The sequence below is a fragment of the Solanum dulcamara genome, chromosome 5 (genome assembly GCF_947179165.1).
Source record: "Solanum dulcamara chromosome 5, daSolDulc1.2, whole genome shotgun sequence".
NCBI lineage: Eukaryota > Viridiplantae > Streptophyta > Magnoliopsida > Solanales > Solanaceae > Solanum > Solanum dulcamara.
The window spans coordinates 9,269,074-9,341,162 of NC_077241.1; the positions used below are offsets into that span (position 1 = coordinate 9,269,074).

At 32.8% G+C, this 72,089-nt stretch overlaps 3 protein-coding genes across 3 annotated transcripts; 1 reads left to right on the forward strand and 2 right to left on the reverse strand.

Annotated features, from left to right (window-relative positions):
• Positions 1 to 4,337: 4,337 nt before the first annotated feature.
• Positions 4,338 to 11,776, reverse strand: LOC129890408 (vanillin aminotransferase). Its single transcript, XM_055965960.1, has 17 exons — positions 11,664 to 11,776; positions 11,425 to 11,506; positions 10,901 to 10,973; positions 9,803 to 9,900; positions 9,391 to 9,483; positions 9,171 to 9,244; positions 9,016 to 9,054; positions 8,231 to 8,319; positions 8,060 to 8,136; positions 7,029 to 7,103; positions 6,380 to 6,511; positions 5,999 to 6,086; positions 5,804 to 5,882; positions 5,582 to 5,672; positions 5,280 to 5,358; positions 5,057 to 5,172; positions 4,338 to 4,551 (listed from the first exon to the last, which is right to left on the reverse strand). Exons 1-17 carry the CDS (start codon positions 11,681 to 11,683, stop codon positions 4,477 to 4,479), a joined length of 1,380 nt encoding a protein of 459 aa, XP_055821935.1. The 5' UTR covers positions 11,684 to 11,776; the 3' UTR covers positions 4,338 to 4,476.
• Positions 11,777 to 48,983: 37,207 nt separating this feature from the next.
• On the forward strand, positions 48,984 to 55,749 carry LOC129888996 (vacuolar protein sorting-associated protein 20 homolog 2-like). Its single transcript, XM_055964093.1, has 6 exons — positions 48,984 to 49,268; positions 50,659 to 50,811; positions 50,915 to 51,067; positions 52,699 to 52,782; positions 55,231 to 55,381; positions 55,467 to 55,749. The coding sequence occupies exons 1-6, from the start codon at positions 49,167 to 49,169 to the stop codon at positions 55,490 to 55,492; spliced, it is 669 nt and encodes a 222-aa protein (XP_055820068.1). The 5' UTR covers positions 48,984 to 49,166; the 3' UTR covers positions 55,493 to 55,749.
• Positions 55,750 to 57,103: 1,354 nt separating this feature from the next.
• LOC129888997 (uncharacterized) lies at positions 57,104 to 65,916 on the reverse strand. Its single transcript, XM_055964094.1, has 6 exons — positions 65,533 to 65,916; positions 64,451 to 64,645; positions 62,916 to 63,032; positions 62,680 to 62,829; positions 58,445 to 58,503; positions 57,104 to 57,590 (listed from the first exon to the last, which is right to left on the reverse strand). The coding sequence occupies exons 1-6, from the start codon at positions 65,704 to 65,706 to the stop codon at positions 57,455 to 57,457; spliced, it is 831 nt and encodes a 276-aa protein (XP_055820069.1). The 5' UTR covers positions 65,707 to 65,916; the 3' UTR covers positions 57,104 to 57,454.
• Between the last annotated feature and the right edge of the window lie 6,173 nt (positions 65,917 to 72,089).

Below are 72,089 nucleotides of genomic sequence, written 5' to 3' on the forward strand. Positions count from 1 at the left end.
TCTACATGATCTTACAACATAATTTTAGAATTTCTACAAGATTCTAACATCAAATTATTCTCCTATCTCTAGTGAAATCAAGAACTCAATTTTAGGGTTTGAGAATTGATTTTTGAGCAAGTCCATCAATATTCTTCCTTCCAAATCAAGGTAAGCATACTCTCATAATTTTCTAATGATTCTAATCAAGTTTACGGATCATAAATCTATTTATGAACCATAGATGAGGCTCGTAGACCAAGTCTTGAAACTTGACTTTCAGCCTAACTTTTAATAACTAAGTCTACAGTTTGTAGAAGGGTCTCATAACTGAACTACAGTGACTAAATAATTTTTCTACTTTCTACGAAGGACATCTACTACCCTAGATGGAACCACGGTATCAATTTTTTAAGTTAGGGTTCTTTTTGTCTTTTCCATTTCTTCCTAAGCCTAGGACACAATGTTTTAGCAATTACGCGGGGAGTAAATTACTTTAAGCACTCAGTTCCTCTTTTTTCTACACTCTCAACTCCCTAAACTCAGAAACAAATAATAAGGAAGGCAAAAGCTAGAGTTTCAAGGCATTCAAGCAAGTTATTCTTTCTAGCTTTCTTTCTCTCGGTTATGTAAGAATTCAGTGAGAGTATCCTTCACTCTCATACTGTAACACCCCCTAAAACGTTGTATATCTGTATTTCAATTCTCGATAAAAATAATAATGTCTCTGTATTTTGAGCATAACTTTTCATAGAATCATCCAAATTAGGTTATTCAAATTTCAGAGTAACCACAACATCATTACCTACAATTTTCATGAAGAACATATCTTAAGATTCAGATAAGTAGATCAAATAAATTAATCTTTGCAAGACATAGTTCCGTGACGGAATGGAGTATTTGTAGAATAAAATTCATATCTCGATGTAGCATGCTCCAAATTGGATGATTCTTGAACTAACTGAAACTAGACTTCTATATCTACAATTCTTATGAACACACCAAATCCTAATAAGGAATTTATCTTGTTCAAACGCAGCTTCGAAAATGGATATTCCATTAAAAGATATCTCATCTCACCTACCATAGAAAAATCTAAATCCATTTGACATCATCCATGATATCAAAATCCTCCATTGAATTTTCAAGATCCTCCTTTGTAATTAATTTTATTTATTGTTAGGTCCCTCCTCCAAACCTATAAATACCCACCTTATTTTCTCATTTTATTCATCAAGTTTTCTTAAGCAACTCTTCTCTCTATACACTTCTTTACTCATTCTCAAATATAGTTTTAGTTTTAGTAGTATAAAAATATTATTCCGATAATTATTATACTCCGGGTAGTACACAAAATGCTCTGGCAAGAAGAAAAGGCTAGGGGTCCAAGAGTGTTCCAATTCGGAGTAAAGCTTCCGATTTAAGGTATGTAAGGCTTTCATAGCATCGGATTGACTTCGTCCATGCACCCAATATTTAAATTCATTATAATTTAGTTAAAGTTGAGTTTTATCCAAATTTTGAATTCTAAATAAATTAATTCTTCTTCTATTGAGTAGATATATTTATGCATTAATATTATTATTATTGTTATCTCTCATATTATTGGAATTATTGTTCATGGCTACTTTCCCATGAATCCTAATTGATTTGATGTTCATGAATATTTTTACACATATTTTGAGTAAAGATATTGGCTTTTTAATATTTTCATTGATAAAAAGAGTGATATGAATTAATATTATATATGTATTTTATTGAGTTTTGAAAGAGCAAAAGAGTTGAGTTTAAATGAATTTGAGTAAATGATGTTTTGAGCAAGATGTTTTGATGAGATGTAAATGATATTTTTGAAGTATAATGATCGATGAAGAGGTAATGAGATGAGTTTGATGATTTAAATTAAAGTCCAATGAGACTAGATGATGAGATTAATATGAGCATATATTTTGGGAGTAGTATTGAGCACCGAGTTGGGTAAGAGTTTAATTGACTCAAACCCCAGAACTACGTAGCCAGCGTAGGATGGAGGCTATGCCTCTTAAGTCCCAAAAAGAGGACTTTGATGAGTGGATCCAAGATAGTGATGTCCTTTACCCTAGCAAGGTATTGGATGGATGTGGCAACGACATCGCTTTATTGTATCATCGCTAGCTCATAAGTGATGGTTGTCGGTTACAGAAACTCCCAACTGAGTAAGCATTTCTTATTATTATTTTAAATTTGCATTACCTATTAATGTTGAGATGATGTTGAGTTCTGAGCTGAGTTTTCATGAGAGGAATTTCTTGATATATGTCCTTACCTTCCTGCCATTTTACATACTCGTACATTCTACGTACTGACGTCATTCGACTTGCATTGTTTTATGATGCAGATACAGGTGTTAGAGATCCTCAACAGGCACATCATTGAAGATCATTATTTTTCAGCTATTTGGTGAGTCCTTCTTGTATTCGGAGGAACTCTCTATCCTTTTATTATTTTTGAGTATTATGTTTCTTTTAAGGTAGCCATGGACATGTCATTGGCATCATCTAAGAGTATTAGAGGCTTCATAGACAGAGTTTGATGATGTAATCGGAGTAGTTCTCCTTAGAAACTACTTCTTCTAAGAATTATCTATTTTTCCTTTGATGTTGATGATGACAAGTCCACATTAGTATTCTTAAGTCTTCCGCTGATGAACAAATGAGTAATGAGGCCAAGTGGTTCTTTTGAAAGCCATAGATGGTTTCTGAGTGTCGGTCACCCCTAGGGTACCCTCTCGGGGCGTGACACATGCCTAAATTATGTTTACTTTCAAAGGCTTTATAAAGTTGATAGAATCCAAGTTAGGGTTTTTCACGAAACTTATGATTTTTCCTCATAAGCTTATGTTCTTTATGGATTTACTTCAATTGTCAAACTTTATTAAACTCGATAGCATGATTTCTATGGGTTTGTTTTAACTTTGATGGTTTCTAAGCATGAAATAAGCATGATATGGATTTCAACTTCAATACAGGATGTTTGAGATATGATTTTTGAGCTGAGCCTCATACTTGATTTAAACAGATAGATAGTTTACCTATTTATGAGTATCAATAAATGAATATTATTTTGGGAGGACTATTCAATACCGAGAGGACGCAGACTTAGAAAATTTAAGTCTCATAACTATGTGCCACTGTGGATTTTGAGTATACCGCCTTTTCGGTCAACTCATTTAGCCCTTTAAGGCCAAGATATTGAATCCACACAAATAGATTGATTTTATACCTGGTAAGGTATAAGGCAGCCCTTCAAATTGAGATTATAAGTTGAACATCATGAGCTCACATAATGTATGTCGGTTGTAAGTATTTCTTTTTGTGTTACATTTTTAACTTACCATTCTTGATCTTTCAGATATGGCTATATACACTTGTTTGATGCAGAGTTATCAAATAGACTCATATATATGTATTTTTAAGAGGATTCTCAAATGATATTTATGCACTGATAAAAGAATGTTTGTTCAGTTATTCCGCTATGATTTTGATTCTTGAAACTTTTTTTTATTCTCATTATACGTTGTCACCTAGTACTATTATACTTAGTGTCATCTTACATACTCAATACATTCCACTTACTAATCGCTACTTTTTTGCGTTGCATCCATTCATGATGTAGATTCAGACACCCGTCCTCAGACTCGTGGCGAGTCAAGTTGCAACATCCACTCAGCAGTTGGTGAGTCCTCTTCATTTGGGGACTTCATTGATTAGTTGATAGTTAGTAGCATTGTTTTAGTTCAGTAATTCATTATTGATAGTTGGGGCCATGTCCCAGCAAACTTCTTTCTCTCATTCTAAATAGTAGAGGCTTATTTCTTACATTACTATTCAGTTCATGGATTGTCTTTTATTTCTCCATCTAGACCAATGTTAAACCATCTATTCATTTGTTTATGTTTCAGCTTCCGCTTTAGTTTTCATATGATATGCTTAAATATGCTAGTACCAAGGGTTAGCTTGGAATCACTTGTGATTCCAAGTACTGAACTAAAGCAATGCTACTAACTATCACTTAATCCATGAAGTCTTCGAATGAGAAAGACTCACCAACTGCTGACTGGAATGCTGCAACCTGACTAGCCACGAGTATGAGGACGGGCACTTGAAAAATAAATCTGAAATTTTGTAGTCTCAGATTTTCACAAATTGGTTCACGAGTCGTGAATTAGGTCCATCCGTGGACACAATCATTGAAACCATATGTTTATTAATGGTGTCTAATTTTTTAGCGTTTCGATGTCACGTAATAGGAATTTAAGATTTTAAGCATTTTTTCATGAAAAACGATACAATATATCTAAACGTTATACTCATCAAAATAATACGATATAATTCAATTTATTACGAGTGACAATGATCCAAACAAACTGCAACAAGGCAGAGTTTTATTTAAACTAGAAATGATCCATTTTTTTCTCTCTTTTCTTTCTTGGGATCATCAAGCTTTTGCCATGAGCTTTTACTTCTTCTTAGACTTGAGTTCTTCCACTCTCTTCTCAGTGTCCTTCAATGCTCTCTTATATATGCTTATCATCTGCAAAAAAAAAATAAAAAAAAAATAATGATAATGATTTTAATTGTCTTTCAATTTACATGAAACGAATGTATATTCTAATTAATCAAGTATGACTTGGTGTACATATCAGGTTCGAATAAAAAAAATCCTTTAGTTATTGAGCAAGAGTCCACGGATATAAAAATTCATCAAATCACTACATGAAATGACATAAGTTGAAAATTCATCAAATTATTAACAACATGTGCTTTTGAGGAGAAGTCATTCTTAATTTATCTACTTCCGCTGCTTCATAGGCAAACAAAAGAGGAATTTCTAGATATTGTATACTCAAAACAACAACAATAACAATAACATACCTAATATAATTCCACAAATAAAATTTAAAAATGTGTACAAACTTTATTACTACCTTATACAGGTAGAAAGGTTATTTTCTGATAAGACCTTCGACTCCAGGCATATTGCATACTCAAAAAATATCTTAAAATATTTCAAACAAATGAAAAGTGATATTTATTACCTCATCAAGTTCTTCAAGAGTCAAGGTGAATGGAGGAGCCATATTTATGTGATCACCAGAAAAACTTACCAACATCCCATACTTCTCACATTGTGCTCCAAAATATGGACCAACAGCTTAATTAAACAAAAAATAAACAATTTAATAATTTATAAAATATAATTGAGCTTTGAGTTTAACTTAAATTGAAAAAGCAACAAGAAAAAAGGGGAAAAAAACGTACCCCATTCATATGGAAATGGATCATTAGGAGATTTGTTATTTACAAACTCTGTAGAAAGTACCAAACCAGTTCCCCTTATCTTAAAAAAAAAACGAGTGAATAAAAATATGAGTTTAAGTTTTATACGTTGATAGGATAAAAGATATTTATATAATTAAATCAATTTAGGGTGAAGCATATTTTTACTCAAGGGGAAATATTCTGTTATAACAAATTAAATACCAATAATAATATGCAAAATTCATGATAAATTGAAGTATATAACTTAAATACATAAAATAAAATAAAAGAGGGTATTGTACCTCCCCAATTATGGGACTGTCAGCAAATGCTTTCAAACCTTCTTGGAACTTTGGTGCTATTTTGTTCACTACCTCAACAATATTTCTTTCCCTGAAAAATAATTTAAATGTTTTAAGTGTACCGATGATATTATTATCTAATATTTAAGGGTAATATGATTCTAAATAGAGTTTAAATCAAACATATTTTTAACATAAAGATATCAAAAAAAAATTATATACTTATAAATCTTCAGTGCTTCTAATGCAACCGCGCACGCGACAGGATGTCCGGAATAAGTAAATCCATGGCAAAAAGCACCTTGTTGCAGGAAAAAAAAATCATTTTATAAATAGATGAACACAAAAATATATAATAAAAAAAATTGATCAATTTGATTAACAAAATATCCAATCACACTGATATTATATGCTCACCAATTTTATTGCTTTCAGAAAGTATGACTTTGGAAACTTCAGGACTTACAAGCACAGCACCAATTGGCATATATCCACCAGAAAGAGCCTAAAAGCATAATTAAGAGAAATGAAAAATTCAAAAAGGTGAAAGTGATCTGATTGCGTAAATATTACTTAGTACACGTAATTTAAACTCTTCTAATTAGAGTTTAAATTTATGCACTAACAATATTAGCAAATGCTATATAATCATACTAAGTCGCTTATTAGATAATTACATATAAATCACTTAATAATAAGTATTAATTGGCAATTTAGTAAAAAGGATAACTAATATGTTATCACAACTTAAATTCACTAATAATGTTTAAAAAAAATTAATATTATTATTTGACTTACCTTTGCTAAAGAGACAAGATCAGGTTTAATGTTGTACTTATCACAGCCAAACATTGTCCCAAGTCTTCCAAATCCACATATCACCTCATCCGCGATAAAGAGAATGTCATACTTCTTTAAAACAGCTTGGATCTAAAAATGAATAGGAAGGGGTTATTGTTTTCAATTCTAATCAATATTATTTTTAGTTAAAATGAAATATTAAATGACTAAAAATGCTCTTATAGTTATTTATGAAAATAAAGTATCATACAAGAAAAATATAAAGAGAAAAATGTGACAAAGAGGAGTTAGAATTTTAATTTTGGGCATGAAAATTCAAAAGAAGTACCATAAATATTAGGGACAAAATAATATCTAAAGTGTCAAATCAAAAGCATTTTTAATGTGAAAAATCATAAATTGGAGGCTATCAACTATTTGATCTCCATCTCAATAATACTTTATTCTTATTAGTTGTTTACAATAAAAAAAAGATAACACTTTATATATTCAGTAATAACAACTTCAAAATATCAATCTTATTCTTAATGAGATGAGTAATAATCATACAAATATTTATAACATATTTTTATCATATTTTTTTTAAAAAAAAATTTAAATTCTGTATCAAATCAAATATTATGACGAAAACAACAATAAATCAGACCTTATAAAAATAGGTTGCCGGAGGAACTATGACACCTGCTCCTCCCATGACTGGTTCGGCAATGAAAGCAGCTACCTGATTGATAAGTAATAAAGCAATAAGATAAAATATTATATAAAAAACAATATATATTGTGTGAATTTATAATTTGAATATTGTAATTGAGTTCAAAATTTTACTGTAATTCATTTGATTTACTGAATTTGAAATTTATTACTCATACTAATTCAATAATCTATTATTAGCATTTATATAAAATTTGAATCAAAACTACTCAATTGCGTAAACTTCTGTCTTTATGATTTATGAACTACATTTGCAACTAATCATAACAGTTTGGCCACTAGCAAACAAAGTGGGAGAGGCTGTAGGCAAAATTCTTGCACAATGTTTTTCCTCTAGTTCCCTAGGCATTTATTTTTATGAGCAAATTTAGAGAGTCGGATATGAATTCACGTAAATTCAATAAATTTTTACTTAAATTTTATATACATACTAAAAAGTTCACTAATTTTGGATACTTAAATGGACGTAAAGACATATTAAAAGAGAGAAGAAAAAAATTAGAAATGAAGATATAGGGGGCAAGGTGAGTAGGCATTATAAGTGGACAAAATATGAAAAACAAGACTGAGTTAGTTTGAAATGTGAAGCAAGAATGAGCACAGATGCCTAGTGATGAGGAGGTGCGAGAGATTGACGGTGATACATCTAAAGAAAGAAAAAAATAGGTAAGACAATTAGTAAGTAATAGAGCATTGTGCCTCTTAACAGTCGTAGGGCAATATTTCTAATTTGGAGCATCTATCTGTTCTCCTATCAAAATTATTACTATTACGCTAACATTTTTTTATTCATCGATTTTATTATTACTGTGTTTAATTTCTTCTATTTTAATTATCTTTAATATTTTGAATTATTTTCTAAAAATAATAATATGTTATTGTTATTGAATCTGCATCTATATATTTACATTATATACAACAAAAAACAAACATGATAAAAAAATGATAAAAGTAGATAGAAATTACTGTTTCAGGCCCTTCTTTGAGTATAAGATTTTCCAATTCATTTGCCAACCTAGTTGAGAACTCCTCTTCTGTCTCACCTGACATACACATTTTATTTTAGACCATATAATATAAGATCAATATTATATTATATTATATACAATAAAAAAGGGAGAATAAATAAAAATCTACCTGGCAAGTGATAGCTCCAATAATGAGGGCACTGAGTGTGCAGAATCAGTGGAGGTGGCAAATCAAATTTTTGATGTAGTATAGGAAGCCTGCAAAATAAAATGGATGGGATTGAGTTAATTATGAACGGGTTAAAATAAATTGAATTTAATATGTTTAAAGATTATTTGAGTCGAGAGCAATGGTGGAGAATTTTCATTCACCATGTTTGAAATAATGTAGTCGCTAAAAATTGAACATTGAATGTTGGGGTGTATTTTAATATTCTAGTCTAGTGAGCTAACTTTTTGCATATCATTTAAGAAATTCAAAATTTATATATATACATAAACACAAAAAGGTGACCCTATATATAATATATTTTTGTGTCGAATAGGTTTAGGTGAACACCCTTCCGCCCCCTAAATCTTCCCATGGCTATAAGATAGATTTGCTCAAAATACTAAATAATTTATCTAAATTTAAACGGATCAGACAAATTATATATATATTTATATGTTAATATTATCATTTCTATTAGAAACAAATATTACCATTTTACACTATGCTTTCTTTTTCCAATCTATTTATAAAGAAGGAACCCTAAAAAGAATGATAAGTTTTGTTTATTTGAAAATTCTTTAATTTTAATATGTTTATTTTATCTTTAAATAATATTAAAATAATCATGACATGTTTAAAACTATAATTTCAAAAAAAATTAAATATGTATAAAAATATATTTTTTATTAAATTTCATGCTTAATCAAATATCATCGTACAAAATAAAATGAACAATATATTACCCAGAGAGACCGGCAGACATGTAAGTGGAACCATGGTATCTGTTTAAAGGTGATATATACCAAGAAAATATTGTGTAAGCCAAAGTTTAAAAAAAAATTAAAATTTTAAAAAAACATAATACAAATAAAAAGATTTTAAAAAAAAATAAGATTACGAGTTTCCTTGAGCAATAATTTTCTTTTTGTTTGGCCTCCCAAGGGCATTGTTGTAATACCACACCAACTTCACCTACAAATAATTGACATGTAAAGTCCAAGGTTAATTATTTAATATCCTTGAAAATTTTCCCATAATTTTTTCATACAATATATATATATATAACAGATTAAATAACATTAATATGATAAGGAAAAAAGAAAAGGCATTGACAAAACCTGAGTGTCATTAGCTTCTGATCCACTATTTGTGAAAAAAGCTTTTGCCATTTTATTTGCAGTAAACATATCTAGGAGCTCCTTTGCAAGATCCTGTATATGTATTCAAAAAAATAATAATTAATTAATCAGTCAGTAATCTACTCCCACTATCCCAAAATAATTACTACATTTTACTTCTTGAGAATCAATTCAATTAATTTTTGTAATTGAATTAGATTATAGTAATTAAATATATTTTTTAGAGATAATAAAAAAGTTACATTTTTTCATATTAATAAGCTAAAAATATATATCTTAAAATGTTGGTAAAATTGATATAATTTGATTCTCGAGAAACAAAATAAATATTCTTGGGATGAAAGGAGTAATACTAATAAATTAATAGCCAAATTTATACTATGTATTATACCAAAGAAGGTTTTGTGGTACGATTCCAAAAGGAATGGTAAAATGGCAATGTGTTGAGTTGTTTATTTGCAGCTTCAATAAGACGAGTCTCACTCCCCCCTGCAATAATCCAGATAAGTTTCGCGTAAGATTCATTAAAATGAAAAGCTTGTTATAAGATATTTTTATATTTTTAGAATTCGAACTCGAAATATCTAATTAAGAATGAAGAATTTTTATTCGTCTATCACGTCATATTCTTTTGTGGTGAAAATCATCTTCTAAGTATAACGTATAAAAATATATTTTGATAATATAAAAAAATATTTACACTATCCGTATATAACTTCATCGAATCAAGAATTTCACAAGCTTTGGATCATCAAAAGTTAGCTTTCAACATATGAAAATCAAAGTGAAAATATTTGGCATGAGGAAAAATATTTTTTTAAAAAAAATAAGCCAATTTCTAGCAATCAAATTAAAGATTAAGAGCCTATTTGGATAAACTTATTTTAAGCAGTTTATAAGTTGGAAACTGTTTAAAACTTTAAAAAAAATAAGTTGGTGCAGCCCAACTTATTATTTTTTTTGATTTATAAGTTGTTTTCAACTTATAAGTTACTTAAAATAAGTCCATCCAAACAAATCTAATTATTTATTGGGGCTTATTTTAAGCACATAAAGACTTTAAGTTGGTCAGTCAAACACTCAAAAAAACTAAAAAATAGTTTATAAACAGTTTATAAGTCAATCCAAACGGGCTCTAATTAAAAAGAGAAAAAATGTCTTCATTTGCTTATATATTTCTCTTACTCTAATTAAAATAATTTCAAAATTTTATAAAATATTGGATATTGAGGTAAAGTTTTTTTTTTCCGTCAAACACATCATAAATGTAATTGTTGAAAATATCTATTTATTATAATTAATGCGATATACACGTACAAAACACATACATCATTAGTTTAAAAAAAAAAGTCTCTATCTATCGAGAATATCTAGGTTTTATCAACCGTGGCAATAGGGAAAAAAATTCATAAGAACGACATTTATGTATTAAATATTTAGAGTACTAAAAAATAAAGGGGTACACAAAAATAATGAAATAATTAAGTACCTAATGCTGTGCACCATAAACCAGATAAAGTATCAAGATACTTCTTTCCATTTATGTCATAGACATAAGAACCCTATAACAAATTACACAAATGTTAATTACACATTATGAAGGCGATAAATCAGATTTAAAAAAACTATATTAAAATACATATTATTTAATATGATTTAGTTAAGCGACCTACATATGATAAAAAACTAATATAAAATCTATCGGGAGAATAATCTCCTCCAAACAAGAATCTAAACTATTACACAGTGAATGTATTGCGGTTCTAAAAAAATAAATCAAATACGAAAGAGATTTATATTTTTCTTTCATAAAAAGTAAAAATAATTATGATAATGCTTTGATTTTTCTTTTCAAAAAAGTAAATTTAAATATGATAAAATAATTAAGACAAAATCATAACACAATGTGCATAACAATTTTTAAAATTTACAAATAAAATACGTAACAATTTTTTTATACTTGTTAATGCATATAACTTAAAGCTCGTCACGAAAATAAGACACAAATCTAACCTCCGCCTTTTCTATAACTAAAGGTCCCATATCCATCTGCCATGACGCAGTAAAGGGTGCCAACATATCATGTCCCATAAATCTGCAAATTAAAATTATAACAATAAAATTATAAAATTATTTTTTTGGGCACTAAAGTAACTGAACATTATTCAGTACAATAATAATATTATGAAATTTTATCATGATAAATTAGAAAGCTATTTTTTTTCCTCATTAGAATGATTGATGTACTTTACCTATTACTAATGTCACCCATTCCTTCAAGCTTTCTTGAAAATTATGACTATATAATTAGCCAAATTTTGGAGAAAATTGCTAAGAAGAAAGAACAAGCAACAAGCAAGAAGCAAGAAGCAAGAAGCAAGAAAAGAGATATAGAGAGAGGTGGAAGGTAAAAGTATATATAAAGAAAAAGTTGTGAGGGGCCATTGATTAGTTTAACTTAAAAAAATCATTGATAGTATATTATATTCCATCCGTTCATTTTACTTGTCATATTTGGATTTGACACACTCATTAAGAAAATAATAATTAACATGACGATTTTATATATTATCCCTATTAACTGAGGCTTAGTATTAAACCTTGAAAAAATAATTAAAAAATAAGCAATTAATGTTGAGGGTAAATCATGAAATTTTTTTGTCTTTTCTTGATATATTAAAGCTATATTGCTCAGAGTTTCCAAAAATGCATTCGCACCTGTCACGACTCCGATCCATCGTGACTGGCACACCATAAAGAGTTATAGGGCCCATGACCTATCAAATCGAAGCTCTACAAGTCTAGTTTCCAACGTATCAAACCATTCGTCAATACGACTTCAGAATAGATAGATATTTATATTTTTGCAAGACGACGCAAGCAGGTACGTCAAGCGGGCCCAAGTCGGCGGAACCTTTATTTAGGATCATCTTCACCATTTTTTCTCCAAAAAAACATTCTGGAATATAAACCCAACATACTCTGACCCCAATTAACCCTTATTTACCAATTTTCTCGATCTAAGCCCTTGATGGAAGTTTTTCTACACGTTGAGCTTGTTATCGTGGGTATAATTAGTTCCGTCGATTTTGTAACGTGTTTCCATTTTGGTTGAAGCAGCTGGGGTTTGACTATATTTTAAGGTTTCAACCTATATTACGAGCTTAAGATCAAGGTAAGACCATCCTTTCATTGATTTTAGTCTCGATAAGCCATAAATAGTAATTTGCGATAAAAATCTATATCTTTTGTCGGATTGTAGTGGTACCTTATATTCGTGGGCTAGTTGTAAACATGTCATATTGTAGTATTAGGTAGGGATTTGGAAGGAAGTCAATAGGCCACGTGAAGTCATCAAAAAAGGTATGTTAAGGCTATTTTCTTTTTCCGGCATATTTTTATAACGCTTAGGAGCTACAAGAAGGTTGTAGTTATAGTTGTTATATTTTTGCCAAGATTGTTGGTTGTTAGATTTCCGAACTGTTGTAAAACTCCCTAGTCGGGATTCAATTCTGTTAGTAGTGGTCTTATGTTGGGCATGACTTGGAAGTTATTCGTATAGGTTTCTTATAGCTAAATTGCTTGCCTTTAGCCTATTAAATTGTTATTGTTGCTCTTGGGGCTATTGTGGTTAGCTGCAGGAATGTGATCATCCTTAAGAAGGCTATGTGTTGTCTATGGGGGTACATTGGTACCTAAGAAGGCTATGGCTGCCTATAGAGCCATGGTGTTGCCTAAGAGGACTATGAGTTAACTACGGGCTATATTGATGCCTGAGAAGGCTATGTATTGCCTATGGGGTTGTGTCGTTGCCAAGAGGTTGTGAATTGACTATGAGGTTATATTGATTCTTAAGAGGGCTATGTGCTGCCTACGAGACTATCCTATTGTCTAAGAGGGCTATGTGATTGCCTACGGGGCTAGGGGACTACAATAGGGGTATATAAATTTAATTGACACCTTCTAGGCTTATGGGGGCCTAAGTAGGTGGTCTTGTTTGCTGTTTGTACCTGCCGAGCTTATGGAGGCTTGGTTAGGTTGTTGTTTTATTATTTTTGATGTGTTTATATTTAGGAGCAGGTCAGTACGCTTATCTTAATCTTGATTCACTTATCTAATTACTTTTAGTATATTATGATACTTGCTCATAGTCTATTGTCTTTCATACTCGGTACATTATTTCGTACTGACGCCTCATTGTCTGGGGGCACTGCATTCATGCCTACAGATCCCGACAGACGATCGGATAGACCTCTTCAGCAGTAGGATTGACTTCTATCAGGTTAGCTAGCCCCTTTCTTCTGGAGCTGCCAAAGTTTGGAGGTTTGTTAACTTTTGTTGTATATATTCTTTTAGAGTAGGCCGTGGCCCTGTCCCGCCGGGCTTTACTACTCTTAGAGGCTTGCAGACTAGTGTGTGGGTTGTATAGCTATGTTGTGGCCATGTTGGTCTAATTTGTTGGGTTGTTGAGACATGTTAGCTGTTTGATGTAGTATCTTGATATATACCTGTTTTCAGTTTCTGTATAGACATCATGGTGGCCTCGACGATCCAATTAGGACTTGTGTATTAGGTTGCTATTACTTTATATAAATTGTTGGGAGTAGTTGTTTCTTTTATAAATATGTTGACAGAGGTCTGGCCGATCGAGGATTTAATTTTAAGCCAAGATATACTTGTTTGTTTTCTTGACTGTGTGTAGCCACCATTCGCTAGTAGCAAATAGTTCAATAAAATCGACTTGAGTCTAAGTTTTGACATTAAATGACAGTTGCACCCTTGAATTTGAGGCATAACATTAGTACCTACCAACTTAGTATCTTGGACACACACTAATTATAAAGGAATATCATACGATAAATAATAAATTGCATACAGTCTAATTGCCAATTAGGATAGTTAAGTGTAGTAGTATGGGTTCAATAAAATTTATTAATATAAATTTAAATTTTATACTCTTAACTTTGCAAAATTTATAATTTTTATTTTATTTTTCCTCTATCTATTCTACATAACTAGAATCGAGTGGTAATTTTATATATGGATGTAACTCTTTTAACGTTTCTGTATTTTTTTTAAAATTCGATGTTCGGAGTTTGTGAAGTCTCGATTAAATTAAGATCGTCCACTATTATTTCTATTCGAGAATAGAGCTCCCAATAATTTTTTTTTATATATTTATAACTTAAATTCGAAATCTCTAATTAAAAATGAATCAATCTTACCACTACACTTGTGTTGGTGTCTGCCGATCTTATATGCAAACATATGTCAAGTAACTAGGTAGATAAATGCCAAAACATATGTCCAATAAAACAATTTTAATTAAATGTAAAACAAAAATATTATACTCTTTATCTATTTTTACTTATTCATTATTGACTTAGCACAATTCTTATATTATTAACTTTGCATAATTTTTATGAAACTATAAATAGAAGGATAATTTTATCATATTGCTTTTTAAATATAATAAATATAATGTCTTAAAAAGTATAATAAAACAAATAACTACTAATTAATGATAAAAATAATTAAAAACGGAATGTAAATTATCTCTTAATTTTATAAATTGAATAAATATTATTAAATATTTATTTTTAATATAGTGGATAAATAAAAATAGATTAAATAAATATTAATTTTAAAGAAACCAAAATGAATTATGGGAATCCGTGCACTGAACTTGACAAAACACACAATGACAAAAATAAGGTCATCAGTTTTAAGAAACAGTAGCACATGCATTATTCTAATTTATATAATGGTGTTTAAATTTGAAAATTTAAAAAAGAAAAAAATTATTACAATTTTTTATATATTTATTATTTATTTTAAGTTATTAATTATTATAATATATAATAATAGTTTTACATAATTTTTGAATGTATAAAAACAATTAAAGTAAAAATTTTGTGAATTTTGGTTGTTGATTAGAAAAAAATTATTCTACATTGTTGAGTTCCAAAAATGAGTTAAAATAAGCCCCACATAAAATCGAGCATAAATTATATTTTCTTATCGTTCATTTTTAATTGTCCAGACTTTGTACAATCTTAAGAAATTATAAATAGAAAGATAATTTTATCATATTATTTTTTAAATATAATAAATATAATGTCTTGAAAAATATAATAGAGAAATGACTACTAATTACTAATAACGGTAAATTAGAAACTAAATATAAATCATTTCTTGATTTCATAAATTAGACAAGTATTATTAAATATCTATTTTTAATATAATAGATAAATAAAGATGGACGTTTTTACTTTGGGAAAAGACAAAAATTATCCTCTAAAGTTTTATCGAAAATTCAGTTACACACTTAAACTATCATGGCGACCTATTGCACACCTAAACTATCTAAATGTGAATTTATTACCCCTAAAACTGACGTGGCAAAAAAATAAAAAAATAGCGCAACAGACTAAAATTAAAGTAACAAAATTACCCCATCCCACGTCTTTTCTTCTTCACACCACCTACCCTCTTCTTCTTCACACCAATCCATTATCCTCTTCTTCTTCATTTTTTTATTTTTCAATACAATTCTTTATTTTTCATCGCATCTACCCACCCGCTTCTTCTTCATATCCATCCATTATCCTCTTCTTCACATTCCACCTTTGCCTTCCTCCATTTACTTTCTATTTTGAATTTTGATTTATTTTTTTTCAAAACTCATTAAAAAGAAGAAGAATCCTAGCTAAAACCTATAAGTCAAAATTATATTTAATAATAAAAAAATGATTATTAATTACTAATAAGAATAAATTAAAAATAAGTACAAATCATCTCTTAATTTCATAAATTAAATAAATATTATTAAATATCTATTTTTAATATAATGAATAAATAAAAATGGACGTTTTTACTTTCTACATAAATTTCAGCAGCATGCATATGATCGAGGACGGTAAGTTCCAAAAATCTCTTATCATATTCTTTATGTCTAGATTCATTTATTTTAGACAGGAGGACGCTGTCCCTTTGATGAAACAGAGGCACATCATTAATTTTTTTTTTTGGCATTTAATCATTTCCTGAATCTTGGCAATCATATTTTTATATTTAATAGGATTTGATCACAGAGCTTTAATTTGAAATTTATACTCCCTTTATTTTATTTTAATTATCATAATAAGATTTTATATAATTTTTAAGAAAATATTAATTAAAAGTGTTATTTAATTAATATATCTATTATTATTTCTTTAATTTTTATCTATTTACTTGCCTCTTAATTCTAGAATAATTAATGCTAAGGATAAAATTGAAAAAATATAATTAATTATCTTTTGATTATTTAAATTGACAACTATTTTAGAACACGTATTTTTAATAAACATGATAATTAATATGAGACGGAGAGTAATATTCTTTTTATTTTTAGTCGACTACTTCTTTATTTATTTGTCTGGTAAGAAATTATAAAGGCAGAATCCATCGGTGGCCCCCTAAAATTGGCGCCAACTTTCACTTAAACACCTTAACTAGACTTTGTTCATTTTAGACACCCCATGTCACGCCCGACTGTGTCATTTTGATATTTTTTTCACAATCTTCTGTTGATCCTATGCACGTACTGACCAAACGTGTTCACGTGGATTAAAGGTCCAATTAGATCATGCCATTTCATTTTAAAGAGAAAAAATTAAGTGTCAAATAAATTAAATAATTTTGACCAATTAAAAAAAAATTCCCCTCCCACCCCTCATCTCCCTCCCCTCATCTCCCTCCCCTGTCATCTTCTCCATCAAATTAAACTTCTTACTACAATTCAGTCATCTTCTTTTTCAAATTTCTCCTTTTTCATTCACATAGTTATCTTCTCCGGCATATTCCTCGATTTTCATGGTCTTTTTTGCAAAACCCACTTGATTTCATCGTCTTCTTCATCACACCGTTCTCCCATTTCTTCATTTAATTTGGTGTTTAGACATGTAAATATGAAATTTGGAAAGTTATTATGTAGATTATTTTTTTCTTTTTTTATACTTAATTTTATTCTCCATTTCTTTTTTAAAAAAGGAGCTAAGATTGTTGTTCCTACCTTTTTCTTACAATTTCTCTCTCGGTGAGGTCAAATATGTATTGTGCTCAATAATTTTAACATTATGTTTTTCCACGCAGATAATAGAAAAAGTCTGAAAATTCGAATGAAGCCTAAAAATTTTTGAGAGAGAAAATGTAAGAAGAGTACTGGTTGAAAAATAAGGAAGAAGAAAAAAAAAATTTAAAAAAAGCTAAATAAGCCTCACACGCGCTATTAATGAGTGTATCACATTCGCTTTTCCATATCAATTAAAAGTATTAAAATGACACAGTAAAGCGTGACATAAAATTGGTGCCAATAGAGAATTACATATAGGTTCAACCTATATAAGCATGTTACTTTTGATAAATTCGATGGGAGGCATTCCAGGAAGTGTTTTGAATGTGTGTATCAAGATAAGATTTTCTTTTTAAAAATTTATAGCGCTATTCTAGAATCTAGATAACACTCCCTCTATTACGTATTAGTTGAATTTTTAAGATAATGCATACATATTAAAAATAAAATATTCAAAGATAAAATTTAAACTATACTTTTTACTATTATCCTTTATAAAATCATAATATATAACTTTTTAAGTAGAAATTCAAATATATGGAATAGAGGGAGTATTTTATAGCCGAAATCCGTATTGGAGAGAGTCTACTACACTTGTTTATATTATTCTTAATATTAAATAATTATATAAAATAGTAATAGTATCTAATTAAATTTAGAATTTCAATACATTATTAATAATATTAATTTAATTAAATATACATCTAATTAAAATTTTCTTAAGGAATATGTCAGGTCAAATATGATTAAAATAATATGAAACGGACAGAACATTTATTAATCTACAAAATGAAGAGAAAATTAATTAATTTTTTTCTATAATACTCTTACAATTAGTCTTTCTAAAAATATAAATAAGCTGTAAAGTCTAAAAAGAAAATTAATAAAATTATTCTTCTTATTTATAATTTTTTACTAAATATATATATTTTTAAAAAATACAACTAATATAAGAAAAATGGATCAACTCCTTAATAGTACACTTTGCTATAGAAGAAACATATTTATTTATTATTATAATATATAACAGTGTACACTCTGCCCTATAATTATTTATTATTATAATATATAATAGTTTACACTCTGCCCTATAATTATTTATATTTGAACTAGCTATACATTTCAAATTGACTTTCGACAAGGCAAATAGAGCCATTATAGAATAGAGTGCTCATCATTTTTTTTATTCTTTTCATTTTCAAATCTATATAACATGATGTATAATAAGGTATATATATATATATTTTCAAATTGAAAAACAGCCATGCATCTATTTAAGGCGATAGTTCCTAAAGCAATTACTCTCTTATTTGAAATTTGAGAATCAATTAAATTTTTTTAATTGTAATTTTTAATATATTTAAAAATATTAAATATTATAATTTATAATAATATTATATAATTTTTAATATGAATTTTTTTTTTTTTTGAAATTTAAATATTAACATATAAATTGGGATGCTTATTTACTATCTAATAAAAGGGAGTTATATATTTTAAAGCAAATAGCAGATCAGCGTGACTAATTTGACATTTCAACGAAATTTTGGTCATTTCGATTTATTTTGTGCATCTTCTTTGTTAATCTCTAGGCTTCAATACTTTATAATTTTTCTTGTTGATTATTATAGGTAAATTTTACCTAAATCCATAGTTATTTCTTTAAATTACATTTTATTTTTACTTTTTTAAAAATTATTTAAAATTCCTTTTTTGGTTACTTTTAGATATATCGTGTAGTGATGTATCCGATGTCCTGATACATTACATAAGTGATTTATCCAATTGATACATTTGTAAAGTGATGTATTTGACATCTTGAAAGTGATGTATCCGATCGATACATCGCGTATAGTGATGTATCAGAGAATAGGAGAGAATAGGAATTTTTGTAATTTTTTCAAATGATAGAGAATTTTAGAGAATATGATAAAATAAGTTATGTATTTAGATAATTTTTCTCTTATGCGCACTTAAAAAATCGGTGAAAATCATTCCCCCCACCCCAACTTTCAACAATAATCAGCTTCCCTCCTTTATTTCATGCAATGTCTATTTTACCCTTGAGCATATATTATCTTTCTTTTTTTTATCTTCCATCACCTATTTAAATAATAGGTAATATAATAGCTTTTAAATATATTTCAAAAATAATACAAAAGTATTAATAAAAATATTAAAGCAAACTTGGGGAAAAAAAAGATTTTCGCCCCTTAAAAAATCGTAGCATTAAAAAATGAAACGTGATAATTTTGTCATTACTATATCACGTGTCAGCCCATTTGCTCATTTGAATTTCCCATTCAGACCCTTTCTTTCTTCCATGTGTTCTTGTTAATTCACGTTACCCCATTTATCAAAATCAATGAATTTTAAATAAGTAAATAAATAAATTATCAAAACAATTAGAGTATTTGGTAGTTAGTTAACATTATGTTAGTATTAGCAAGGATTAGTTATTCATATATTAAATATTTCATCTTATATATTTTATATAAAATAATAGAGATAATTGTCAAAATTACATTTAATTTTTTTTTTGTATTTCATACTAAAATTATTGGGAGTTTCATACATAAACTATTGAGAGTTTCATACATAAACTATCACTTATTACTTTGAGAAACACACATTTCTTTTTTATTCCACTCTCATCATGATTTGTATACTACACTCTCTCTAAAAAAATTGTGACATCACACTCACATGGACAACAACAAAAATTAAATAAATTATTATAATTAATTAAAATTAAAGATTAAAGTATTACTATTCACTCCCCCTCCGCCCCAAAAAAATTATAAAATATTTTTCTTCTCCCACTCCACCACTTTCTTTCACCATACACCCTCCTCCAAATTTTTTAGTTTTATTTTTAAAATTTCTTTCATAATTGTTTTTTTAAAAAAATCTCACTTCATCTCTCCCCCAAACTCTTCATATAATAATTTAGATATTATTTATTTATTTTTTAAAATTTTTTTACCCAGCCCCACCTAACCCTTCGCTTTCAATTTTTCTCATTTTGTGTTAGATATATACATATGATTTTCGAAAAGTATTTTTTTACTTGACGCAAGACTTTTATTGCTTTTATACTCGATATGCAAGTAGAAAAAAATATTTTCCTAAAAATGTATGTGCATATCTAACACAAAATGAGAAAAATGTATAAAAAAATAAAAATAAAAATTAAAAGCAGAAGGTTAGATGGGGTGAGTAATTTATTTTCTTAAAAAAATAAAAAATAAAAACATTATTTTAGGAAGGAGTGGGGGAGGAGATGAAGTATGATTTTTCTAAAAAATATTTTATAAAAGAAATGTAAAAATAAAAGGATGGGGGATTGTCGGGGGGGGGGGGGGGAGATGGTGAAGTGGGGTGAGAAAAATATTTTAAATTTTATTTTTAAAAAAAATAATTTCTTTTTTTGGGGATAGAAATACTTTAGTCTTTGACGTTACTAATATTAATAGTTTATTTAATTTTTGTCAAGATGGAATATTATATCCATGTGGAATGCCATGTGACAAATATTTTTAAAAAAATTAGAGAGAGTAGTGAGAGTGTATTACACACACCACTGAGGTGTGTTTCTCAAACTAATAAGTGATATTTTAGGTATGAAACTCACACTTCCAATAGTTCAGATATAAAATTCAAAAAAATGAGATAGTTTAGGTGTTTTTGACAATTATCTCAAAATAATACATAGATTTTTTTCATAACTTATACAGATATTGATTATAGAGATTGCAAACCACACAATGTATTAATTTTATACGTGAATAGCTTATCTCCTAACCAACTATCAAATATGGTATTACTTTTACAAGATTTAATACCTGCATAACCGATCTCCAAACTAGCTACCAAATGACCCCTTATTAATCACACATAGAATCTTGTTTAACTCTTTTTAGCGTTAAGTAATTAACTTTAATTCATTTTACTGCTCTTAGCCTAGATTTGTGACATCCCAACTTAGGATAAAAAGTACCACAACGACAAAACACAAGAGAGATGTTGGGTATATAAGTAAGTAGGTCTTACAACACTAGTGATGTATTTTAAAGTATTGCTGGGAGATGCCAAAAGCGGACAATATCACTAAAAGATTGGGTTGTTATATCATTGTGGTATTTATCTGTTATATTGCTCGGACTCTTAAAATCATCATTTCTCTACTGATTGGGCACGTGACCTGCTGGCTTTTCGTTTACTCTGGTGTTCCTCTTTATCTTTCTATTTATCCTCCTTAACCTATTGAGCATAGAGATATTCATATCAGTGATCAACAATGTAGCCTTACACTCTTTCTTCACATACTTGCCTAATCCAGACACAAACTTCCCCATTCTAGCTCTCAAGTCTGGAACCATCTCTACAACATAAAGGGATAGTTTGGTAAACTTTTTGCTTCATATTCACAAACTCTTTCACCTTAGCCTTTGGCAGCTCCTAGGAAAGAAACAGTTCAGAAACATTTCCTCAAAGTTATCACATACTACTGGAGAAACGTCCTAACCACGACCTTCCTCCCATTGATCATACCATAAATTTGCAACATCTTAGAAATGATAGCAGCAAGTTCAACTCTTTTAGTTTCAGTATCATGCATCACCTTGAGGAATTTTCATATCTCATCAAAGAAGTTCTGAGGGTCTTCTTCTACCTTGGACCCTATAAACACTGATGGGTTCATCCTGAGGAATTCCCCGATCCTTGAAGTACTTAATGACTCTTGTAAACTGGAGTTGGTAGGTTTGTGCCCTGACGGTCTGAGTGAGAAGCAACCAACTGGATGGGCATTTAAATAGCTCCCCTAAACTCTACCTTAGAAGTAGTAGTATAGGGATGTTGAGGAGAAGAGATTGTGGAACCTTCACTGTGTTAGTAGGCACAACTTGAGCCCCAACACTTTTGTGTTGATCTGTCGAGCAAGTTTCATTCCTAGTCTGCATCTTAGGTGGTGGAGGCATATTTCTTGCGTTGGTCCCAGTGGGAACCTCAATACTCATAGCATTTCTCTAACTGGTGGTACGTTTTGGTTGCATGATCTGAAATACGTGAATGAATGAGTTATAAGAAACTTTATAGAGTTAAACTCTATTGTACGAACTAGAGTATGTAAGAAGGCTAGTATTTTCTAATGTCCTGTAGCCTTCTTATTATAGATGTGGCGCGCTTCACATCCATAAGAAGGGTCTATTAGACACGACTTCACAGACATCTTAGGACACTTAAACTCTATGATCTGATATCAAGTTTGTCATGGCCCGAGCCTACACCCTGGACGTGGCCGACACTTAGAACCATTGGTGGTCCCAAGCGAATCCTTGATTTTCCTTACTATTATACAGAATATTGAATAACTTATGTGGAAGCTTTATAAAAGATGAGCATTATAATTGTTTAAACAATAACAAATCCATCTCAACAACTTCTTCTAAAGTTTGAAAAAAAGTCTAAATAATAATAACAATAACAATAACAATAACAATAACAATAACAATAACAATAACAATAACAATAACAATAACAATAACAATAACAATAACAATAACAATAACAATAACAATAACAATAACAATAACAATAACAATAACAATAACAATAAAAATAATAATAATAATAATAATAATAATAATAATAATAATAATAATAATAATAATAATAATAGTGTTTTGAAACATCTAAAAATAAATACTTGATTGACTCATCTAATTCATCTTTGAAGCCTCTACTAAACTGGATATAGGTGTTGGGAAAAGACCTACAAGTACCTAAATAGTCTACTATAAATGTCTATTAAATACTGAATATGATAAATAAACTGTACCCTCTAAAATTAAGGAGGTCTTACCAAATACTAATGGGAAAAGATTCTAGTAAAGCGTCTGTTGTCGATCCTGAACACCTGAATCTGCATTATTTAAAGATATATCGCCAAATGGATTCAGTATATGGAATATACGTGTAACGATCCCTCTGATCGTTATGGGTAATCCAATGATGAAAGAATTGAGCCAGAAAACTTTTTGGGTAGTAACTTAAAAATTTAAGATTAGGCCAATCTCATATGAAATCTAAGTGAGGTGAGGCATAAAAAAAATTAGGAATGGATTGGAATTAATGTCTAAGCGTGGATTGTATTTTCTAATAGTTGAGGTATTAATGAGTCAATAAGGCTTTTCAGAAAAGAATTTGGGTAAGTAGAACTTCCGATATTGAACTTGGCGTGAAAGAGTTGTTTTGAAATGTCAAGGTTCAAGGGTGTGTTATAAAATAGATCCTTGGGGAAGAAATTTTGAGTTTCTTTTTCCATGCAAACCGCCATAGTGGGTGGAATCGCCCTATGGCAGGGTCACAATAGCGGTGCCCTATACTGACCCTTATTTGTATTTTTTTCATTTTCCTTTTTTGAAGTACATCGAGTGTACCAGTGACTTCGACTCGCCCTCAACTCTAGTTAGTGTCCAACACATCATGTTTTAGGGTGATCTATTCCTTCTAGCTCGTGTTGGATTTTCTCAGTCACGGAATGATGTCCTTAGTATTCGGACACAAACTATGTTATTTATCTATTTTGGTGTTTGATACTCTCAAAGTTAGTATTTTGGGATTAGATGTCTTTGATGTGATGACTTTTAAATTTTGCGAAATGATAGTTAATATAGTGGATTGTTATTTCTTACTTTAATAAGGTTTGAGTTTCCGCATTATGGTCATATTTCATGAATTGAATAGCTAATATAAGTTGGGGTTTGCATTTATTGATTCATCCTCCAATCCGCTATAGTGGGCTAGTCGCAGATTTAATACAGAAAAATCTCTGAATAATTTTTATTTCTGCAACTTCGTTCTTGGGAGAGAAAGAAGTGACTTAGGCTATTTTCTTCAGTTGTCCATAATTCTTGTGATAAAGGTAAGTCATTACTCCTCTAAATTGTATTTTGATTCTCAGACCTTAGAATCAATGATGAAAACCTTAGGGGATGGTTTTTGACTTGGACTAATGGTGGAAAAAGCCCTAGTTTGGATGGATGATCATGAAATTAGCCCGGGTTTGGGATTAAATTATAATACGAATATATTAGGCCATTATCATTGATTAATGCACTTGCATTATTATTTTAGATTGAGAACAAGCTAAAATTTCTCAAAGGAGTCAAAGTTTGTGATCAGACCTCATTAGCAGCTGCTTGGCGCCTAGATAGGATAGGTTTTCTTAACTGAGTAGTTATAGACCTATCTCCATTGCATAATATATTGTGAATTGATGGGAAACATCATACCTAGTCCTTCGGACACTGAGTCTAGATGGCTAAATGTGTTGTTATTGTTGTTTAGGGCAGAAATGTACTATGTGAATTATGATTATTCTATGACTAGCGATGATTATCTAGTTCTTATTGTTAGCCTTGATAATTCTTATTAAAATGGTTGATGGTTCTTATAAGGTTTATATGTAAGAAAATTACTGGGTTATAATAAGATCCTAAGACTTGTGCTAATCGAGGGGGAACAAAATGAACAGAAAGAGTATTTAAGTCATGGGGGTTAGAAAGTAATTCCTGCAAAATAATTGATACTCGTAAAGGGGTCCAATTTTGGGCTATTGATTTATAAATGTAAATAAATGTGTGTATGTTCATATTGACTGTTCTATGTGAAATACTTGTGTAATACATATTCAGGAAAAAGGGGTAGGCATGAAATGACTTCATGTTGATAATTTCATGCAATGAACCTGTTGATTTACCTATGGCTTCAAGTATGGTTGTTGTATTATGGTTGTAATTGTTTTATGTGTTGATTGTTGGATCAGATACCATATCGGTACATTTGGACCGGATACCACACTAGTACATTGAATTAATACCACGCCGGTATATTTGGATTGGGTAACAGTTTGTATGTGGGTTCCATAAGAGAACTGAGTTGATTGTTGTTTTTTTATTTATGCTATATATGTTTGTCAACTGCCTTGTTAGTATTGCATGTATGATATATGATTAGGAAAAAGCAAAAATAGCATGATTTAAAATGAAATATGTTGTCACTCGCATGCAATCAATGTGTTTACTTGAGTGTACAAGTGTTATTCTTATTCATGGTGTTTATGATTATGATACATGAGATTGTTAGTGTCTCGGGTACCACGCCTTGTACAGATTATCATTTAGTTGGCTCGTATACCACAACTGGTACAAATTTGATTGTGTATGGGTTTCTTGAGTGGATCGGGTAGTTTGTGATTATGTGGGACATGTTTCATATTTTTATTAAATCAAGACTTGAGACTGGGAGTCTATTTCTGTAGTTCACTTGTTGTGATATGTATTAGTCATGTTGGTCCATTAGTGACCGGGTTGTGGTGTTTAAATGTTGGAATGGTTCTTGTGTAGACCAAGGTTGCATGTTAACTACCGTAGGCTATATCTTAAGGATCCTTTAGTGGTTTAGATTACTTGAAAGGTGAGTGGGACTCAATTATTAGGTTTGGTTGATAACCGAGAATCCTTAGTGTGTATGAAGTGTAAGGCTTGGGAAGCTTTACTCAATATAAAGTGTTAGGATTGGAAAACATTAGTGTGTATAAATTGTTAAGATTGAGAAGCCTTAGTGTGTATAAAGTGTTAGGCTTGGAAAGTCTTAGTGTGTATAAAGTGTTATGCTTGAAAAGCCTTAGTGTGTATAAATTGTTAGGCTTAGAAAGCATTAGTGTGTACAAAGTATTAGTCTTGGGAAGCCTTAGTGTGTATCAAGGGTTAGGCTTGGGAAGCCTTAGTATGCATAACATATCAGACTTGGGAAGCCTTAGTGTACTACAAGGGGTAGGCTTAGTAAAGCCCTAGAATGATGAAAGAGTGGAATGATAAATGGTAGAGTTGACAACAGAACAAGGTAGAAAGTTGGGATCAAAGTTTAGTAGTTATGGATAGTGTATCCAGGCTAATAGGGGCATGGTGACCAGGTTTGGAAAGGATCATTTTTCATATTGCAAGTTTTCCTCTAAATAATTACTTTATATTATTTAGTGGGTTTGGGTCCGATTATGTGTACTAGTATGTGTTGTTTGTACGGATACTACTCTTATTATACCATTTGGTATAGTCTCTAAAGAGGATAATGATCTCCGATAGCTTCGACTTATCTTTTTCTTATGTGAGAGTCGTGTCTTATTTATTTTAAATCTCTTATTCTTTTAGAAGCTCTTGTACATTTTTAGACTAGTTTCTTGGGGAGCGTTGTATTAATATTTTAAAAAGAGTTTTCATGGTATCAGTAAGAGAATTATTATTTATTTTCCAAAGTATAAAGTTATTGTTGAGGTTTAACTGATGAAGTATTGTGTTTTATCTATTTTGCATTGAGTTGTTTTTAAATGCGTGAAAGGGTTCTTTTATTTAGGTATTAGAATAGGTTTTTGCATGGCCCGATGGGCTGGGTCATGACAATTTAGATTAGAGCGTAGGTTACTGGTCTCCTAGTACAAGAAGAATATCAAGTAGAGTTCTGCAAATTGGTGTGTTGATGTGCACACCTAATCTTTGAAAAGCTACAAAGCATTCTAGGAAGTCTTCCCACTTCTTTCACTCTTTTTGTGCGGTCTGTTGCTTGTGGTATGGGTTGAGTTCAATTGGTATCTCTTGATTTTAATTGGTATCTCAATGAAGTAAACTAGATACCATTGTCGTGGCTGAAGCAACCAAAGGAAATGTTAGAATTGGGTAAGTTTCGATTGGTATCTGGCCTTAGAGGCTGTGTAAAGGCATGAATGATCAACTAATGGTCATCCATGAGACGAAATAAAGTTAGTGATTATAATTTATCGTAGACAAGACCTACTATCTGTGATTATGTGCATGGTGTTGATTGATTTAAATGTAAATATGTGAACTGTTCTTGCTTGCATGCTTGGGAAATAGTTTGCTCTATGGATTAAATTGAAAATTATGTGAAGTGTAATTACTTGTATGAATATGATATTGTAGTCAGGAAAAAGGTCATAACTTGATTATGTGAAATTGTTTAGTAATAACTTGCTATGCGATTAACTGAATATTTTTGTGTTATAAATTATGCATGAATTTACCATTGGTAAAGATGGTAAGGGAAAAGAATGAATTGTGACGATAGAAAATCAAGTTTTGGGATAGTCGGAATTAGTTGGGAACTATGTGGAAAAGGGCTATTCTAGTATCATAGCGGGAATGTGATATGATGAACAAGTTGTGATGTAATTGGGACTAGTTTTATGATAATGCGGTGCTAATTTCTTAACTAAGTGTTGCTGGTATGCTCTTGGAATTATGTTTGAGACCATGATTGATTACTTTTGATAAAAAGATTGGAGTGTTGGCTAATATTAAGGTTAAGTCCACATTAAGGGAGGAAATCAAGGTTAAACATTTTTAGTATGAGCAATTAAACAAGCTTCGAAAGAAGGCGATGTTTGGTGAGGATACGGGTGCCACACTAGAACCGTGTGGGGTGCTAAATTTTAAAGGGTGGATTTGTGTCCTTCATATTGGTGACTTAGTACATTAAGTGTTGGGAGAATCCCATAGGTTACGGTAGTCGATTCATTCGGGGGTCTAGTTCGTAGTTTATGGTTGGGACCGTTTATGATTATTAAAGTGATTTAGAAGTATTTGACTGCGTGGTTTGGGTCTAGGGGTTAATTACGAGTCTTATTGGTATTTCACTAGATTTTCTTAAGCCCAAGGTTGTTGGCAAAGGATCTTACGTAAATAGTGGAAGATCCGCTAATAGGGTTAGTAGGTATATTTATTTTCGGATTTGGGGACAGTAGAGGCACATTGATGTTGTTAGAATGAGTGGTTTGGGGAAATATATATGTGATAGAGTGTAAGGCCATTATTTGATATGAGGGGTGGATTACAAATCCCAGTAGTTGGCAAGTATTTATGTCAAGGAAATAGTGAGGTTGCACGGGGTATCCCTTTCTTTCAGTTGAGACAGATAGTCAGTCGGAGAGGATGTTCAGGTGTTGGAGGACATGCTGGGAGCATATGAGATTAACTTTGGGGGTCATTGGGATCAGTTCTTACCATGGTGAAATTTATCATACAACAACACTTATCACTCTAGCATAGATATTACACCATTCAAGGCACATTATGGGAAGGGATGTCGATCACCCATAAGGTGGTTTGAGGCAGGTGATGTGAATCCTTTAGGTATTGATGTGGTAAGAAAACTCAGGATATGAGGTTTGGTAAGAAGGGTGTGCTTAACCCTATATGTATCAGTCTGTTTGAGGTTCTTGACAGTGTGGGACTAGTGTCTAATAAATTAGCCTTGCCGCCTAGTTTGTCCGAGCACATCTAGTGTTTTATGTATCCATGCTGAAGAGGTACCATAAGGATGGGGATTATATTATCAAGGGGACTTGATATTGTTGGACAAGGAAAGTACGAAAAAGAGCTAGTTGAAATTTTGATCATACTGTCCGAAAGTTGAGGACTAAGGAAATAAGACCAGTAAGGGTGTAAGACCCTGAAAGTTAGAAAGTCAAAACAAGAGAAAAGTTACAAAAAAATTTGTCAGTGCTAGTTCCCACGAGCCGACCTACGGGTCGTTGAAAGTTCTACGGAACATAGGAAGGGCATTAGGGGTTGAAAATTTGACAAGTGTTGGACTTGAGGTACGAATGGCTTCTACGGACTGTACAAGGTCCTACGATCCATAGAAGGGGGTCGTACGAATGCCCTGATGAAAAAGAAATTTGGCTGGGTGTTAGGTCATTCTACGAGAGGGTACTACGAATCATAGAAGGTTCTACGATCCATATAAAAGATTTAGAGCATGCTTTTGGGATTTTGGAAGGTTGGCGATGAGAAAGGTCTATGACCCATAGAACATTTGATGACCCGTAGACCCAAGTCGTAGGATCAATGTGCAATTTCTTGTATCTATTGTTTTAGACATATAAATCTTGCGAGGGGTTACAATAATCTATAAGAATACCTACAACCCATAGGTCATGGGTCATACGAGTTGGGTCAACTTTTGTACGTAGATTCTACAATGGGTTTTGATGAGCCATAGAAGGACCTACTGACCGTAGTTCGCTTCGGCAGTTTTAACTTAAGGGTATTTTGGACTTTTTCACTTGTTTAATTCCTAAACTACATCGTTTTGGTCCTTAAACTTCCCCCATAACCGTTTTACCCTTAAAGTATACCTTATTCCCTCTCATTCTCTCAAAAACACTCAAATCCTCCCAACTCATATTCTCCAATTCTCTCTCAAGTTCAAGGAAGGAAAGCTATGGTTTCCCAAGTTCAAGTCCTTCAATATTCTTTGCACTTTAGGGCTTTGATATTCAGGTATGTGGGAATTTACTAGTGGATTTCATTCATCCATTGGGTCCCAAAAGATCTCAATTCTACAAGTTCAATTTCACCCAATTCGATGAGGGTTTCATGTCAATTCTTCATGGATATTTCTTAATTGATTTCAATTGATGTTATTCTATTTTATTATGCATGAATTCACCTTAATAGATGATTCAATTATTTTCACATGGACTCATGCATTATGTCTATGATTTTTATTATGAACTATGAAATTATGATCATGAATTTTATGAGGCATTTACGAATATTTTATGAAAGCTATGAATTATGTTTTAAGAATGTTTTCAAGCATGTATCAATGAATTGTGAAAGGTTTTCTCATAATATGAATGAAATAATGATTTCAATGCTTAGAAAGGTAAGTGTCTTATGAACAATGTTATGAAATTATGATTTAAAGAGCTAATCTTATGATATTTTATGAATGTGGATTGGTGTATGATGATTGCCTTTCCTTATGATATGTTTTACCTATTTCATTAGGATTTGACTTAGAACTGAGAGGGATTGAGGTGGAGACTTGGTAAGGGAGCTTCTAGTAGCAACCTCTAGTCTCAAACTCCATTGACCCTATAGGTTGTCTTAAATGACTTAGCTAGTGAATCTACATATAGCTTATTATGTTAATGATATGGAGTCTACCTTGACAAGTAGCCTCTCATTTATCGGTGTAGGAGTTATACCAAACTCTATGTTATAGTTCACATGATTTTATTGTTGGTTATGATCCAAATCCTACAAAAAATGATTATGTTCTCTTTCAAGCTCTTAAATGATGTTTTACGATGTGTTGACCTTATTACATAATTTTATGTTTTACTTTACGCTTTTCAAAATAATTGATCATGCATCATATGTTCATGCCTATTATGTTCGTTTATTCATGTTATACATATTTCTCACATACTTAGTACATTTTATGTACTAACACATACTTTTACCTATATTGTATCATAATATAGGTTATGACGCTCACGCTCCTCCATGTGGCTAGTTTGAACATCTACTCATACTTAGCTATTTTTGTGAGTCCTCATGATTCGAGGCGAACCCGTCATGTCACTTCTTTTATGTTCAAGACTTATGCATTTCATAATGTTTGGTGAGCTATGGCTAGTTGTCACGATCCAAGCAAGGCCCTGGGTGTGACAAGACGATTAAGATTCTTGAAGAAACCCCAACCAAGCCTCTTAGCATATCATAAGCATACATATGGTAACAATAAAATGGAAACTCATAAGAAATCCAAGAACATAGCATAGTGAGAATGAAGTAAGAAAACATAGACTCCATACACATATCCAACATGCCTTTACATGAACTAACATAGGCGGGGACTAAGACATATTCCTAGTTTACCCTCAAAGAAAAGTAATGACATAACATGGAATAGTATCAATGTATCATCATTGAAGCATGAGGACTCACCACACAATCTTCGATAAATCACCAACTAGCCATAAGAATAGGATGGAGCGTCCATCCCTATATTGTGATATAATGTAGGTAATAAAGTATGTGTTAGTACATTTGAATGTACTAATTATGTAGGCAATGTAATGCATAATAAAATCATGTTATGCAAATGACCTTTCAAATAGCATGATAAAAGAGGTAGTAAAATCATAAGTAGACATGAGGAGGGTCAATGCATAATAAATCATAAGAGTATCATATAAAGTAAAGGCTATGATTAGTCAAGTAAATCATTATAGGGGAGCATACATATGTGGATATTACTGTAACCGATAATAAGTCCATGTGATCTATAACATGGAATCTTGGTGTCTCCCCATATAAAAGAAAATGGGAATCTACTTGCCAAGGGAGACTCTACCCCGTTAATGGGTAATCATGACCATGTGCTATATATGGATCCATTAGCTAGGCCATAATGGTAATAATCCTATGGTGGCAAAGTAGTTAAGGGAATAGAGATTGCTACTAAGGACCCCTTGGGTCGAGTTCTCATCTCAAAATTCTCTCGGTTCTAAGTCAATATCCCACAGAATACATATCATCATCATAAACCATATTTATCATAAATCATAAGCTTGACATAAATCATAGTTCATACTTGTCTTGAAGTCATAAACTTATCATGTGGAAAGGCAATCAAAAGCTATCCAATTCATAAAAAAATATTCATAGGAATAACTCATTATCATAGGATTCATGTAATATAGGTGTAGGCCTTCCATCATTACAAATTTTATTTCATAAGGATAATCGTTAGGGTCTTAAGTCACCATTAAGGATCTTAAGTCACCCTTTTTCATAAATTTGTTTGAACACTTGAAATTTCATAATCATAACTTATACTTGAAATTAAGATGAAAGCATGGGTTCACAATCAATTGACTTATAAATCATGAAATTGAATTGGAAATATGCGAAATCATATAATTTGAATAAACTCATGCTTAATTGAGAAGAAACATATCAATAGAAGTCAAAATTTAAAAAAACCCACTTTGGCCTTCATGATTCCAAGATGAAATTGGAGGAAATTTGCATGTAAAGCTTCAATATAACCCACTTTATATCAAATCATACATAATTCACGAAAAATAATATCTATTTGAAGTATAGTTGAAAATATCCATCATCCATGTTATGAACCCTAAAGAGTAATATAGGAAATTCATAGAAAATTCTTCAATTTCATGCAATAATCAGTAATTCATATTTAAATAGGTTCATAGCCATAATTTAAATCATAATTCATGTAATTAAAATTGGGATCACAAACTCCATAAAATAAATACTTTGAATTAATTGAAAAATATTGAGAATTGGTTGGGCTCCATGGGTAAAAGGGACCCATGGATGAATACCCACATACCTTGAATAAGAAGTAAGAAGAAACTTGAAGAAATTTTGAATTTTGATCAAGAACTTGAGAGGATTGCTTGCTTGTCTTCAATGGAGGTTTGAGAGCCTTTGTAGAGAGAGAACTTTTGTAATTGATGAATTGTGAAAGAATGAGGGAGAATAGAGGAGTTTTGGGTAGTTAATATGGTAGGATTTAGTCTCAAAAATGTCCAAGTTCATTAACTAATTGGTAGGAAAAAGTACAAAGTTCCCCAACTTAAAAACTGAAATCAAAGAAAAAACTTACCCAATTCCACGACGCGAAGAGGGTTTATGACAGGTCAATTTTCAGCGAATGAGAATTTTTGCTAGATTTTTATCAAGGAGGAATTTGAATGGTGCTGGACCATCTCTGTGATGTCGAGTGGTCACGTACTCATCTGGAAAGGGAATTTTTTGAATAATTTATTTTTGTAAAATATTTGACCTAAAAATCCACCGAGGTCATTTTTATAATGTTTTACCTTATTATATTATATTTTAAGCTTCAAAAGCCAGGGATATTACACTTTTCCTATGCCTCATCTAAGTTTAGTAGAGGCATTGTCAAACTATAGAAGTATGTTTCATCCAGTATGACTATTTTGTTTGAATTCTCTTTATTTCAAGATTTCTATATTGAGACTATCTTCTGTATTTATGCCTATTGTGATTTCATATTATTTGTGTTATGCTATGTATGTTAAGAGGATTGGTTGGAGTCCCTCAGGATTCTAATCGAAGTGTCACGTCTAGGGTCTAGCTTTGGTCATGGAAAACTTAGTATCAGAGCACAAGGTTCAAGTGTCCTAAGTTGTCTAGCATGCCGCGTTGAGTAAAGTCTTGTTTGCAGGTGTAAATCGCTCCACATCTATGAATAGGAGGCTATGAGATGTTTAAGAATCTTTACTTCTTTCAACATTCTTACATCGTGGAATAGAGTTAAGCTATCTAAATTTTCCTTCGAATGATTATTCTTTGTGATTATATAATCATGACCCACAAAGAGCTCCGTTGAGAAAAAATATCAATGAGGAGAAACAAGTTCCCAATGATTCTTTAGCCGAGCAATTCTCCCATGTTTAATTCCAAGCGACTTTCTAAGTGCTTGCTCAAGCTATGGTAGCACAAGCCAACCATGAGGTTGTTGCACCCATGAACCCAAATATTGGTACGATGGCTACTCAAGTTGATGATTTCACAAGGTTAAACCCTCCGGGTTCCATGGTTTAAAGGTGGATGAGGATCCACAAAATTTCATTGAAGAGATTCATAAGATTGTCAACATTATGGGAGTTAGTCTGGTAGAGAAGGAGGACTTAGCCGCTTACCAATTGAAAGGTGTGGCTCAGATTTAGTTTAAATAATAGAAGGGTGAAAGGGCTAGGGATGCGGGTCCCTTGGGTTGGGAAGAGTTCAAAGATGCATTTCTTTATCGTTTCTTTCCTCTTAAACTAAGGGAGACAAAGGTGCAAGAGTTCATCAATCTCAAGCAAAGTAACATCAGTGTGAGAGAGTATGCTTTGAAATTTACTCAATTGTCTAAATATGCTCCTTTCATGGTTGCCAACTCTAGATCTTGTATGAGTAAGTTTGTATCGGGTATTTTAAATTTGGTGGTCGAAGAATGTAGAACAGTCATATTGATTAAAAAATAAATATATCAAGGTTGATGACACAGCCGAGCAAATTGAGGAGAAAAAGGTAAAAGAGAAGGCTAGGGAGTCCAAAAGGGATCGAACGGATAGTGGTGGCTACTCTTATCCGAGGTTGGTGGTGAATTTTCTCATAGATTAGGTGGTAATACAAGGTCTCAATTTCAACAAAAATTCATCGGTCTAAATCCATTTAACACTTTGGGTCAAAGGTTCAACAAGAATAGGGTGTCTAAACTTAAACCTCAATGAGGTGGTTCTAGTGGATATTCTATCCGCACTTGCCAAAAGTGTGGCAAGAGTCATTTGAGAAAGTGCCTAGCCTGTATCGATGCTTGATTTGGTTGTGGAAAGATGACCCACAAAGTAGAAAATTTCCCTTTGGTTTCTCACAAGGGTAGAGATAGTTGTTAGACTCGGCATAGTGCTTCAACTGATTTCGATGGTTAGCACCAGAACAAATTCTACGATCTCTAGGCTTGATAGGTTATAGAGGATTCTCCCGGTATGGTCACTGGTATGTTATGAGGTTTTTGGGTTTGATACTTATGCTTTGTTAGATCTAGGGGTCACTTTGTCTTTTCTTATTCCTTATTTTGCCATAAAATTTGATGTTAGTCCCAAAATATTATTAGAGCATTTTTCGATATATACTCTTATTAGTGATTTGGTCTTGGCTAAACGAGTCTATAGAAATTATCCAGCCACAGTCTTTCATAATGTTACCTGAGTTGATGTTGTAGAGCTTGATATAACCTATTTTGATGTTATTCTCGATATGGATTGGCTTCAAGCATATTATACTTTTATTGATTGTAGAACTAAGGTGGTTAAGTTTCAGTTTCTAAATGAACCAGTCCTAAATTGGAAGGATAGTAATTTTATATTTAAGGATTAATTTATCTCATGCCTTAAAGCTCGGAAAATGCTTTCTAAAGTTTTATCTACCATCATGTATGATTTAAGGATACAAATTCTGAATTCCCTACTCTTGAGTTAGTAGTTTCGGTTATAAATGAGTTTCTGGAGGTATTTCTCAATGATCTTTTGGGTATTCTTTCGGAAAGGAAAATAGACTTTGATATTGATCTTCTTATCGATACCTAGCTTATTTCTATTCCTTCTTACAGAATGACTCCGGTATAACTTAAGATGTTAAAGGATCAGATGCAGGATTTGTTGGATAAATAGCTTCATTAGATCGAGTATCTCTCTATGAGGTACTTAGGTTCTCTTCATTCAAAATAATGTGGTTCTCTTCGTATATGCACTGATTATCGACAATTGAAAAAGATCAAATTAAGAATAAGTATTCCATCTCAAGGATTGATGACTTATTTTATCAACTTTAACGTGTACGTTATTTCTTCAAGATCAATCATCGATCGAGTTATCATCAACTTTGAGTGAGAGAATGTGACATTCCGAAGAAGGTCTTTAGAACTCGGTATGATCACTTTGAATTTTTGATTATATTTTTTGGACTAACAAATTCTTTTGCAACTTTTATGAATTTGATGAACAGGGTGTTCATGCAATATTTGAATATATTCGTTATAGTGTTCATCGATGATATTTTAATCTATTCTCAAAGTGAGGATGAGCATGTTGATCATTTGAGTATTATCTTGCAATTTCTCAAATATCGTTAATTGTTTGTTAAGTTTAGCAAATGTAAGTTTTGGTTGAGGTTTGTAGCATTCCTTGGCCATATTGTCTCCGGTGATGATATTCAAGTTGATCCTAAAAAAATTAAAGCGGTGAAAAATTGGCCTAGACCTTTATCTCCTTCAGGTATTCAAAGTTTCTTGAGCTTAGCCGATTATTATAGATAATTTATGGAAGGATTCTCTTCCATTGCATCGCCCTTGACTACTTTTACTCAAAAGAAGGTGAAATTTTAATGGTCTAAGGCATGTGAGAAGAGTTTCTAAGAATTGAAAGACCAACTTACTTATGCTCCTATGTTGACTTTATCGAAAGGGTTTGATAGTTTTGTGGTGTATTGTGATTCTTCAAAAATTGGACTTGATTGTGTTTTGATACAAAATGGTAAAGTGATAGCCTACGGTTTTAGGCAACTTTAAGTGCATGAAAAGAACTATCTGACTCACGATCTAGAGTTAGCAGTTGTTGTGTTTGCCTTTAAGATTTGGAGATACTATCTCTATGGTGTCTATGTTGATATATTCACCGACCATAAAAGTTTGTAATATGTGTTTAACCAAAAGGACTTGAACCTTTGACAAAGGAGATGACTTGATTATAAAAGGACTATGATATGAGTGTGATGTATTATCCAAGAAAAACAAATGTGGTTGCCAATGCTCTTAGTAGGTTGTCCATGAATAGTTTTGCCCATATTAAGGATGAAAAGAAGGAGTTAGTTCGTAATGTTTATAGACTAGCTCATTTGGGTATTCGCATGGTTGATTCCGAGATGGTGGTGTGGTTGTTCAAAATGGTTCAGAATCATCTCTTGTGTCGGATGTTAAGGCAAAGCAAGATAGTGATCCGACTTTGGTTGAGTTGAAGAAAATGGTTGCCAAAAAAGCTATTGAGGTATTCTCCCAAAGGGGAGATTGTTTGTTTCATTATCAAGGTCATTTATGTGTTCCCAATGTTGATGGATTAAGGGAGATGATATTGTTTGAGGCCCATAGTTCTCGATTTTCTACTCATAGATCAACAAAGATGTATTTTTACTTGAGAAAAGTATATTGATGGAATGTCATGTAGAGGGATATTGTGGGATTTGTGGCTAAGTATCCAAATTGTCAAAAAGTGAAGGTTGAGCATCAAAAATTGAAAGGTTTAGCTCAAGACATTGAGATTCCTACTTGAAAGTGGGAAGACTTGAATATGGACTTTATTAAAGGTTTACCTCGTACTCATAGACAACATGACTTGATTTGGACAGTTGTGGACCGAATGACCAAGTCGGCGCATTTTCTTTCTCATTAAGACTTCCTATTCAACCAAGGATTATGCTAGACTTTACATTCGATAATTGGTTAAGATTCATGGGGTTCCATTGTCTGTCCTTTCGTACTGAGGTACTCAATTTACAACTCAGTTTTGGAGGTCTTTCCAAAAAGGTCTTGGTACTCAAGTCACTCTAAGTACCACTTTTCACCCTTAGATCGATGGTTAAACCGAATGGACCATTCAGACTTTGGAGGATGTGTTAAGGCTTCTATGATCAATTTCAAAGTTAATTGGGATGACCATTTTCAATTGATTGAGTTTTCTTATAATAACAGTTATCATTCAAGTATCCAAATGAATCTATTTGAGGCTTATTATGGTAGGAGGTATAGATCTCCTATTGGATGGTTCGAGGTTGGTGAGGTCGCTTTGATAGGGCTCGATATGGTTTGTGAAGTTATAGAGAAGGTTTAGCACATTAGGGAAAGATTGAAGACTTTCTAAAGCCGACAAAAATCCTATTCGGATGTGAGGAGAAGAGAAGTTGAATTTGATGTTAATGATTGGATTTACTTGAAAATCTTATCTATGAAGGATGTGATGTGTTTTGGCAAGAAAGGAAAGCTTACTCCCTATTTTGTAGGTCTATATCAGATTTTGAGCCGCTATGGCAAGGTAGTTTATGAGTTAGATTTGCCTTTGGAGTTGGCATTGATGCATCCGGCGTTTTATGTCTCTTTGTTAAAGAAGTGTATTGGTGATTCTACCTCTATTGTGCCATTGGATAGTGTTGGCGTGAAAGAAAGTCTATCTTATGAGGAGGTTTCGGCTGAGATTTTAGATTATCAAGTCCGAAAGTTGAAAAATAAAGAAGTTGCATCTATGAAGGTTCTTTGGAGAAAATAACTAGTTGAGGGTGCTACATGGGAGGTCGAACCCGATATGATGTCACGTTATCCTCATCTTATTCCCTCCGTTCCAACTTGAGGTATTCAGTTCTTTCATGTTCACTCCTTCGATTCCATATGCTTCATTCATTCTCATAATTTAGTATTTATGCATATTCATGAAATGAGTTTTTAAGTCATGTTTTACCTTCAGGTTTATTACTCCTTGGTTTATGCATTTTATGTGTTGTTGCATTCATGTTGGGTCGTTATATCTCTTTTCCTACTCTATTCATTCTAGCTTGAGTCCCATTAAGGGATCCATGCTAGCTTGAGTCCCATAAAAGGAGGAATGTTCCCAAGAGAGAGATATTGTAAGAATTCAGAAGTTATAAAGTTGGAACAAGAGTAAAGTTGCAGAAACATTTGTTAGTGCCAGTTCCCACTAGCCGAACTACGGGTCCTAGGAAGTCCTACGTACCATAGGAAGGTCTCATAGGAAAGGCACTGATGATTGAAAATTTTACAAGTGTTGGAATTGAGTTATGAATGGCTTCTATGGACGGTACAAGATCCTACGGTCTGTAGAAGGGGGGTCGCAGGAAGGCCCTGATGAAACAAAAAATTGGCTAAGTGTTAGGTCATTTTACGAGAGGGTCCTACGGACCGTAGAAAGTTCTACGATCCATAGGTTTGATCCTTAAAGGAGATTTAGAGACATGATTTTGGGATTTTGGAAAGTTGGCAGGCCGAGAAGGATTTACGACCTGTAGAATATTTGACGATCTATAGACTCAAGTCATAGGATCAATGCGCGATTTCCAGTAGCTATAAACACATAGATCCTACGAGGGGTTCCTATGCTCCATAAGAATACCTACGACCCGTAGGGCATGGGCCATAAGAGTTAAGTCATCTTTTGTACACATATTCTACGATGGGTTTTGACGAGCCGAAGAAGGACCGTAGGTTCCATTTGTAGTTCACTTCAGTAGTTTTAAGTTAGTATTATTTTGGAATTTTCCCACTCGTTTAATCCCTAAACTACGTCGTTTTGGACCTAAAAATACCCCATAACTGTTTTCCCCTTAAAGTATACCCTATTCCTTGTCATTATCTCAAAAACACTTAAATCATCTCAATTCATATTCTCCAATTCTCTCTCAAGTTCAGGGAAGGAAAGCTAGGGTTCCCCTAGTTCAAGTCCTTCAATCTTCTTTGCTTTTTAGGGCTTTGATTTTCAGGTATATGAGAATTCACCAATGAATTCCATTTATCCATTGGGTCCTGAAAGATCTCAACTCTATAAGTTCAATTTTACCCAATTCAATGAGGGTTTCATGTCCATTCTTCATGAGTCTTTCTTAATCGATTTCAATTGACGTTATTCTATCTTATTATGCATGAGTTCACCTTAATACATGATTTTCAATTGTTTTTATATGGACCCATGCATTATGCCTATGATTTTTCATTATGAACTATGAAATTATGATCATGAATTTTATGAAGGATTTACGAATGTTTTATGAAAGTTGCAAATTATGTTTCAAGGATGTTTTTAAGAATGTATCAATGAATTGTGAATAGTTTTTTCTCAATATGAATAAAATCATGATTTAGATGCTTAGAAAGGTAAGTGTCTTATGAACGATGTTATGAAATCACGATTTAAGGAGATACTCTTATGATATTTTATTAATGTGGATTGATATATGATGATTGCATTTCCTTATGATATTTTATTAATGTGAATAGTTTTTTCTCAATATGAATATATAGGTTTTTTATTTTGAGTCATTAGACAAGATGCGGAAAAGTTAAGGCTAAAGTTTGATGTTAGTCAATGTTTGAGGTTAGAAAGGTTATTTTCGAGTTTTGATGATTCCACTCGGTCTGAATGGTGATATTGGGTCTAATTGAAGATTTGATTTAATTCCCAAAGCCTTTGGATGAGTTCATGTCCTTATTTGGAAATTCAGAGATTCTTAAGTCAAAGTTGACTTTCGTCAAAATCGGATTAAGGTCGCCTTCTTTGGGTATTTTGATGATTTCATTGAGTATGAAATATCATTTTCAGGCTAGTAACATATTTAGTTTGTGTTCGGTAGGTTTCAGATAAGATTTGGGTGAGTTTTTTCAAGTTTTTGGGTGATTTGACGTTGTTTAAATAATTTGTGTCAACTAAAAGGTTTGTTATTAGTTTTAAGGATCGAAAAAAATTCTAAAACTTTTGAAAGTTTGAGCATGACTTATACGACTGATTTTCAAAGTTTGGTGCATTTTTTATTAAGTCGAGATTGGACTATTATCACAAAATATAAAATAATTATTTATTTGAGTAGAAATGGTATTTGACTGGGCAAATGAGCACGATATTGAATTTCGATTGAACGATAGGTCTATATCATTATTTAAGACATTTAAGAAAAAGAATTGGGGCATTTCTCTATCGTATAAGGAAGTTACGACTCTTTTAGTGAAAAATTAAAGTGTTGGTTTCTGGTGTAAATTATGTTGCACGGGTATTTAATATTTTAGATTGTGTTTATTTCATATTTTGAGCATATTGAGAGTTCTCCTGATTTAATATGAAGGTTAGTATCCGATCCTCATTTCAGCATTCTCTCATGATTTCTGCATCTAATTTTCTTTCCTTATTTGTGAATTGTTTGGAGAAAATTGGAGTTTTATCAATTTGGACTCTATTGTTAATGAAAAATATATATTTATAATCGTTATGTTGGCATAAAATTATTGATTTATTAATTATTTTCATCATATTAACCACATATAAGCTTCAAAATCTAAGATTTTTCTGATAAAGTCAAAATTTGATAAATTGTGGATTTCAAGGTCGATTTCAACTCTATTTTTGATGAAATGTCATATTTGAACTTTCCTAAATTTGGGTAAGTTATTTTTCAAGAAATATTTCAGATTTGAGTCAAACTTTCAAATTCGGGTATTGTAGATTTTTCTTATAAACTATGATTTTGTGTTTTTAGCTTTTGGAGATTATTTCTAACTCATTTTTTTATGCAATTTCACTTGTGAGTTCCATAAAATTTGTGTATCATGATTTTATATAAATTCCAGATTTACTCTTACCCTTCGGTATTGATTTTTTGGATTGATTTGGATCCGATTTCTAAAATTATCTTTATGGATATCAATGTTTATGATTTGTTATGGAGATTCTATATTTGACTAGATTTTACGGAATCAGAGGTTTATCGTAAAGGAAAGACTCAAGTACTAAGTTTAATTTCTACCTTTTAAGGTAGTGGACCTCTTTGACCTTTTGTTAAGTATATTGAACCTTGTATGCCTTTTTGTGTATGTTTAGGGAGTACTAGGCTTTGAGTCCGGCGAAACTATTCAACTCCTCCGGTGATTTGCTAGCAACTCCTCTGGTGATTTCTTTTTCTCCGACGAAAATATTCAAATTTGCATATTTATTTCAGGTGCTGCCGTCGCTGCTCCATCATTGAAGACTTCTGTTCATTCATCGACTAACTGTTGTTGGGGTGTGAATAAAGCTCCGTCCGCCAAGATTTGTAAGTTCCTAGATGTGATATTTCAGATATAATACTTTTGTCTACTTTTTGTTTATTTTTCAATGAGATTCTTGCGGCGAACTTCTTCTTCTTCTTCTTTATTTGTTTCCGATAAAGTTTTTCTGGTAAAAACTTCTTTCTTTTTTCTCTTTTATCCGGCAAGCTTTTCGTCTGCTTCTTTCATTTTTTGGTGAAATAGGTTTTTCCAGATCAGTCAAGATCTGAACTAGAGATACCAAATTTGGTGGCTTTAAGCAGATTCTGACAATGTCTAAACTTTTTTGGCAATGTTCAGGATTCCGATCAGATTCCGAGCCAGGTTCTATCTTTTCTTTCCTTCCTTTTCATAAACTGCTTATTTGTGTTCCAGTTCATATATTTACTATCATTTTCTAATCAATTGCTTACTATCCTATTTTTTTGTTAGTTTTTACGATTATTGTTTTAGTTATTGTTCTTCATTTCTTCATTTTCTTTTTACACTTATTGATTAGTGTTTTTGATCTGCCTATTGGTTCTCAGTTTATCACATTGTATTTCATATCTTTGTTGTGGATTTGGTAATTGATGGTGGACTAGGGTCATCTCCTCATTTGGGGTTGAAGGATTGGGGAAATAGTGGTAAGTTGAGATTAGAATTGTGGAACATAGGGCCACTTACAAGGAAGTCTATAGAGCTAGTGAAGGTCTTAAGAGAAGGAAGATTAATATAGCTTGTGTCCAGGAGAATAGATAGGTAGGTAGCAAAGCTCGGGATATGGACGGGTCTAAATTATGGTACTCATGAGGCTCAAGAGATAGGAATGGAGCAGGTATTTTAGTTGACGTGAATCTTAGAGAATGTGTGGTGGAGGTTAAGAGGATCAATGATAGGATGATGACTATTAAGCTAGTTATAGGAAGGCTTATTGTGAATGTTGTTAGTGAGTATGCACCCCATATGGGCCTGGGTGAGAAAGTCAAAAGGCTCTTTTGGGAGGATTTGAATGAAGTAGTCGAAGATATATCAAGCACGAAAAGATTTTCATTGGTGGAGATTTTAATAGTCATATCGGTACAACCCCTAGTGGTTTTGATGATGTCCATGGAGGTTTTGGTTTTGGGGAAAGGAATGGTGGCGGGACATCTCTCATGGAGTTTGCTAAAACTTCTGAATTGGTTATTGCTAACTCATGTTTTCTAAAGAGGGAAAATTAATTGGTTACCTTTAATAGCACGATCGTTAGGACTCAAATTGACTATTTACTCCTCCAAAAGGGTGATAGAAGCCTTTGTAAGGATTGCAACATTATTTCGAGTGAAAATATTACTACCCAACATAGACTTTTGGTGATGGAATTGGAGATTAAAGAGGGATAGGAGAAAGAAAACCCTTTATAATCGACTGAGGATTAGATGGGGGGCCCGACTCCCGCCATGTCTTGGGAGATGGGGGAGAAGTTGATTGATTTAGGGTCCTGGAGTTATAGTGGGGATGTAAACAACATGTGGAACGTAACTTTTGGTTGTATCAGAAAAGCAGCTACCGAGGTTCTAGAGGTATCGAAAGGAAGCTTTGGTGGTCATCAAGGAGATTGATGGTGGAATGGAGAAGTTCAAGACAAAGTGAAGGCTAAGAAGGTTGCTTATATGGAGTGGTTGGAATGTGTGGATGAGGATGAAAAGTGTAGGCTTAAAGATATTTATAAGATGACGAAGACGGAAGCGAAATTGGCAGTCACTAGTGCTAAAATGACATCTTTTGAACGCTTATATATTAAGTTAGGGGAAAAGGTGGGGATAAGAGATTGTATAGGCTCACCAAAATAAGAGAGAGAAAAGCTCGCGACTTGGATCTAGTAAAGTGCATCAAGGACGAGGTGGGTGAAGTGTTATTGGATGAGACCTCTATTAAGCAAAGGTGGTAAGCTTGCTTCCACACACTCTTAAATGAAAAAGATGACGGAGCCATTATCATGGGTGATTTGGTGCATCTCATAGTCTTCGGGACTTTGGGTACTGCAGGTGTTTTAGGGTTGAGGAGGTTAGACTTGCTATTAGCAAGATGAGGACGGGGAGAGCGACTAGGCCCGATGAAATTCTGGTGGACTTTTGGAAGAGCACTGATAAGGCAGGTTTTAAGTAGTTGACTTAGTTTTTTAATGTTATTTTGAAGACAGCTAAGATGTTCGATGAATAGAAGTGGAGCACTATGGTTCCATTATACAAGAACAAAGATAATATCCAAAAGTATAATAATTATAGGGGTATCAAATTGCTAAGCCATACTATGAAGATATAAGAGAGAGTGATGGAGATGAGGGTGAGAAGAGGAATGCCAATTTTAGAAAATCAGTTTAGATTCATGTCGGGGCGGTCGACTACTGAAGCAATTCATCTTATGCGGAGACTGGTGGAGAAATTTAGAGAAAGAAAGATGGATCTTCATATGATGTTCATTAATCTTGAAAAAACTTATGACAAAGTTCTGAGGAATGTTCTCTGAAAGAGTCGAGAGTCTAAAGGTGTCCCAATGGTGTATATTAGGGCGATAAAGGACATGTATACTAGAGCCAAGACTCGAGTTAGGATGGTGGGAGGTGACTCAGAGCATTTTTTTTGTTGAGATGGGACTACATCAGGGATAGATGTTGAGTCCTTTTCTTTTTGCCTTGATGATGGATGAACTGACACGATCTATGCGAGAGGAGGTTTTATGGTGTATGCAATTTGTAGATGACATAGTTTTAATTGATAAGAATTGGGGCAGAGTTAATGATAGGTTGGAGGTTTGGAGACAAACTCTAGAGTCCAAAGAGCTCAAATTGAGTAGGACCAAAATAGAATGTTGGAGTGCAAATTCAGTGTTGTGAGGGATGAAGAGGGCATGGAAGTGAGGCTTGCCACTCAACCTATCCCCAAGAAAGAAAGCTTTAAATACCTTGGATTCATCATCCAGAGTAGTGAGTACATCGACGATGATATCACGCATCGCATTGGGATAGCATGAGGCTTGCCTTTGAAGTCTTGTATGATAAGAACATACTAGCTAAACTTAAAGGTAAGTTCTATAAAATGATGGTTAGACCGTTGTTGTTATATGGAATGGAGTGCTGATCAGTCAAGAACTCTCATGTTCAGAAGGTGCATGTCACAGAGATAAGGATGCTGAGATAGATGTGTGGACATACTAGAAAAGATAAAATTAAGAGTGAGGTTATTAGGGAGAAGGTGGGAGTGGCCTCTGTGGCAATCAAGTTGAGAGAAGCAAGACTGAGATGATTTAGGCAGGTGCAGAGGAGGGGGGTTGACGCCCCAGTTAAGAGGTGCGAGTGGTTTAATTTGAAGAGGGGTAGGGATAGACTAAAAAATTATTGGAAAGAGGTAATTAGACAGGATATGGCACAACTCTATATCACCGAGGATATGACCCTATATAGAAAGGAGTGAAGGTCGCGGATTAGGGTAGAAGGCTAGTAGGGGTAGAATGTTATCTTGCTTTGGGATGGTTTATGGTGGTCTTAAGTCTAGGCGTGTCTTTTTAGTTGTGATGTTATTGCATTTTGATTATCACATTATTTTGTTATTGTTATTGTTCTTGTCTTGTAAAATTTGCATCTCGTTTTGCTTTAGCCATTTTTCTATATATATTGTTTTTCTCTCCTATTTTGGGGCTGATAATTTTGAGCCGAGGGTCTTTCGGAAATAGCCTCTCTATCTCATTGAGGTAGTGATAAGGTCTGCGTACATCCTATCTCCCCAGACCCCATTTGTAGAATTTTACTGGGTATATTGTTGTTGTTTGAAGGAATTGGTGAAGATTCTCCTATATCACCACTTGTTATCAAATGTTGTCCGAATATTAGAAACAATCATGTGGGAATAAAATTAATTCGTTGATTTGATAATGTGTGATTGGTTATTGATATGAAAATTATCATCCTCTCATTATGCATATGAACATGCTTATTTGCGTTGGTTCTAAGACACTGTTAAGATGGATATTTTATGAAAGTAATGAAAAAGAGAAACAAAAAGGATGAACTATTACCGACGAACGTGATATGCATTGTGGTTGATACTATTATCGACGGACGTGCCACATACCGTGGTTGATACTATATTTAAGGGACGTGTCATGTGTCGTGGTAGGTACATGTACTGATATGTCCTACATGAGTCTTGGCCTGATATTCAGTAGGTGTGTATCATTAGGACAAACATGCATCACTCTATATGACATTGTATTGTACTTCATTCTTATTTTCTTGAACTTTATGAGTGAATATTTATGGCATTGTGATTACTCAATATGAAAGATTGTGATTATAATATGTATTGTTGAGGTGCAAATTTTGTTGTGCTATATCTGCTATGTTGTTCTGTAAATTGTGAGTGGCTAGGTTGAGTTGTCTAATTTCTGTGCAGATTGTAGTATGTGGAGGTTTGGATGGTGTCATGGGAGTACATTTGTTCAGTATTGCTTTACGGAGGGTTAATTTGGATTGCTTGTTCAACACCGTTGTTGTTTGGTACTCACTCCCTTGCTTCCTACACATGTGTAGGTTACGTACTTGGAACGTCTTGATTAACCTTCTCATCTTCGTCTGAGGCTCGCTTTTGGAGTTTATGAGATAGTTGTTTGTCATCTCGGCAGATGTCAATGACTCTTTCGTTAGGTCCTTATTGTATTATAGAAATAGAGACATTTAGACTTATATTTCTTTGAATCTATTGTAATACTTAGAGGCTTGTACACGTGGCATTAGGTTTTAGGGGCATTTGAGTTATATTTTGTTTTCCACATGTTTAAGTTATGATTAGTTCTTGCTTCCTCGTTTATTTCTGCCTTTATCTTATCAAGAGTATTTTAGGCCGACCTGTCGTGGTGGAATAAGACAGGTTCCATCACATTCGATTCTTGGATTGTGACATTGAGTAAATTCTTCTTTGTTGCATAGTTAGAAATACAATATAAAAATAGTTGAGAAATTATTAGAAAAGTACAATTACCTAACTTACAATTGCAAAATATAACTCAAAATTTACATTACAAATTTTTAGCCCAAAACTTGATGCAGTGTACAACAACATACATTCGGTATACAAATACATACAAAACTTTAATATTTTACTTTTACAAAAATATTTAAAAACTTGATATACAATATTATATACCCAAATATAATATCATAAAAAATTATAAGAGATATTTATATATCCATATACAATAATATACAATCTTATACACTATATACAAGAAATTGACTTAATCTTTTTTCTTGAATTCAAGCACGAGATTCATTCATAAATACCTCATAAACTACACCAAATCACTCAAAAAAAATCAGATTTAGGCTCCTCAATACATAGCCGATATTTTGGAACAATACTCACTCGAAACAGAGCTTATTTGCATAAATCTAATTTTTAAATTCTGAAACTTCGAACTTTAACAATGATTGAACACCAATCCATTGTTGGGTTTGTAAAAGAAAAATTAATAAGAACATGTTGATAGCAATAGTGAAACATCATTATGAAGAAAGGTGGAAAATAAATATATTTTGATAAGTCGATTGAAATGGTGATCGAAGATAAATTACTGAGATGTTTCTTATAATAGAAATTCAGTCACATTGAAAATGAAATAGCTGGTCTATTCGATTTTTATGGTAGAAGGTAGCAAAAATAAAGTGTCTTTTATATAAATTTGTGGAAAAAAAAAGTAATAAAAATTTATTGTTAGCCATGATGGGATTTCATTATGGAGAAGACATAAAATTTGACCAATTTACCTAAGTATTGCAAACTTTAACTAAATTATCTCATGTAACCTGGGAAAATTAGCTAAAAGGGATGTTTGAGAGTTGAATAAAGGATAAGGGATTTGTATTTTTTTTTCTTTTTCTTTTGTTATAAATATTTAATTAGGGGTTAATTATTAAGAATTGGGGTTGATTTGAAATATTTATAAATTTAGGGTAAAAAATTAAAATATCAAAACTTATAATAAAAACCCTAAATCTATTCATTTCCTTCCATGTTTTGTAAATAATTTGTTCTGTCTCTTCTCTTTTCTTCCTTTTTTTAAATTCTCTGTTCTCCTTTTCCCTCCTCTCTTCTCTTCTCTTTTCTTTTCTCCATTTTTTTTAACGTTCTTGTTCCTTTTCCCTTTCATCTTCTTCTTCCTTAACTTCTTTGCCTTTTTTCTTCTTCGTTTTTCCCTTTCTTTTCAAACTTTTTGTGTTTTCATCTTTTTCTTCTTCTTCAGATGTTGTCATCCTCATTTTTTTCTTTACTCCGATTTGATTGTGAAAATTATAAAAAAAAATTGATGAAAAGAGAAGAGAAGAGAAGAGAGGATATGTTGTTTATATAAACAGGAGTTGTTCAAGCAACCAAGAGATGTTGTTTAAACAACCCTAAATTGTTTAGTTCAAATAACAGAAGTTGTTTAAACAACCAAAAGTTGTTTAGTTCAAACAACCAGAAGATATTTAAACAACCCTAAGTTGTTTAGTTCAAACAACAGAAGTTGTTTAAACAACCAAAAGTTGTTTAGTTCAAACAACCAGAAGATATTTTAAACTACCCTAAATTATTTAGGTGTTTTTTATGATTCTTTAGTTAAAACAATGAGAATATTTTAAATATCAGCTAGTTGTTCGGAGAAATATGAAAATATTTGTTAATTATTTTGGAGATCGAGATATGAAAATATTTGTTAGTTATTTAGACAAATATTTAAACATCGGCATTTGGAAGACTGAAATGTGTTGAGATTGAAAAAAAAAGATATGGAAGAGGACGAAGATGAATGTGGGAAGCTGCTGCTGCTCCCGCTGAAAAAATGAGCAGATTTTTTGAAAATTGTTTGTTGCCCTTTTGGCTAAACAACCCTCTTATATGTTAGGCCTGTTTGTAAATAGCAAAACTTTGGGGTGTATAAAAATATTCTTTTTTAAATTAGCATAACTCATTAATACCTAATTATACTAGAGTCCCTTTTAACCAATTTTTAAAACTTGTGTCCTATATCCTCAAATAGATAACTTAAAAATCTCTTTTAATTAAAATCTCCATGTACCTTATGAGTTGTACTAGAGTGTAATTATCTTAAAATTGTTTAATCCCAATCTTTTCAAGTCTCTGCCCCCACTATAAATTTCTCAGATTATCAAAATTAGTCCCCAACTTTACTTTTATCCAACAAGGCCTCTCCCATCTCCAGGATTACATTGTGAGCAAAGGGTTTTGCTCTAAAGATGCAAAACCTCCCAATTATAGCAGATTCTTGAGTTTGAACATAAAAAAATTCATTCTTTTTACTACCTTTGAATTTCTCTCTATCTTTTATTTTGGTGGGTGTCAAAATTTGGAAGATGGGAAATTTATTTGTCAAGAAACCCAAGATCACTGAAGTAGATAAAGCAATTCTGTCTTTGAAGACCCAAAGGCGTAAGCTTGCCCAGTATCAGCAACAGGTATCTAACAATTTTTTATGGATTCATTGAGAAAGATTGTGCCTTTCTTGTTTTTTCTATCTTCTTGTTGTTCTACTTTTTTGCTCAAATATTAAGCTTTGTTATGCTATTTATTTAGAATTATGAAGTTCTTGATAATTAAAACTCTTGAAATGATTTCCCGCACATCGATTAATTTCATGGAATAGCTGACACCTCCACCAGCAACAATAAAATAGTTACCAGGTAACTCTTTCTACTAAAGCTAGGACAAATGGGAAGAATCACCTAGCTTTTAACCACTTCATTGACCATTAGGCGACACTCTTGGGCCCGTTGTGTAAATCATTGTTCTTATTTTCTTGATTGGTTCTTGAGTTTGGTATTCTTGTTTCCAATTATTGAATACCCCCCTTTTTTTCCCCTCCCCTAGGGGATATGGAGGAGTATACTTCTCAGTTTTCTTCACACGCGCATGCACACACAGAGATATATGTATGTATGTTTTTATAGATATATTTACACATATATATGTATATATGTTTGTGTAAGTTGTAAAGTGATGATCAAAAGTTACAAGTTACTTTTTGGGTTTACATGCTGAGCTATTTACTGTTTGCATTGTTAAGCATGCTCTTCTCACCTTGATCATTTCACCTTTTATCTTTTCAAGTTTTACTGAATAGGCAGGTACCTTGAAGTTGGTCTGTGATTTTCTAGTTCTCTTATTATTATTAAGAAACGGGAGTTTGTTAGTCTTTCTGTTTAAAATCGAAATTCTATGTCCAGTGGTTAAAAAAAAAGAGTTGCTCAACCTTCTATTTTGGTTCCTAGTTTATCCATGGTACAAGTATGAAGTAACCCTCCACATAGATCCTTGAAATGGCATAATGACAGAATAAACTGAAGAAAGGTGTACTATTTTCGTTGCATCTGTAACAGAATTAATCATCGTTTTGGGCCTCAACAACTGCAACGGCTCAGCAGTGTATTGTTTCCACAATCAGGGACCATGTTAAATCTTTTATTCTGGAAGGGGGCCTTTAGTTTCCTTATAACAGTGGTGCTACCCATAAGGAGGATGAAAATACTTACTTTTAATAATAACCATCATATACGCTCTGACAATAGATTGATATCTCTCCCTAAGCTTGGTGGTAATGCAGTGGGTCACGATGTATGTATCCACAAAAAAGTATAGAACTGTTGATTTTATTTGAGGTAGGAGAATATTTTGAAGCTCCGTAAAATAGAGATAAGGTGGTTAGCCATGAGAGCTTAAATGATGTCCATCCTTATCTAGAATTTTTTCTTTAATAAATGCATTTTTTAGAATCTTACACTAAGATAAAAGAATAATTACTGAAAATTTTGGTTTCTGACCAGCTATAACTTCTGTTACTGCTTTCAGTTGGAGGCTGTTATTGAAGCTGAAAAACAAGTTGCAAAGGCCTTGCTACGTGAAAAGAAGAAAGATAGAGCCCTTTTAGCCTTAAAAAAGAAAAAAGTGCAAGAAGAATTATTAAATCAAGTTGATGTCTGGCTCATAAATGTTGAGCAGCAAGTAAGTATTTCTTGATAAATACAGTTCCGTGCTCTGTCACAACTTCGTATTCTTTCTTTTAAGCATTTTCATTTTCTCTGATTCAGCTTACAAATTTGTTTAGTTGGCAGATATAGAACTTACAAGCAAGCAAAAGGCTGTGTTCGAGAGTTTGAAATCTGGAAATAATGCAATTAAAGCAATACAAAGTGAGATTAACCTAGAGGATGTTCAAAAGTTAATGGATGATACAGCAGAGGCAAAAGCTTATCAAGACGTAAGCTCTTTCACAATATAGTTCTTTGAAGTCTAGTGAGATTTGGAATATTCTTTCATACCCGTAGGTTATAATGTTTGCTCATGCTCATGGTAAAAAATAAAACAACAAATAAGTAACTTTTGCTTGAAATATTCAGGGTCTACTTTGGGGAAATATTACACTCTAGGGAAGTTCACTACACTTAATTATGAAAATTGAAATGTCAAGAAAATTGTCCATCTGCTGTCATATCTGCATATCATGAAATCCTGTTTCTTTCAAACTTCAGAAATGTCTATTTTGATTGAAATGGCATAATTGTAGTAGGAGAAAATGAGCTTACTTCCCATATTAACTTTTTTAAAAGGTTACTTGCCGTATATAGTAGCAAATCAAGTGATCAACTATTGCTCTGTAGTTGATTTTTTTTGGTCATAACAAAATTATTTTTTGTCAATGTAAAATTAGAGAAGGGACTTTGGGAAAGATAAATTAGATGATTTGCTCCTTCCATGCAATATATGTGAAGCACAACTTCCTTTTTCTGATGTAAATCCCACTCCTCTGTCTTATTTCCCCCATTTCCATCAATTTTTCTTTTCCAAACAGTATTATTTTCATCATTTTGCTCATACCTATGCACCTGTTCTGAAAAGGTCTAGGTACTTTGAATTGTTTGTTGACATAGACATCTATGGTAAAATCTCTGGAATTATTTCAATCCTGAACCTTGGACTGTTGGACATATAAGATTGTCAGAATCAGATTTCTCTAGAAATAAGATCTTTTGTCTCATTTTAGCATACTCCAGTCCCCTTACAATACTTTTGTTATTGGGTTAACCATAAACTTCACTTTTATCTAGCGATTCACATGGCACCATCGAGAATCTACAATGCACTAATTCCCTTGTTGTCTACATCGGGAACTTGATTAAGGAGCAGACCTTTTTATCTACGGATTTTCTAGAGTCCGAAACCGAGAACTTGTTTCTTTTATTGCATGTTCTCATAATTCTAGTAAGCTCCAAAGCAGTTGTTCTCAATCAGAATCCGTTGCACTTATTACCTAACCTTGTGCATAACTTTTGCACGGTCCATTGTTTCTGGTAAGGTCCCAAGTTGTTGTTCTCAATCAGTGTCATTTACACTTACTACCTAACCATGCAGATGACCTTTTTCTTTTCTTTTTTTCCTTTTCTTTCCTTTGCTACCTAACTAGTTTGATTCTGTATCTGTGTAAAATTAATAATTTTGATAGGTGAAGGCTCATGATTCATGCACTTTGGTCGCACTAGGTGTATTCGATGAAGTTCATAATTTCCTGTGACGCTTTTTGCTAATAAAAAGAAAAAAATATCCTGTGACGCTTTTATCGGTGATGGGTTGATTATATGAAAGTGGACAGTTTCACTCCTACACTTTAGTTTTCATTTACTTTTTCCACCTCTATATTGTGTGTTTTTCTTCTCTCTTTTCTAAATTTACAATACTCAGTATGAGAGACGAAAATTCTATTTCATATGTTCCTGGTGCTGCTTATTTCCTTATAGTCAATAACCAGTGCTATCTTCAAAGATATCAGCTTACTGCAAAGAACTCCTTCTCGTAACTTCTTTTGGCTGATTTACTGCTATTCCCATTTTGCAGGAAATCAATGCAATTCTTGGAGAGAAGCTATCTGCAGAAGATGAAGAGGAAGTTTTAGCAGAATTTGAGAATCTGGAGTCTCAGGTCTGTTTGCTTTTAGTGCAAGCGATTTCTGTGAAAAAGCTCTTCTTTTTTTTCCCCAGCCACTTCTTTAATAATATATAATATTTATTTCCCAACTCCTGTATACTAGTTGTATATTACAAAGTAGAGAACCTACAAAAAGATATGATTATCACAAAAGACTTCAATCTTCAATACCAATCGGAACCTCATGGTTGCACCAAAAGGACATTTATTCCTCAAATCTTCAAACGTACAAAGTCATACTCTATCCAAATATAGCTCTTTCTTTTCATATAACCAACGTAGGCGCTAGCAGGGCGTCCTGTAAAAAGCAGAATGAATAGTGCCTCCTTCATAGTCTCTGCCTGTCTGGCATTGTCCTTTTGTGTCCTAAAACCTCTCACCACAAGTGCATAGCTAGCTGCAGGGGCGAAGTTGGTTAAAGGGGGTTCAGTTGAATCCCCTTCATCAATAAATGATACTATTCAAATAGGGCAAAAGCTATTTTCGTGTGGTATATGTAGTGCCTTTGACTTAAGGGAAGATTCTGGTATGATGTCAAAAGGTATTCACAAATTTCTTCAGGTCATATGTTCTGATCCTAGGTGAAGCATTCTAGTATTTTGTTCTATTTTTGAATCCCCTTATATGTATTCTTGGCTCTGCCACTGGCTAGCTGGTAATGCAAAAAGAGGTTATCGGAGTATCACATGGGATGCAATTCACTAGGACTGATTATCTAACTGTAATACAAAGAATCTGATACACTTCCTCCCCCATCCCCAAAACTTATCTTCCACACTATGTGGATTAGGCTTACACGAAGTTCCAAACTCTCCCTTGCTTTTTCTGGAGTAGACCTTTTCATTAGCCACCAAAATCTCAGTGTCAGTGCATTAGTTTACATAGATCCTTTTTTAATAGTTGGTTATATATCAAACTCTTCAGTACTTTTAACTTCTGAGCTGACATCTAGCAATCTAGTCCTAGGGGCCTTATCATTTGCAAGATTTTGAACCGCCTTCCTTACCTCTTGTTTCCCCTATTGTCCTCCCCAATCACTCCCTCTTCTCTCCCTATTTGGTTGAACTTTAGACTTCCCAATATAAGCCTCCAAGCTACTTTCTCTTGAAATAATCAGTTGTAGCACTCCAATGTTGCATCATTTTACCTCCTTTCTCTTCCTAAAAAATTCACCCTATCCAGTTCCACCGAATTTATGAAATTTCTCATCGTTCGCGAAGTATCCTCCGGAAAGAATTTTGTATTAGAGTCCCTTTTCTCCAGCCACATTACCCCCAAAATTTGACTCAAAACCAATTTCTCTACCCAACCCATCCACCCACCCAAACACACAGACACAAATTATTCATAATCTCCCCCAACATCTCTACTCTCCTGAAAACTTCTGTACTCCTCACCCTTGTATCCTCCTTTTAGCATCTTCATCTTCTTAGTGAGTCAAAATAGCAGTTTTTCTATTACCTGTAGCCATTTCACCATCCTTATTATGTTTCTAATATTTATTGGCTTTAACCACATTCTTTCGAATTTGGAAGGGACTCTCATGCTTGTACTTCTGCTTCCGTCTAGATTGATAATAAGCGATTCGAGGTCAGTTAGTCAATAGAATTTGTAGCACAGTTAGTGTGATCATGGACCTAGAAGAATCTGTCAAGTCTTGATCTTGGTACCGAGTCTCCAGCCTTGATCCATTTGAATCTTTCCCCTTTAAATGGCAGGATCAACAAGAAGATAAATATGCTTGAATTCCGGGAAATCCTCTATTGCCCTAGTCACGGTCCTCCATCTCATCGGAAACCTTATAGCATTGAAATACCCTCATAACATCCAAAGGATATCATCACAAGTTTCATATGATAACATGAACTAAGGTTTTCTTTTTCTTGTTTCAAAAGTGGCTAGCAAATCCTTTGTTCTGCACATTTGGTGTGAATCATTATAGGTTGAGGATGGCTCCCCCCCCCCCCCATCCCCACCAAAAAAATGGCCCAGTAAAGAAAAGGTCTAAGTGAGAAAACCTAAAGAGAAGGTACAAGTAGAAATTCTAGGTCGGTAGTCTGTAGAATTGTTAAATGCTTCTTTATACTGAAATTACTAGGAAATAAGGTATTTGAGTTTTGAAGGGGGGAGCCTTGACTTAACCGGTAAAGTTGTTGCCATGTGACCAAGTCATGAGTTCGAAATGTGGAAACAACCTCATGCAGAAATATAGGATAAGACGGCGTACAAAAGACCCTTGTGGTCTGGCCCTTTCCGGACCCCGCGCATAGCGGGAGCTTAGTGCACTGGACTCCCCTTAAGTGTAAAATTCCTTTTCTTCCCAATTTTTCTTCCAATATCTCTCAGTTGATCATATTTCCACTCCCCGTTTTCCAGATGGAATGTCATTCTATCTCTACCTGGATTGTTGACATTTACCTGATGGCTAAAATTCTTTTGTAGTTAACTGTGCAAGATCTGCCAGAAGTTCCTTCTGCAGCACCACCTGCTGAAAATGTGGAAGAGGAATTGGATCTTCCTGATGTACCTACAAAAACTCCAGTCATTGCGGATGCTCAAGATATTTCAGCTGGGATGACTGAGCGAAAGAAAGGTTTTTCTATTTCTCTTGCTTATATCTTCTAGTACACGCATGGTTTATCTACTGATAATTCTGTTGTCTGTCCAATTTTTCACAGTTATGGAAGAACCATTACCAGTATGATCTCATTGTGTCCTGGTTCATGGTGTCAAATTTAACGACACTATTGATATGATGAAGTCCTTTTGAAATTAAAGATCTCTAACTTCATGTAACATATACAGTTCTTTGGTTATTTTCTCACAGTTTTTTGTATTTTTCTCTCGCGACTCTACAGATTGTCGTCTTATTTCCAACATGCACATTTCGGATATCATATTTGTACAGTATGTTTTCTGTCATATAGATTATAGAAAACATTCCAGAGTCATTGATAAGTACTAATGATTGTCATAGCTGCACTTTTTGGTTAAAGAAAGATCCTACTCTTTTTCCCCCCCAACCAATGAAGAACAATGAAGAGGAGGCTTTCTATGGAAAAAAAAAGAGGCAAGTTTTGGAAGAGAGTGAACACAGAGTGTGAAGAACAATGAAGAGGAGGCTTTCTATGGGGAAAAAAGGCAAGTTTTGGAAGAGAGAGTGAACACAGAGTGTGCATCAATTTCCCAGGCCGTATGCAGATGGATTAGCATTGGCATTTCAACGAGGGGTAGTCTTTTAGTGCTATGTAAACTAAAATAAAAAATTTCAAGTTGGTCATTTGGTTCGTGGGATAAGGTGGAATATTTTGTGATTAAGTTAATTTAATCTCAAACTTAATCATGGATATTTCATCTTATCCCATCAAACTTAATAGGAAAAATTACCTAATTACGTTCTTTTGTTTACCATATTTTTCGTTACTCCCATCCATTTCAAAAAAATTTAAAAATTTCTTATTTTCATTTTGATATATTAATTTAGTAATCTGGATACATTAATTCTGATTCACGAATTATTTTTATGTTCAATATATCATGCTTTAAATGTTACCTGCTGATATATAAAATCCTAATTAATATATCTGGATGACTAAATTAATATATCTGAATTAATGTATCCAGATTACCAAGTCTTTAAGGGATTCAGTAAATTAAAAAAGGATAGGAAAAAATGGTAATTAGCCTTTTACACTGTGATTTACGTAAGTTTCCTAACTTAATAATCTCATTTTTATGAAATTGGAAAATAATTAATAATAATCCCATCTTGCCCCTCATGGTAAATCAATGAGCAGACTATGAGCCCGTTTGGATTGACTTAAAAAAGTAACTTTTATGTATGAAGTGCTTTTAGAACTTTGAAGTGCTGAAAGTTATTTTTATAAATAAGCAGTTGAGTGTTTGGATAAAAGTGCTTATGGTGTGAATTTTAGGGTTAAAAGAATAAAAAAAGTAGTTTGAGAATTTAGTTAAAATACAAGGGATATAAAAGTAATTTTCATGGTCAAAGAAAATGACTTTAAGCACTTTGGAAAAAAAAAAGTTAGGAATCCTAACTTTTCATTTTTGACTGACTTTAAGAACTTTATGGCTTAAAGTAGCATTAGGCAAACACGTCCAATAGCTAAAAAGGGGCTTTAAGTTGGTGACCAACTTAAAGCCAATCCAAACGGGCTCTATATCTTGATGATTGATGTTTACACAAGTCTAATTGAGGTCTCCAACAAGCCACATAATTGACTATTGCATAATAAGAAACCCTACCCACTAACGCTTGAGCAAATGAGAAAAAAATTACCTTCATGCAAAAAGGTAATGCTAAACAAATGATACTTTAGTAGATTGACCTTATTGACGTTCCATATAGATGAACATTGCTTTACATAACCAGACAAAATGTATAAACTCTTTTACTAACTAGAGCAAGATATATATGTGAAAATAAACAAGGAAGAATTGCAATTCATGCAAAAATAAATACATCTATAAATCCTGTCGCAATCGACGAGACAACTACCTCTATTAAATGAATATGGCATGAGTATGAACATTTCTGAATTGCAGTACTTTCCATACATGCATAGCATGTGTATATTCTCCCCTTTAATCAACAGAGAACATATTCAATAGCAAAGAATCTATGAACAGAATTTGTTGCTATGCATTAGTCCAAGTAAAAGAGAGTAACAATCTTCCGAAGGTTCTTGGCTTCTTGACATGTTTCCATAAGCAATCTGCTGTCATGAAAGGCAAAGCAAATAACTTGCTGCACTTGGGAAATGATGTCCATGTTACACAGCCTGTATCAGGAAAACCAATTCAGATAAACCCAAGCCATGGTAATAAGGTAGCCTAACTCAATTCAAAGGGGATCGATCAACCACCAGTTAGTTCACCATGGATACAACAGCAGGGAAATAAGACACACATACAGGTTGAAATAATTACTACAAAGGAGAGGCATACAATTTGCATTAAGCTATTGGAACAACAACATACCCCGTGTAGTCCCACAAAGTGGGATCTGGGGAGGGTAGAGTGTATCCAGACCTAACCACTACCTTAGAGGTGGTTTCCGATAGACCCTCTGCTCAAGACGAAAAACAGTCCAAATAGAAGTACAAGAAACAACAGATAGTAACAAAAACAACAAATAGCTTTTGAACAGTACTACAACCAAAATAATACGATAGTCGAAGTACGAGAAACATCAAACAGTAACAGAAATCGATGGACAAGAGAATACTACGACTACTAGTATGGATGGACAACAAGACAATGCACTCCTATGTTATGAAGTATGATGATAAAAAGCACATTCAGAACTAGTTCTACTATTAAGAAAAATATGAGGGAGAACATCTAGAATATAACTATGTTATGAAGTATGATGAAATTTTATTTCGGCAAGTCACTTCTATACAGTTCTGCACAAAGTCAGGGAACTTCATATCATACAAAGCAGTTTCTGCCAAGAAATGATTACAACTTAACTACAACATGGACGAATGACTATTGAAGACCTATAGATGTTTGAAAAGTGTACAAGAAATCAGCTGTTCATGTTTCCCTGCTAAAACGTAAAAGAGAACTAGTTCAACTTGAAATGGAGATTGTATACCCAATTCATTCAAAAGGGATGCTCTTTTCATACCTGCTAGCTTCTAGCAGTGAGAGATGGTCATTGTGAGGTTTCTCTATCACATGTTTCACCTGCAAATCCAAGAAAGTCAACATTATGATACTGTTTGTAAGTGCTGCTAACTACCGCACTATTTGTTGCATTTCACAAACAAACATGGTGGAAATCGATTTGACTATTGGACTCCTCTTAATGAGTTATAAACGACTGATGGAGACCAAATTCAGCCCGTACATTCAATCAGAAATCATAATAAAGTAGTTGTTTAAAGCGGAAGAAGCCTTGGTTCCTTCCTCTCTTGAAACTTGGAATCCATCATGAGTTATACGAGCAAACCATCTGAAGTATACATGTTACCTTTTTATTCAAAACATAAAATTTAGAAAAGACTAATAATTTCCAAACTTCATCATTCAGATCGTTAAATGGTGTCTTAACCCCCTCATCCAAAACTTTTGTGTATTCAATACTCATGTCCACTAACAGAGAAACAGAAGAAGCACTTTTAATTTTCAGAATTTAATCACTTTGAAGCCATTTGACGACAAATCTTAATTGAGCTTACTCCATCTGAACCCCGAGAAAATTTCAATTCAACTGGATTTTGAGCTTAAATAAGGATGTTGTGAACTAATATAATGTGTTACCTCTATATGGAAAAGGATGCAACTAAACATTGAAATCTAGCATTCAACTTATAATGACAAGAGATAGATCAATCACTAACACAAATGATGAGGATAGCTTTACAGACCTTCATTTCCAACGTCCTTGACATATGAAAACCTTAGTTACACTCGTAGAATTAGTTCTACAGCGATGCCATGAAAATTTTCGAGTAGAAAGCATGTCGGATGGTATCCCTATAGAGGCTTGGAAGCTCTTGAAGTGGTTGTAGTAGTATGGCAACAAAAATATAGATGAACATTAAATGTGGAAAGTTACCACATAATTGGACAAAAGAGTACCTTCATACTAACTATACTCCCTTTTCATTTAATGTGAACTTTTTTGACTGGGGACAGCGTATAAGAAAGACGAACTTTTGAAACTTGTGGTCTCAAACATGCCATGACATATGTGTGGCTATTAAAGCATAAGATTAAAAGTAAAATAGGATGTTTATAGTTAATTCGTTTCCAAATATAGAAAGAAAGTTTTTATTTTCTTAATAGACTAAGGGGTCGTTTGGTTTGAATACGAATTATGATGGGATTAGTTATGATGAGATAAGTTATGCTGAGATTATTTCTTATTGAGTGTTTAGTTTGTTTTATTCAAAATAATTTGCATTGCATAAGCTTTAAGAATAAGTTGTTTGTTTACAGAAATACCCTTCACTTTATTTAGTTTTTTATATTTTATTTGCAAGCTTTAGTTATTCAATATCCATTCTTAAAATAAAACTTTCATCTTTTTTAGTTTAAAGATTTTTATGTGTGAATTTCCATGATGTCCGTATGTATTTAAAAATTAAAAAAAATTCTTATTTAATTTAAAAATAGAATTTCCATTTTAAGTTTGTTAAAGTAAAAAATGATTTATGAGAAATCAAAATATAAATAAACATAAGAATTAGTCAAATAATTTTATAAATAAAAATTATATTATATTGTGTAATTTTTTAATAGAAAAAATATGAAGAATTATCATAAAAATAAGGAGTGAAGATTGTGAATGTTGTTATATATGTTATTAAAAATAATGTAAATATATATGAATTTGAAAAGTGAGGTATAAAAAAGATTTAAAGGGATATTTTTGTCATTTACCCATTTTATCCCAGGATTAGTATACTACCCAAGAGGAGGGATAACTTATCCCATCACTAATTATTAATACCGGAATAAGTTATCCCAAACTTGCCAACCAAACAACAAATTAAGTGTCACTATAATTTAATCTCATCACTATTTGATGTTATCCTTCACACCAAACGACCCCTAAAAAGAAAAGGATATCACATAAATGGAATAGAGAGATTAAGAACAAAGAAGATTATCAAAGTTTTGCAAACTGTCATGGTATCAAACTTATGAGTCCTACGAGAAAAAAGCATAGATATAGAAACAGTACCGAAGGGTGAGAAATAGATAGTTTTGATATTGCCTGGTAGATCCACAAGAAACTAAATTTTTGCTATGAAGATGGATGAAAACCTATAGAGAGAGAAAGAAGGATCTTCAAATGATATTAGCATCAAGAAATAGTTTGTTAATGGATGCTTGAGAAGAAAGAAATTCATATGAAATATATAATTTCATAAAACATATGTACAAAAGAGCAGTCATGAGTGATGGATCAATACAAGGAGATATTAAGGACTTAGCCATTACTGCAGGTGTATACTAGGGATTTGGCTCAAATCTATATTTGTTTACCTAAATAGGGTGAGGTAACCAATAATATGAAGGATAAGATTCCACGGTGAAATGATATTGAGTCAATGGAAGAAACTAGTGAGAAACTCAACCAAAAGATGGAATTGTCGAGAAGCACTCAAAGGAGAAAGGTTCTTAGGACAACTAAATGTAAGACATAGGTGTAGGTTCTCTTCGTTTTGGTATACGGCTTGTATAGGGGGTTCTCCCCAGTTATTAAACATTTACCTTACCAAGAAAATCTAAAAGTAAGGCATAATAAACATGCCGCAAGTTTAGCTCCCCATAAGAATAACAAAGGTATAGTGAAATTAAACAGGATAATGATGCATAATTGTAGACAATTCAAATATCTAAGCTCAGCCTTCCAAGACAATAGCATGATAGAAAAGATGTAACACTCAGAATTAGAAGATGATAGCCAAAACAGACAAGTGCTTACTTACGGCGCATGGGATGGGAAAATACCCAACAGTGTAAAAGCTACTGTATACATAACAGTTGTAAGACCAGAAATATTTGCACTCAATACACCCAAAGGATGAATATTGTACAATGCCTATGTTAAGATGGATGTGGTCACAAAAGATTGGACAAGATTAGAAATTATTACATCAAACAAAGGGTGCTAGCACACACAAAAGATAAAATGTGAGGATCTTGAAGCGGTTTGGCCGTGTTTTATGTAAGCCTCCACAAGCACCGGCTCATAGGTGTGACACTATGATGAACGAAGATGATAAAAGAGGATGAGTTAGACCTAAATGTTGTCTCACAGACCTATAATCTTTCCAAAAATGCGGACTTATCTAAGAACATAATATAGTGGATTCAAATGATCCATATATATAATACAAACTAGTCCGGACAACACTAAACTGTCATTGTTACACTTATGCTAAGTCTGGAGATGCCAAAGTTAGAAACTTGTGCATCTGTGTAGTAATAAGGGTGAGAGTTAAGAGAAATAGCTTTAGGCTTTAGAGAGCCCTAATTTTCCTTCAAACTCAATCATATAATATTTGAATGAAATGGACTTGAGAAAGAGTCGAATGGTAACTAATGATACATATAACTGACCCCAACTAGTTTAGAACTAGGGTGTTGTTGGTTGTATGGTGAATATATGAAATTAGCTCCACTAACCAATACATAGGAAATTAGCTCTTGCAACTCCTTATTCGTCTCTCTTAGCAATATAAAGGAGTACAAGTACATTTTAACAATTAGAAGACCTAATAGTAGATGGTGCCATTGTTTTCGCAGTTCCTGTTTGTACCTAAATAAAACAAATACATACAACTGCAGTTCGTGTGAACTCTTAAGCAGTTTAATAAGATGCACAGTAGTATGCCCATCGACTTTCAGGTCAACACCTTCAGTAATTTAGCCTCTGAAATAAAATATTCCAAGAGATGTTGACTCCAAATGTTTCAATATATAACATTTGATTATTAAACAGTACATGTAGTCATAGAGAAGATCAGAGGTTGCAGCTCTCACGAATGATTCCTTCTACTTAAGAAAGGATCACACAAGAGGAGGGAGACATTTATTCTGGGATAAGTAAGAAGCAAACAATATTTAAAAGAAATGTTCTCTCCTCCATATCTAAGAATTTAAACCAAAAGAACATCAAAAAAGAGGAAGACTCTTTCAAAGATAATTAAATCCACGGGACACGGTGCAACGACTCTGGTTATTCATAACAGGGGAAGAGAGAAAGAAAAGCATTTCAATGAGGACCAACATAGATGATATATCCTTTTTCGCAAAACCACCAATGACAGTTCTTTTTTTTTTCTTTAATGGGAAGCGCAATTTTATGAATAGATGCAATCAAAAAGAAAATGTAAATGCATTTACTTTAGACAACAACTCCTGACTTTCGGGAGGTTGTTTTTCCAAGCTCTGCGGCAATATCACAGTTAGCAGCTCCGGTTTCTCAGCACGAAGAGCACCTCTTATGACAGCAGCATTGGTGCCTGCTGCTCCAGAAGTAAAGATGTGATTTTTCTGGAAAAAGAAGAAGTTGAAGAAACATTGAAAAGCTCGAAGTCATTAATTCACTATCTCCTTCAACTAGAACAAGAGAACCATACCGTGATGACCAAGGCATAGCTTAGAATCTCAATAAGTTCTTGATGCATAAATCCCATGTTTCGTGTCCCAAAAAAGCCAATATTTCTTGGACCTTGTTGTTGAATAGCTAACAACTCCTGAAAACATAAAAGGAGCAATATCTCTCTTATTTACATTCACCGACAAATATGGTAAGTATATTTATAGACATATCAGAAACATCAAACTAGTCGATTTTGTTGCCTAAAAGTGACACTTGAATTGGCCTGCCAAATAGCTTTAGACTGCTTGTCAGAAGCCATTTCACCCAATGTTTTGGACGGCGAAAGGCGACAAGTCATACTAAAAGTTTAGAACTTAAATGAGAAAAAAACAAAACAAAAGTCAAAACAATGAGAAAAAAAGAGGTAGAAGTAACTCTGAAGAAGAAGAAGGAAAAAGAAACAGAGGAAGATCCGAAGAAGAAAAGAAGAAATACATATTGGTTGGACTGTGGAGTCGCCCTGAAAGTCTGGCTAGTCGCCAAAGAAGTTTAGTCGAGTCGACTGATTGGAGTCTCAGTCTAAGAGTGCAACTGTGCAAATTTGGAGAGAAAACCCTAAAATTGCTTTTTAACTTTTAAAACCCTAAATTGGCTGTCTTTTTTAAGAAAATACAAAAGGCGACGCCTTTCTTGACTTTTTCGCCTCTCGCCTTTGTCGCCATGGCGTTGCCTTTTGAAGATCGCCTTGCCACAAAGCTAATAGACAATGAAGGGTCGCCTCGCCTTGCCTCTCGCCATTGGCGACGAGGCGATCGCCTTTCACAACACTGGATTTTCACCAATAACTTCTTTCTCATAATCTAAAGAGATATCAGCCTCAGGTTTTCAATGCAGTTTCAGCAGACCACCTAACAAAGAAGAATGGCACATAGATGGCTACCCAAGAAGCACCTTCCCGAGGTTACATATACCAGAGGTTGAGTCACTCAGGAATTCGCCAAATTAAGGAAAAGAGTAAGTCCAATCTACGATTTTGATCCATCACAACAAAGACATTATAACTCGACCACGATTAGACGTAACTAGTAATTTAGTAGAAAATTACTAGCAATTTGATCTGATCTATCAGATTTGTTTACTTAACTAAAGATGCTACATGCCAAATGGAAGATGATTATTCAAACACTATCCAAGTGGACCATCTGCACGTAATAAATACCCAAAGGAGGATGATAAAACAAGAAATATACTCTTAAATCTCATCGATTCGATATAAGTTCTCCCACCATTCCGATATAAATGAATTTCTGACACTTTTAAAAATGGTCCAAAATGAATGAATTTTTAAAGTCCAAACATGTATTAATTATTTTTTTTTCCAAAATTACCCTTCTCTTTAATGGGTTTTTCATTGACTAAGCAAAAGGGTGATATTGACAAATTACCTTTTAATTAATGCCTTTAATTAACTTTCTTAAGGAGTGTGTCATACCTAAAAATTCATTTATTTTGGAATGGAGGAAATATAATACAACGTCCTTAATCGAAGAGTAAAAGACCACCAGATCAAACCTGCAGATAGTCCACATCCGGAACTGGCTTATACTCTGATACCAAAACTGCTCCTGAGCCTTCAACAAGAGATTGAGCTTGAGTTGGAATCTGAGTGCTGAGTTCTTCATTAGAACCAAACATCTGAATTGCATAATCATCTTCATTCCTCAAATTATCATTGCTGCAATATCTTTCAGCATCTCCATCTGGCCACTATAGCAGCACATAGAAAACAGAGGCCCCTGGCAGTAAATCATAAGTGAAAACCAACTGATGCATGAAGATGCATAACTATGAGAGTCCCTCTAGTTTGTGTGGTTGGCAGTTACTGAAACTTTATGCAGCCAAAAACAGCACAACAACTTGAGGCTAGTGCTAAAGAATATCCAAACATGTCATAGATTCTGTCAGCAGCAGGATATGAAAACTTCTCATTCTACTCAAGTGGTCTTTCTCTAACAACCTCACTTTCCAGTTTAACAATGGAACGACCAATACAAGTGGACTGACAGCCACTTAAAAAAAAAGACAACAAATAAGATGAAACTGGGAATCTTCTTCCTTTCTAACAAAAGCCTCAAACCTAAGCAAATAACAATAACCAACCATGATAAAGCATACAATTTCTTATTTCAAATCCAGAAAACATTTGACTTTCTCATAAAAGGAAGTTTAGTTTCAATTTTACATAGAAAGTATTGCCACAGTCACCAATACAGCAGCAAGAGATAGCTAGCTAACACTACACCCACAAACTCCAAGTAAAAGGAGAACATCATATCACTACTTTTTACCGGCAAAAGTCAAAACAACAACTAAATATGACCAACAATAAAGTTTTGAGCTTTCCTCCCATCAAACACCAAATTTTCAAGAACCCATTTTTTCCAATTATCACAAAGTCAATTGCAAGCAGAAGTAGAAAAATTAAAACCCAACATATGCATTTTACCTATTAAGAAGTTTTGAGTTTTCCTCCCATCAAACACGAAATTTTTCAAGAACCCATTTTTCCAATTATCACAAAGTCAATAGCAAGCAGAAGTACAAAAAATTGAAACCCATTTTAATTATTAACACAGAGAGAAAAGTAGCAATACCGTGTGTCCATTGGAAGATGAACTTGTTGAAGCACATCTTTTGGGAGAGGAAATAGGATTGAGGGGACAATTGGGGTTGGATAAGTGAACAACTTTAGTGAAATTCAAAGGGGAAAACACAGGATGAGAGTGAGGAAGAGGCAAGAAAGGGAGCCTCAATGAAGAAGTTAGCATTCTTGATTTTTGCCACAACTAAATTACTCCTTTTAACTAGTAATTGATTTGGGCTTTTTGTAGCAAAACTTTTTGAGTTTCTTGACAACTTTTTGTTACACCTTTTCTTCAAATCTAAAGCCCCTTTTTGAGTTCTTTCTTTCTTTCTTCCACACGGATGGACAGGTGAGAGATGATAGGTTTACAAACTTTGGACAAAGGACATCCTTTTTATTCCCTTTTTGTGTTTGTGGTTTACTAGTATTTTACTTCAATTTTTTCAATACAAAAATCTCCAACTTCTTTTTTTTCCTGGCTGAGAGCACACTCAAGTTGATTTCTGAATTATTAACAGTCTTAAACATATTTTTTATTTTATTAATTAAATTTAAATATATTTTTAATTTTGTAATATGAGTGAAATATATTCTTAAATTTGATAAAAATTTAGGAGTATTTTCAACATTTCTCTTAATTTTTTATTAAGATTTTTATGCTCTTACTAGAGTTTTAGACCACTTTCTATATCATGTAGTAGATCAAAAATAGTAAAAAGGTGTTTTTGAGGCTGTCAATAATTTAGATATGAAATTAATAATTTGCGCCGAATTCAGCCGTGTTTTTAATACTTCTTTCTTTCTTTTTTTATTTTAGTCTACAATGGTGAGTGTCAAAAGTGCTTTGCAAGCTCAAAAAGAAACTAGACACCTCTTTGATCAATCATTTTGATAAATTATCCTCTTATCAAAAATGTTTTAGAAACTAAATAATATTTAAAATATTTTTAAAATAATTTATATTGTGACTAATTTTGAGAGTGTATTTTTTAAGTTTTTAATTACAGGAAAGAAAATATATACATAAATTGTGACATATTTATTAATAGCAAATGTGGTATAAAAAAATGATTAAACACTTATTTATGTTAATAAAATTAATATTATGTCCATGAAGATATGAATACCATTTAAAATTTTATTATTACAATTATAGAGGAGCGAGTTAGAATCAAGATTGAGATGGCTATTTTTTTGGTTATACAATTGAAATTAAGGGCATTATTTACTTTTATGATATGCTTATATTACGTGTTCTTTAACTTGCAGTTGAGTTTATAATGTTGCTCATTTCATCTATCCACTGATTTAAAGCTACTCTTCCCACAAAATACACATAGAAAAGTTGAGTTTTCAGAATTTATTGAGTTCTTTTCATTTAGTTCAGTTTTTATTTTCCAATTTCATGATTGTTAGCTAAGATATATTGTTTGTGTCCTATTCTTTTTGTGTTTTACTTTTATGTTTTTGAACTCTTCATTGTTTGTCCATACAAAAAATATAATTGAATTTACATGTGAGGTTTAAAAGATATATAGATTAATTTGATCTAATTGATGAAATAATCAAATAATAAAATTATAAATAAAAGAGATAGTATTCAATTCGTTGTTTAATGAATGTAAATGATGTGTTTTCTTTCTCAACAAATCTTGAATTTCTATTTGTCTATGAATCGCATCTTCTAGAAGAAGGTATTAAAGTGTCCCTTCTAATTAATGTTTTTGATACATGTATGAAAACAGTCTCTGACACAAATGCAAAGTAAGACTGCCTTTTCCATATATTCCTTTCAATTTTTTTCAAAGACACGTGGTGACATACAATTGGTTCTTTGCGTGGCATCATTATTATGTCAAAATCTTCAACTTCCTTCTTTACTTTTGAAGCATCATAAGGTTTGACCAAAAATATTTTATTTTATTATCTTTTAAGCATCTCCTCGTATATCGCTTTATCTAAAGTGCATCTTTCTAGGTCATTTGCTCCTTCTTCCTTGAGCATTGTTTCAATACCTTTCTCTTTCAAGAATTTATTCTTTTCACCATGTTTTTCATAACAAAGAGAAGAATTTTGCTCCTCTATTATCAACTTTCTTTTCTTTCACAATCATATTTTAGGTTCATGATTTGCTTCTCCCTCATCTTCTACATCCTCCTTGTCTCTCTGCCTTAGTTATTAATTTTCTTGTTAATTTTTGAGGTTGTCAACGAGGACGATAAAGAAGCTAAGGATGAAGCCAATGATGTTGGTGATAATTTTTTATCCATTCTTTTTTTTTTATCTTAGCAGTTTTGAAATTTAAAATCACCTCATGTTGTGACATTCATCTTGCCAATTTTTTGACACACGTGAAATTACCCAACTAGGGTGTATTTGATATGCCGGCATTTGACGGCACATTAAATGCGTTTAACAAGGAATAAATGCTAGTGCTTAAGCAATAATAGGGTGTTTTAATAGTTTTTCTACTGTGTTAAGGCAGGAAATCAGAGGAAAAGGAAAAGAATGCAAAATAAAGCAAAGAGCTGCAAAATAGAGTCTTCATGGCAAGAATGATGGATAGCGCTCCGCGTATGCAAAAACAAGGTCTTGATTGCTTTTATCTCTTGTAAGTAACTATTCCTTGGATGAATGCAATTATATTCATTGTCTTCATAATCATGAGTGGCTAAACCTCACAACCTAGGGTTGTGGAATTTATGACGACTTGACCTAAAATTAGGGTTTTGTATGGAATAAATTAAGTATTGCGTTGTGCATCTTGTTAATTCTTTCATATTAATTCATTTCTAATGGTTGCAAACATTAGAACTCGTCCTGCGTTTGACTTGTTTGAGTAAAAAGTGTAAAACCTGAGAAAAGAATTAACAACAATAATTTCAGATTCGTCTAATAGTTAATGTTGTAACAAAATTAACTACTTTGAGTAATTATCATTGATTAATTCGAAATATTTTTAGTTCAAAAGAATAGAAATGACATGCATTTAAGATGGTTGAGAATCGCTTAGGTGTATCAAAAGATTGATAAGCTGATGTATATGCAATGCAAGAAGTTATTCTGTATTAACCTGAGTTGTGGTCAAACAGTCTTGGTGAACACAAGCCTGGGCAATTCTCTCATAAATATCTAATTCAAGTTATTATAAATAGTCTTTTGTTACAATTTGAGATTGAAACTTGAATCTTAAAATTCTCCATATTTTTCACACTAGCAGTAAGATAACTGCATACGGCTTAGTCGTCGCCTTATTTCCCATGGGATTCAACCCCAACCTAGTTAGGTTCTATATTTGACAACGACCACTTTATATCTCTTTGAAGAGGTGTAATTTGGGCGTATCAGTATTCCAACTTTTTCTCAATTATACAATTTCGTGGGCTTCAAGTGTATCTGTATGTCTCTTATACTTAAAATGTTTGCCTTTTTTTGAGACACAGGAGATCATCTTTTTGTACCTTGCTACTCTTTACGAGTTTTTTTGTGTGTACATATGATGCATCTCAAATCTTTTTTGTGTTCGTTTTGAGATATTAATGAAAAAATATATTTATGCATGCATTTTTATATTGTGTCTCATATATTAGGCTTTTATAATTTTTCATGCTTAAAATATTCTTTTGCCTTTTGGACAATTCAATAAAGAGTTCATCTTTTTGCTCCTTTTAAGATTTACTAAACAGATTTTTTTTGAGTACTTTTGGACAAGACTTACAGAGTAATAAGTTCTAATTTTGTAGATTTCAATCGATGGTTAGCATCAACCAATCAATATTTTTCTTAAGATTCAGTATGTCTAACCACCTTAGCCATTCCGTATTTAGAGAAAGTGGATCAAAGTTATACGTCTCTCACCCTATTGTCATTTCAGAAAAGGACGATTTCTACTTAAGTTTTGCATCAATGTATGAAATCTGAATTCATTAGTTGTTTTACCCTGTCTATTGTAAACTTTTTGATTTTTGTAATTTTTTTTAATACAACTTTTATTTGATCAAGTTATTCACTTGTTATGATTTGTCTTGCAATATTTTCTGCTTTAGCGAAATCTTCAAAATGTTTGATCAACAAACTTTTTGCTTGGATTTTGAGCACTTGGTTTTTTATTAAGAAGTCTGATATTCAATTATATATATTTTTGGTCCATTCTTTGACCAAATATAATTTTGATCGTAAGTCAATTTCATTTTGGATTAATGTTACGATTCAATCCATCAGGCCTTGCATGCACCTATTCCAACACCCAGAATGGAGAACCCTTATCACTCAATTTTAAAATGGGCAATGCGAACATTTACAAAACATAAGAAATCATTTTAATAACTTGAGAAAGCCATGAACCTCAATACAAGAAAATACTTTACAATTAACTGAAAAAAACCTCCCAAGCAACTAGTTTAAACAAGTACAAGAGCTACTATGATTTAAGAAATAATATAATTAAAGTAGACACAACTTCCATCATAGGCAGAGGAGTAAAAGTTGTCAGAGATCCTCATCGTATTCATCTAACAAATATCACTGACCTTACAATCAGACTATGCCAAGTAACATAGCAAGAGTAGTATCAATACAAACAACATGTACTAGTACGCATCATAAGCAACCCAACTCAACCTCATAATATCATGTAAATAGTCAGAAGAAAACATGCAATATGAAAAAATTCAGGGATGTTGGAAAGCCATACTCTGCCACCCTTGCCATTCTAATTAGAGTACATCCCGAACACTATTACCATACTCAGCCACCCTTGCCATCATCATGGAGTTAATCTTATTAGCCATGTGATACTTCAAACTTACCTTATTATCCACGTGATACCTCAAACTTGTTATACTATCTAATCCCGTGAATTATCCAATTCCCATATGTATTCTCATGCTGGTACACTCACTTTCCTTCACGCAAGTATACTTGACAGAACTTTCTCCACCCATAAGCTTATCCTTTCAATGTCAATCCACTCCTTTTGGCTCATAAAGAACTCACCAATTCCCAATTAGATCCTAGAAATACATGTCATCATTCAAACACATTAATTCCCCACCAAAGATCCACCATTATAATGTTCCTTATAAACCATGCCTAACTCCAACATCCGTAGTAACAACCAGTTGTTTTTTCAAATGTGAATGCAACATCAAACTTCATTGCCCGAGTAGGTGAAACAACTAATAACACCTCAATAGATTCGTGCTTGCTAATCGATGTCTCCGTTCCCATATATAAATAGTACCATACCATAAGAGCTCGAAAAATGCACCACTAAAATACATCATACCCACCGGAGAGATCATTCCCAAATGGTCTATATCTTTCTACCCATTACATAACCGCCATACATTACCAAAATATTTCAGTCTCCAGCCAAAAATGATATGCACCTTTTCGTAGGTTAAGTCGATAGCAGAATCAACACAGCCCATAAACTCACCCAAGTAAACATAGTTATCACGACAATAAACTTATTAAAACTGGTTCTGGCCATCTACGGTCAATTCTACGACTCGTAGAAGACCAATCATAGAAACATGGCCCAAAATCTAGAATTTTTAAAATTGTGTCTTGGGTCTACGACTATCCTTCTATGGGTCGTAGACCTTTTGAAGAATCATAGAACCCTCTCGTCTTGTCAATTTCCCTAAACCCTACATCTTTGAGTCTCAAAAATTCCTCTACGAGTCGTTTCCATAACTCGTAGACTCTTTGATGAGTCATTGACTCCAAATTCTAAATTTTTGCTAAGTATCAAGGGGTTCTACGAGTCATCTCTACGACTCGTAGACACCCCTATGAATCATAAGGTCAATCATAGGAATGGATCCCAAGTTTAAAAATTTCACCAAGTGTTGAGAAGTTCTACGAGTCATCCCTACACCTCGTGGAACTCTCTATAGGTACTAGAGGACACTCGTGGTCCACTGGGTCAGTTTATCTCATTAACTTTTCTCATAGTTTTTGGACTCCGTCTAGGATAGAATAACACGGGGTGTTACAATATCTCCCCCTTGGGATCATTCTTCCTCGAATAAAGACCAAGCTAAGGTTTTACTCAAGGCACGAATATAATCAAAATTCAAGTACTCAATCAATCAAACAATCACTAATTAGGTTCAATAACACGCATCAAATACTCAAAATCGGAATAAACTTTAACGCAAAGATAAGAAAAGGAATATTACCATCAACATCATCATTAGAAGGCATGAATAGATGGGGGTATCTAGATTTCATATCCTCTTCAGCTTCCCATGTAGCCTCTTCAACGAACTGATATCGCCCTAGAACTTTGATGGATGTAACCTCTATGGTTCTCAACTTGCGAACTGGACGATCAAGAATCTGAACCAAAATCTCTTCATAACTCAAACTCTCTTTTACCTCAATGCTCTCAGTCGAGATAACAAGTGATGGATCTCCCAAACACTTCTTAAGCATAGAGATGTGAAACAAATGGTGAATAACTACTAACTCTGATGGCAATTGCAACTCATAGGCCATATTAACAACCCTCTTCACAATATAATAAGGACCAATGTAGCAGGGACTAAGCTTTCCTTT

Bases quoted from the DNA above. Each gene is read 5' to 3' on its own strand.
- LOC129890408 (XM_055965960.1), bottom strand. From the start codon at position 11,683: ATGGGTGACATTAGTAATAG. The intron at 5,883-5,998 runs GTGAGCATATAA...TCCTGCAACAAG, and splicing joins TTCTGAAAGCAATAAAATTG to GTGCTTTTTGCCATGGATTT. The intron at 5,673-5,803 runs GTATATAATTTT...ATTATTTTTCAG, and splicing joins GAAGCACTGAAGATTTATAA to GGAAAGAAATATTGTTGAGG.
- LOC129888996 (XM_055964093.1), top strand. From the start codon at position 49,167: ATGGGAAATTTATTTGTCAAGAAACCCAAGATCACTGAAGTAGATAAA. The intron at 50,812-50,914 runs GTAAGTATTTCT...AAATTTGTTTAG, and splicing joins TCATAAATGTTGAGCAGCAA to TTGGCAGATATAGAACTTAC. The intron at 55,382-55,466 runs GTTTTTCTATTT...AATTTTTCACAG, and splicing joins GATGACTGAGCGAAAGAAAG to TTATGGAAGAACCATTACCA.
- LOC129888997 (XM_055964094.1), bottom strand. From the start codon at position 65,706: ATGCTAACTTCTTCATTGAGGCTCCCTTTCTTGCCTCTTCCTCACTCT. The intron at 64,646-65,532 runs GTATTGCTACTT...GTGCTGCTATAG, and splicing joins CATCTTCCAATGGACACACG to TGGCCAGATGGAGATGCTGA. The intron at 57,591-58,444 runs GTATGAAAAGAG...TTCCTGATACAG, and splicing joins TCACTGCTAGAAGCTAGCAG to GCTGTGTAACATGGACATCA.